Raw genomic sequence first — 72,089 nt, forward strand, 5'->3', positions numbered from 1 at the left:
AGAGAATCTGTCCATTAACTTCAGGCCTGTGTCAGTAACCTAGGAGGGCATCTCCTCCACCCCATCCCAAACCTGTGCCCATGTGATTGCTACAGAGAGAAGATTCACATTGGAGTAATAAAACCTCCTACGAGTTGCTTAGCTGGGTTTAAGATTTTGGGCTCACCCAAATGCAAAACTAATATTAAAACTTAGGAAGACAACTTATAAACTTCAGGTAGATAGTTGCCAAATCCTGGAACTTCATGCAAACCATTCCACTTATGCATGTGGTAAAATCCATGTGGTATCAGCCTTTTAAGTGGTAGTAGGAGTCAGGCTTCACAATACTAGGTGATGGTCCATGGACTGCAACTTCCAGTCCAGCTGATCTGCATTCAATGCAGGACCAGAGGAAGTGTGAGCTTGACAGTCCATGACTCAAAGGGGTCATGCCCAATCAGGGATCACTGAAGCATAGTGGCATTCCAACCATATTCCTTTTCCTTGGCCATTCCTTTGCACCAGCTCTGCATCACTTGGGAATTTGACCTAAGTTGTTAGCTAATGTTTCAGGCCTTTCTGGGTTGTTTCCATTAGGAGGAGAAAGCGATGATAGATATTTCTTTGGTGCAATCCTAATTATCTACAAAGAATATACACAAAGTCCTATTTCCCTAAACACAGTAGAAACAAACAAGACTCAGCTTCTTTGCTCAAGAAATTCAAGTCTGCCTTTTCAGTGAATGCTGTGCCCAAAAGAAACTCGATGTTGGCTTTGTCCCAGGACAACTCTCCCCACTGCTTTTCTGGTTTTCTGCTGGTTTTCTAACTTGGGCATACCTAGACAGACAAAGCAGCAACTAATCAATTCCCCAGCCCATGCACCTGCAATCAGTCCTCAGGGAATCCCTTCACCCACATGGCTTAGCTTCTGCCTGCCATGCTTAGCCTTGTCATGTTGGCCAGTGCCTTGGGCAGTAGTTTATATTGCTTCATATATAGCTACCTAAAGGGGCATTTTAACTGCTTCTTCCATTTTGGTGGACTGAAAAGTCTTAGTACACCCATCATTCATCTTTAACTAGGTCTGTGATTAATGACCATTAACACCTCCCAGTATAACATTCCTATATGGAGTATTCCTCTGGAGACTAGTTAAATCTGATGTATGACCTTTTTGTGCCTCTGTAGCAATGCAGAAGGGGGAAAGCTGGGCGTAGGGTGTGATCCCATCTCTCTCCATTTAGCAATTACTAGCATACAGCATGGGGACACCAATGTCATCTCAAATGCAACAAGCTGATATTTAATTTATTTATTTATATTTAAAATAATGTGTCAATCAGTCCATTTTAACTTTGTTTTCAGATTCCTATGATTTCAGGTATATTTCAGTCCCCAAAAAGCTAATGATTTTCAAAAGTAGAGCCTTTCCTCTTACATGTGGATCAAAGCCTTTTACTGAATATTTTTGAAAGAAGACAGTTACAAAGGTAGGTATTTTAATTGTCCCTCTTATCCTTGCAATAAGCGGCATTTGGCGTGTAATCCTGCAGGAGATGGATTTTGCCCTTTGAGTTGGATCTTGCTGTCTTTGCACATCCAGAAATGTCAGGAGAAATGTTGAGTGTACAAGAAGGGCAGGATCAGGCCTTTCATTTGCAGTCATTTCTTAAAATGATCTGTCATGTTATTGTCGGAATCCTTTTTTCCCCCAACATCGCTGCCCTCTAAGAACGGAGGCTGATATTTCATTCACACACCAAATTATAGTGTAGATGCTGGAACAACCAGACTAAACTGGCGGAGAAAAGGGTATTTTTATTTTCGAACATCCACGTTCTTTTAGGCCCTGATGCTGCCCTCAGATGCGTAGTGAGAGATATTTACATTTGAGTGGAAATCAGCAGGGCTTTGCACAAGCACAAGGATCTGCCATGTGGGTCTAAGATAAAAAATGGAGCCTGGATCTTGACATTGCTGGTTTAAATGAGAGAGGTTATGGGGAGTAGGTAGAGGTGCTTATGCAAATCAGTTGCTGCCTTTTCACCACAATCATGGTGCCGCATCGGATGATTCCACCATCTTCCTTTCCTGTTAAACCAAACTGGGTTAATTTCATAAAATATAAAGTATATTTTTGGGCTTTTCTTTTAATTCTTTATACTCTTACATATCCTTAGCATCTTCATAAGGAAAGCAAAGCTGAACGAATGCATTAAATCAGACGCCGAGACCGAAAGAATCCAACAACACTGAAAAGGCACAGAATAGAATCTGTTATAAATGATTTATTCTTCAGGATCAGGAGGTTAAAAAGGCAAAAAGCTTTATTGTTCACTCTTGCAAGAATGTCAGATCACTGGTCTAAATAAAGAATTTGACAGTAATAAGATTTTAAAAGTGAATATTTTCAGGTAGCAATGTCTGACATAATAAATAGAGGTCATAAAACTTTGATCTAAGTAAGTATATTCAAGGGATGTTAATAACCAGCTGGTCATTCATCTGAACTTTGAAAACATATTTTATAGACCAATTTAATCAACAGCTATTAATTTAAGGTTTTTTTGGTCATCTCAGTAAAACAATCCATTTCTGTCTGAACCTTTTTATTTTCCACCCAACTCTCTGCAATTCTTGCTTAATGAAGGAAGAGGGCATGATTTTACTACAGGCTTTCCCATAGAGATACACCTCATTTTCCTTTGTACCTATTCCAGGGTCAGAGAAATGTATAAATGACTTGTACTTTTGACAAGAAAGAAAATTGCTAAATAAGTATTAAAGAAAGGCACTATCTCTTGAATTACTTGGGATGGAACTTTCAGTACAGTGCAACACATGAAATATAATAGAAAAGCTAAGTTACTCTCCCAACAGAAAATTAAGCATCCTTCCTATTAATGTGTATTGTGTTGGATTTAAATATGTTCCAGTCAGTGAAAAAAAATGGAAGGAATATAAGCCTAGCCATAATATGATTAGCAATTACATAAAAGATGCTTACATTGCTACACAGGACTAGTTTCTATATTTGTAGATTTTAGCCTTCACCAAGAAAAACCTAAATATTACTGTAGGGGACATGTGGTGTAGTGTATTTTAATGCCTTTGCTTCAAATTCTGAGAGGCCTGGGTTCAAATCTCAGTTCAGGCTTCGCTTGTAAATGGGGTTGATTATGCCATTCTTTGTTGTGTATATCAGAAAATTGACAGGATTGGTAGTTCAGCAGAGGTACTGAGGCTGGGAGAGCAAGGATTCCTGAAGGCCAGGATTAAGAGGTGTATATAGAGAAGATTGTCAGACATTTACTCACCTTATGCTTGGTGCAAATCCAATATTTCTGGTCTGTCTGATAAATTAGCTTTTATCCTCTTTTGTATGGAATTATAGTGATGTCTACTGGCCACTGATGATCATCGCAACACTGCCCTGGGATAAACGCCAAAAATACTGTTCCTTTAAATCGTTCTCTAATACAGAGATTACAGAATGAATTCAGTCCATTACTACTTTTTTTCCAGGCATAGATGAAGCTCTTTACACCATAATTACAACCATACGTCTAGAGAGTGCCTGCTCTGTCCTGCAACTCAAGGACAGTTTCACAGCATCTTTCTTTCAGTTTGGGAGCTGGATGAGACTGCTTTCAAAAAGAGTTTACCTCAGCCTCAGGACGCACTGAAGAGCAGTGCACTATGTGCTGCTTTACTTGATTGGCTTCTCACAGAGTTTCCCCAGCCCTCCCCACTATGAATGTTTCATACACTTTTCTTTTCCTTTCATCTTGCTACTGTAACAAATACCTCATGCAGAACCAACAAGCACCACTCACCTTGGAGACAAATCTTTTAAGATGTCCGTAACTGGAAAATCCTCCAAGACTTAGGTCCATGTTCTTATCCCAGTTAAATCCAGTCACTCCACTCCAATGGAGTGACTCTGGATTTACACCATAGAAAAAGATTAGAATCAGATGCTCAACCTTTGATATTCAGCGCATTTTATGATCAATTGGAAGACCTGGTTACATAGAGGAATTTACTATAGTGTTTCCCTAGTACCAATATGACAGAAGCAGGTAGGGTGTAGTGTTATGCAGACAGTGTTCTAATTAAAATGTTCCTCGCTGGCTTGTACAGAAAGTTAAGAGGAAGAGAGAGGCAAAAATACCAATTTCTGTTTGAAAAATGTTCAAAGCCAAACATTTTTACAAAAGCTCATGAAACTCTTTTGAAAGTACAAGCTAATTAGTCATTAAACCAGTAGTTTGTTTATTTTCCTTGCGAGAGAAGGGGGGAGGGGAATGCGTGGGGGGGATATGTAGGAGTTCAGAATGCATTCATATTGTTCTCTGTGCAGCAGGGAACAGAAAATAAAGAAGCAATTAGAAGGTCAGAACTAATAATAATACTCCAGTAGCCTACAGAAGCTCTAAGGCAGATGCTTGTTCTCATGTTATTTTTACCACACACCCTCATTAAAGCTGTGTGACACCACCAATTCTCATTTCTCTATTATTTGCATGCAAAACTGACATATTCAGTGATTAAGATACATTACATCTTCACTAATTTGGTCCAAAGCAAATTGTCACTATTTCCTCCAGCAAGCATAGCTTCTCTTGCTGAAATTATTGAGCAAAGACTGTAACTTTTCATGCATTCAGTCCATACAGTGTTTTGCATTCTTTCATTTTCACCATATAATCAGCTATTCATAGAAAATGACAGCTTTCTGCTAGGGAAGTCCAGTTCCTTTTCGGGTGTGGGGAAGGTAGGGAGAGAAGAGTGGGACTGACAGGAACCAAACAAGTGTTTTGTTTTCCTTGCCGCTGAAAAAAATGTGATAGTGGTTTTGCCAAGTGCATTGGAGGATGATTTTTTTTTCACAGAGTTCATCATCAGAAGTTATAGGCTGCATGCCAGGAACCTCTTGGTGAAATTCTATGGCCTGTGTTATGTAGGAGGTTGTTATGTTATACAAACATAGACGTTAGATACAAACATAAAATTCTCTTGCTAGAAAGTTTCAACCTAACACTATTTCATTTCTTAAAATACAGACCCCTAACACACATGAACCAAAAACACACAAAGAGAGAAAGCAGGCTGCTCTCTGAGACTGAGAGGCACAATTCACACCCACCCCTCTGTAAACTAGCTATTTGAAGACTGACTCAGACAACATGCTTTCCTACAGGGCCCCTTAGACTGCAAGCAGGACCAGAAAAACATTTACAACTTAAAGTGATAGTAATTTTAACGCAGTTTTTCATACATCACAGCTCAGATAAGATTACGATGATGGTCCGTTCTGGGCTTCGAACCTGTTAATTGAGGTATTGAAAATTCTTGTGAGCAAGGAGGAAAAATGGTTAATGGATAGAAATATAACTACTCCTAAGTTTGTAATATGTCTTACATCTAGATGTGATTACTAGTGTCTTTGTTCCTGTGTTTGATACAAGAATGTTGCATCCGATGAAGTGAGCTGTAGCTCACGAAAGCTTATGCTCAAATAAATTGGTTAGTCTCTAAGGTGCCACAAGTCCTCCTTTTCTTTTTAAGAATGAAGCAGAGGGACAAAGGATGCTCTAAGTCGCGTTTGGATTTCCCATACTCTTGGAGCAGCTGTAGCAAGCTCAGAACACCCACTTAACTCAGGCTTCCCAGGGCTCCCTAGCCATGTCCCTCCTCTCTCCTGGTCCTTGGCACAACGTCTGCTCTGGCAGGGACCGTAATGAGGTGCCAGCATGGAGCTTTTCCAGCAGCTCTAAACTGCTATTGAGCCTGATTACACCAGTGATATTCTTCGAGGGCCATTTTTTCCTGGTTTAATGCCCCCAGAGCTGCTGTCAGGGCATCATAAAGCAGCCTTAGTTACACGAACGAATCCAGCCCATAACTTCAAAATGCTTGTGCAAAGAACAATACCGCATTTGAATAGCATAGACTCTGGGGACACTTCGATTTGAATTTGAACTTTATGGGTTGCGCCCTTCATTACAAACAGCTAAGCTGACCTGTCTATGGAAGGAAGCAAGTGAAATTCCTAAATCAATGCCTTGGATCAATACTCAAAGCATCAGCTCATTTGTAATAAATAATGCTGCTTTCCAAGAACTGAAGTGGATGCTCAGTGACAGAAAGATTTGGCAGCAGTAGCACCTGCCTCTGCCTCTCATTCATTGTCATATGTAGCCACTTGGTCCCATAGTTCTGCCTTCCCTTAACCACCTTCAGTTTTCTTGTTTGCTGTGTGTGTGACATTTTTCTACTCCGCTTCACACCTGAAATCTGCCAATTACCTGGAAGGTGAATCCATCATTTTAAAGATAATACACATTAGCAGCACTTTGTCTCACTCCTAAAGATAAGGAGAGAACCCTGGTTTCTTAGATTCAACCCAGCTTGCGAATGTTATACTATACATGGCCCTCATCCAAAGCCAATGGAAAGACATCTATTGACCTCACTGGCCTTTGGATTAGATTCTGTAACTATGAAGTGTAGATGCTGTTGAGATTCTGCCATCAGGAGCCTTATTTCTCTCTCAAGAAGCCTTTACATTTGTTTTTCGATTGAAACATCTAGCTAGGCACTGATCTCCTATGCACACTTGAAATGAGAAGATAGAAAAATATTAATGTTTCATTGTCTTCATGTTTGTAAATTAAAGCTTGTAAAGAAATGTGTCTTCATTCTGGTTAAGAGAACTGCTTTTGTTAAATGCATAGCAACAAGCTACAGAAGCAATTATTTACACCAAGTACAAAAACTCCCCCCTCCACCCCTGTGCTTCATGTATTCAAAGTTACATTTGTACTAGGTTTTTGTTTTCACAGATGGCTAAAATAATAATGCTGTCTCAGGCTTAAAAATCTACACAAACTTTGGCACTCCCTGACAACAAAATTAGATTTAAAAAACCACAAAAACCTCAGTAAAATTTTAAAGCCTTCTAAACAGCATTGTAATATTTTTAACCAGTTTTAAACTGTCATTATCTGCAGTGCGATTGAATGTAATCCTGTCATTGCAACAAAGTATTGAATAAAAAGCCTGTATGGGAACCACCGCTTGCCAAATAACAATTGAAAATCAAAAGCGGGCTTTTAATCCTTTTATGAAAGGTATAGGGTTATAATTTGATTCCAGGGATGGTTGTGAGTGTTTTGCGCAGAGAAAAGTTTCATGTTATTGTTTTGAAAGAGGCAGAAGTTGAACAGTTGTAACTCAAATATACAGTCCAGGAGAGCTGAGATGAAATTCTCAATTTTTGTCCCTTGCATTTTCCATGATGAAAATATAGCGGATTGGGGAGTTTTGCCTTGTTTTTGAAATTTAGGGAAATAGCATCCAGTGTTTGCTTACAGCAACGTTTTTATTGGGACATATAGGAAGAGAAATCTTGGCTCATGAGTGGCAGAAAATAATCACAGCAGGTTTTTGCTGTTTCCCTTTTCAGAGGCATACTGTGGTTAGGAACAGTGTTGCTCCTTCAGATTATGTATGAAATGACAGCACCATGATCAGACCTAATTAGAACCCATTCATTTTCCGTTATTCATCTGCTCTTTAAAATATCCATTTGAAAAAGTTCCATTTCTAGATATTTCTGGAGAAGATATTCAGACTGTATGTAACGATACATATATTGATTTCCTGATTTGGTGGACATAGAGTGGTACTGCCCGCATCCATAGTAAATACTGAACTCAGAGCAACAAATCTTTGCTACAACAGAGGTGTGTCTACTTACCAGTCCATAGTATAATGTTTCACGGGCCTTGTGTAATAATTGAATGATTTGCACTATATCACATGCTTAAACAAATTATTTTCCAATCAAACTGTAGCCCCACAAAGGTATACATTTTATGTTATTTAAGAACCATTTTGAGAATCTAGGAAAAGAGTATACATAGCCCCTGCACAGGTACACAGAGGAGAAGAAGGCATATGTACCTGAGTTCCCATCAGGGACTTGTCTCAAAGGCAATTCTTGGGTGTAAGGAGCACAAGGTGAGAGGAACGGGTGTGGGCAGAGAGTGTGTGGGCAAACTGGGGAGATGGTTGGGAACAGATGGAAGTCAATGCACTTAGTTTCTGACTAGGGACTTCCAACCTTGTGGAATCCTTGTGCTATGGATAAATGTAATATATGCTAGGGATGAGCCCAAAATATGTATTTCATTGCCCAGGTCTCCCAAAGTAAACTTGTAGTGAATTAATTAGTCTGGTAGATCAGGAACTGACGTGGGAGTCATGAGGCTTGGGGTTTATTCCTGCCTCTGCCACTGACCTGCTGTTTGTTATTGGGCAATTTGTTTTGTCAATCTGTGACTCAGTTTCCCCAGCTGTAAAAAGGAGTTAATGTTAAATCTGTGGATGCCAAGATGAGATCTAAGGGCCAAGTAGTGGTAATATTAATGTAAATCACCGTTCAACCTTTGAAACAAAACAGTGTTCAGTGCACTCCAACATTTGTAAATCTGATCCTACTATCTAACATAACCTCTTTATAAGTGCTGTAGCTATCATCTTTTAGCACAAGAATGGCTGGCTTGATTAGAAACAATTGCTCACCTCTACTGCAGCTCTGCCCAGAGTGAATAAAGGATACTTTTCACCAGCTTCCACCACATTGTTTTCATATCAATCAGACTCTATATAAAACAGCATGTGTCCGTTCATTAAGAGAAGAAAAAGTTGATTGGTACAGAAAATGAGTGCAGAGTGATTTAATTGTAGTCCTTTGGCACATCTGTGCTAGGTATATTAGGCATTTGGATATCTACCCCAACAGCAACAATGGGAGTTGTATTGGAGTAATATGATCCTTACAGTCATACTTACAAAAAAGGCTTTTTATCTTTGTGATCAAATAATCCAGGTAATTTGACAGCATCAATTAGTCTCACTTTTAACCCATACTAAAAGCTTTTTAAAAAAGCATATGTCACTTAAACAATAAATGTTGAAGGATGTGCTTTTAGTGATTGTTTGGGATTCTAAGATTATTATTTAAACAAGCCTATTCTGAACCACTCTCTGGTTATCTATGATCCTCTGCTAGAAGCTATTTTATTCTTCATGCACTGTATCTTATAGGCATAAGAAGTTTACAAAACCTGCATTTTTTTTTCTTTACCAGAAAGAAATGTATTCTTCTTCCAGCCAGTCGCAAATTTTTCTTGAATGAAATTATTGGCATGGAGTCATTGTTTTACCATTAAGTTCTGTCACATAAAACCCACTTTGGACTTTCCTAACTGGGTTTTTCAAAATGCCCTTAATTTTTCAGTCTCCTGGAGAATTGTGAGAAGATAGATATAGGAAAGAGAACAATTTTCTGAAAGGATTAGTTGTGGAGCGTAGTTACTTGAAGGATTATAGGTAGTAGTCAGCGTTACCTGCAAAGAGCCAAAAGAAAGGCAAATTAGACTCTTTTCCTGTAAGTATGATTCATAATCTTAGTAGAAGCATTTTAAGGATTTAGAACTGAGGGACTATTTGTCACCCTGTGAACATCTGCAGCAACTGCGATCAGTGGGTTTGGAACTACTGATAGTCCCCAGGAGTGCTCTGGAAAGGAAAAAGGGGAGTAGCTTTCTTTGTCAAGAGCCTGCCACACCAGAATACACTTCCCTTTAGCCTTCATCAGAGAGTGTCTCTGGCATCCTTCAGCTCACGACTCCCAGCTAGTGTTGTTTATTGCTGGACTGCTTCTATATTGCTCATTGGGTTTGTTTGTTTCTCCTGCTACTCTTGGATTTATTGAGACAAGTTCAGTGTCGCCAGCTCCTGTGATTTTATTGCAAGTCTCCCAATATTTGTTATTTTTCTTAAAGCCCAGCTCCTGCAGCTAATTATGAGAGGAATGGCTCAAATTTTCCTATTAAAAATAGCTCTCATCGGTGCAAAGAAAAGCTGAACCCAAGTGCACCCTGAAGTGTCAAAAGCCAGAAGGCACATGAAAAGAATCCCAAATTTACTTTTTTATCTCAGTGTTTAAACCTATGTCATGATTTTTGACCTGATTCATGATTTTTGAATGCTTGGCATTGGCAATGCTGCAGGTTATGTTAACTGTGATTAAACAGGTGGGCAGACGGTGCCTAGCCCCTGGCACAAAGAGATGAAGGCGGGCAAAAACTATCATCCCTACCCAGCCACAATGACCAGGAACAACCTCAGTCCTTGAGTGCAGGGTCTGCTCCCACCAGGCAATCGTGTGGGCCTAATCCACCCTGACAGACACAAGCAAGAAGCCCCATCCTTTTCACACCAACCTTGGGAACAGCTGGACACGCAGCAGGAAGCAGGCTGCACCTCCCTCTGTGAGCAGGAAGTTTAGGAAGAATGCCTGAGAAGGCTTGGAGTAACAGGACTAAAAAGGGCAGGGGTATTGGAGTGATCCCTCCTAGAGCTGCCCCAGAGGTCATTGCAGCTGTGGCCCACACCCAGCATAGTCTGTTGTGTCTGGACGTGGGTGTTCAGACACTTTTATTCAGGAGCCAGCAAGCTTTCAAGCACACGACCCTACAAATTAAAAATGCATCATTTCTATGGGAGCGTGACTAAGATTTTTTGAAATATTTCCATTTGAAATGTGTTCCCCAGTAAAAATATCCTTGCAGAGGTGAAAATTCTCTTCAGATAATCTGCTAATTAATTTCACAGTCTATAGCCTACTTTTAAATTTCTAATTGTAACTATTACTTCTCATTCATGTACATGTGCTGGATCTTTGCAACGCAATAATGCATTTTATGCTCAACAGCATGCTGGTTCTCTACCCATTTGTCAAAAGGATAGGTATACAGTGGGTTCTGAATCTGAGGAATAGATTGCATTAGCTCAGTTATGAAAAAGAATGCCCATACAAAGGTATAACAAATGTCAAAGGTACAACCAATCTAATGACTGGAAGAGGAATAGAGACAAATTCAGACTATAAATAAGGTGCAAACTATTCACACAGTGGGTAATTAACCCTTGGAACCTACACTCCGTCACTGACAATTTTAAAATCAAGATTGGATTTTTGTTTCTAAATATATATATCTAGTGCAAACAGGAATTAATTCAGGAACTTTCTATATCCTGGTCCTTTCGGTCTTTATAAGCTATGAATCTACAGATAATGAAAGTTGTAATGTATGTATGTGAAAACAAAATCTAGTACTTAAGTAATTTTGCTGAAATTTCATTTTCAGGTTGGTTTGAATGAACAGGATTTCAAAATTGAATCAGGCCAAGATTTTCAAAAATGGGATCCAAAGTTAGACTTCTCATCCTTATTTATGCTCCTAAATATATGGACAGATTTTCGGAAGTGCTGAGGAGCTAGCATCATCCATTGATTTCAAAATCAGGCAATTTATTTAGGTGCCTAGAAAGTAACCACCTTACTGATGTCACCATTTCCCTTTCTCTCCTTTTCCTCTCCACTCACATATTTGTTATTATTTCTGACCCTCACTTGTTGTCAGATTTAGACTGTACCCTCTTCAGGGCAGACACAATGAGAAGAATAGGTGGATAAGACAGTATATTTTATTGGCCCAACTTCTGTTGGTGAGAGAGAGAAAAGCCTTTGAGCTACACAGAGCTCTTCTACAGGTCTGGGACAGGTTCTCGGAGTATCTCAACTGTGACAGACCTGAAGAAGAGCTCTGTATAGCTCAAAAGCTTGTCTCTCTCACCAACAGAAGTTGGGCCAATAAAAGATATTTCTTCACCCACCTTGTTTCTCTAATATTCTGGTACCGATACTGCATACAACGAGAATAATTCATCCTTCGGCTGCTGCTGAGCCTTGTGCAACTGTGTGTGATGTGGTGAGGCACAGCATCTTCCTGATCACCGGCGCTGCTGGGGACTGGTTCAGCCTTCTGCTTAAACTCGATCAGCCTCAGGGACTGCCCAGACTTGCACCCCTGCTCCAAAGGCCCTTATGGACTGTTCCAGTAGTGGGGGATAGCAAAGGTGGCATAGGAACACCCCAGCTAGGGAGGCTTCTGCAGGGGTAGGGGTTAGCAGAACCAGCCATGCCTGCTCTACACCCAATACTGGGGTAATTTCCTCGTGCTTTGTGGTCACTTTGTGCCAGTTCTATTGGCACACACTGGACACAGCACAGGGCAAATAACTCACCAGGACTTAATTTGTGTTTGTGAGTTGCTTTCAACAATTTATGGTGCTTGAAGAGTACTAAATAATAACATCACCATATCATACAGCTTCTTGGGTGCATGCTATGCCCTCAGAGTGCAATTCAGAAATGAGCTGCCCTGGCAACAAGTAAAGAATATGTCTACTTGGGTTGGAAAGGTAGAGAGCAAAAGCCCAGCTTTTTCTCCAGCTGTTGCACTAGTTGGAATAGAGCTCACTACATGCATGAAGTCATTGTATTGCAAAGTCTCTTTTTCTTATGCTGCTAAAATACTGGTTCAAATGAAGATGTGTTAGATATAACAGAAACTTAGTACATGGCTAACTTGAATTATATCTTTTCATGTAAACGGTTTAATTAAAAAGAGCCCTCTTGCTTAACAGATCAGAAAACTAAAACACCGTTTGAAGTGAGTCAGATCTCGCAGTAGGTTTGTTTTCTGTTACACACATTGGTACCTCAATAGAGGTTGAGCCTCTATTCGCCCCACTGATGAAGATGACTTGGCTATAATCTTCTTTGCAGACTTATTGCACAAAACTGTGTTTCCTTGGCTGGGATCTGCTTCTCCACCCCACACAGCCTATTTAGCCACTTGCATTTATTCTAATTCTTTGTTCACTTTCACCCCATTAAACTTCCGTTTTCAATCATCAGCCACTGAAGCACTTCACTGCACTGCTAAGCAAGCCCCTGTGTGTGCCGCATTCTGGAATAGCGCTGCTTTCCTTTATCAATTTTCTGATCCTGGTCTGATAAAACAAATCTGCTCTAGGGACTGATGTTGGGAAAAGGCATATTTTTTACAAAGAAACCTTCACAGTATAAAAAAAGCTCCATTTTTAGACATCAGCAGTAGTATTCCTCTAATATGGCGCAGCATATGGCCCCAGTGTGGTGGCTGTACTCTAGGGCTTTGGGACTAACTGCTGAAAAGAGAAGGAAACATTGTTTCACTGCATATCATATTAATTTATTTTTCATTTAAGAGTGTCTGTGTGTGTGCCAAGAAAACTGGAACAGAAGGGAACTTCTCTGTGTTTGAAACAGAAAATGTGCTTCTAACGCAAGTAGGACGAAAAGATTCTCTCTCCAGGGAAATGCTAACAAGATGTGTTTTTTTAAAGGATGGGGAAAAGTCAAGCAAAAATTAGACATTGCATCATAGATAAAATAAAATAAAATAAAATCTGGATATCTGCCTAAAGCCCATGAGTTACATATACATGTAGGTTAATCCTTAGGTCTCACTAAATTGTGCTGGAGTTCAGGGAGGAACAAAAATGGCTGTACACTCACTTTCTTTGTGCTCCAACATTCCCAGCACTCCCCAGGGCTGTTTTATCCCCCAGAATAATTTAGAGCAGCCTCAGGCTGCTGTAATTTATAGCATTAGAAAGGATATTAACTCATTAGGTTATCCAGGGACTGGTAATGTACCTGCACTCCAAATATATCCCTTACACTAAGCCTATGCCAGAAGCTCCAGGCAACAGAGACATACACCAGCTTTACGCCACTTTGGGATTCACCCAACAATGGATGAATTTTTAGCTGCCCAATTAGAGCAAATATATAGGCCCTTTTGCACCACCAGAAGTGCTCAAAGGGGATATTTTGTATCTGAGACTCTAATACAGAGTGGACACTTTTCTGCTCTGCTTAGCAAAAATTAGAGGGTCAGAGCCTTAGCTAGTTTACATCATCATAGTTCAAGTGAAGTCTATCTCAGCTCTCAGTGAGTGGGATTAACCAGTGGTTGCCTTTCCTCTATACATCCCAGGCATATGAATTGAACTTAGATCACAACAGAAATCAGTGTGCAGGTCTAGTTTTGGTCCCTATTGGCCATTTATATGACTGGAAAACTACCACACAATACAGCAATATTGGGATCCACGTCTCAAGAGTTTCACAGGGTTGAAACATCAAGGATGGATTGAGGGTCATGCACTAGTAGAGATGTGTTTTGAAAATGTCCAAGACACCTGCCAACACAGTGCCTGGTTTTATCAATTCTCTGCTTTCATGATGAACTAATGAACTCAAACTGCTTTTCAAACTATAAGAAAACCCAGTCATTTCAAAATGGAAGTTTTGTGAATATATTTTAAAATCAAATTAAAGGAATTATGGTTTCTATTTTTATGAGTTTTTATTTCTACATCCTTCCTGGGTATCTCTCTATTGTACTTCAAAGGCATCTTTCAGTATAGAATCATTATCTCAAGGATGGATAGATAGTGTGGCAGGGTAGTTTGGCTCTTTAAGATTTTGTTTGGGATTTCTGTTGGTTTGTTTTCCCCTTAAGGGTCCAGGTCTCTCTACTGTTCTGGGGTTTCCTGTTTTGTGTGTGTGAATGGGGTATGATTGAAGTGTGAAAGGCTGGACTTTTTTTTGGTCTCTCTCCTTTTTTATTAACCACCACTGCATTCTCTAGCTCTCTTCAGTTTCCTTAGAAAATAAGCAAAGCACAAAGAGGCAACTAGTTGCATCTGACTTGCATCTGTGAACAAGCTACTGTTGATGGATACTAACTGACTCAAGTGCAACAGGTTAACATTTGGAAGGCTGAGGCACAGGAAACTATAAACAACAGGTCAAACTCTGATAGGAAGGAGATTAGTTTGGGAGTATTGGCTAATGAAGTAAAGACTTTATACGGATATCAGTGATAAACTGGGTTGGGGGGGTCATCTTCTGGGGTTCCCTTTTCCAAGATGGAGAGAAAAAAAGCACGTGCAATGTATTTCCCCCTTTCTGACCAGAGCTCATTTTCCCCTCAATGTTTCCTGTTTCAGTTCAGATAGGTTACCAAGTTACCTGGGCCAGAGCTTGCAATGTCTGTTTACAGGATAACAATGAACCAAACTCTGCAGCTTTACTTGGAATTTTAAATTCTACAAAGCCCAAGCATTCCCCTGCCCATTTCCTCCTTCAAGTCACAAGATATCATCCGGTCTCCCTGATCCTCCTTCCAGGTAGCCCCATCTCTAGGATGTTTAGGTGGGGCTTTTCCTACCTGTATAGCTTCCGGGTTCTGCTGGTCCCTAACTCCACAGAGGATCTGCAGGGATCAGAGACAATTGTATAGGCATTGATCTCAAAGGCCCAAAGAGTTAAAGGGGTTTATTAATTTTCTCACTGCCCAATATAAAACAGTGATAGATAGATTCAGAGTTATTTTGAAACAGAGCCCTTGGTTTTACACAAGGTGGAGGAGAGACAGGATAGAAAAGCTGGGTTGAAATATGGCTTTCATTGATGTCTTGGAGCACTGGCCCACTGGTTAATTATGAGTGGATACTTCATGCAAATCAACCACACCACCTGTTGCTTGGATCCTGTTTAGTTACAATCTGGTCAGGGCCATCACCTGGTTCGAGCCTTTCTCCTTAGACAAGTCAGGTGTGAATGGTTGCAGTATACTTGATTTCAGGATTCAATGAAAAGACAAGAGTCTGAGAAAGGATAGAAGGAAAGAAACAGAGGGGCAGAAAATAACATGAGGGAAGGGAATACAATACAGGATCCTATGTGCTTTTGCAGTGCTGCTAATTAGATATCCCAGTGATGGGCTGAGGACTGGATGTCATGATAATGTGATGACTTTCAGCACTCACAGGTGCAAATGAGGTTCCTTATACAAGAGCAAGGTCAGCTGGCCTTCCTTTCAAGAAGAAAGTCCTTTAGATAAGTTGAGATGAGTTGCAGTTCTGGCAGTTGAAGGGATGAGCTGGGGGAAGATGAGTTGAGTTGAGATGAGGCAAGGTAGTATGTAAGGTGGGCCAGGAGATGAGAGGGAATGCTGAACAGATATAGTGTTTTCAAAGTCTTTTTTTGATAAACCCCAAAAGGGGGAAAATGGGCAGCATAGTTCATCCCTCTCATTATTTTGTCTGCCAATTAGACCTAATATCCATCACATTCATTTTGGTCTGTTAACTTCTGGTTCCACAGCTTCTGTTTTTACCTAGCATAATTTCAGCAGTCCTTGGATTATATCAAGATGGACTCCTTGGTTTAACTAATCGAGCTTCTCAGTCTTTTCTCTTACATTTGTTACAACATTCACCATTGTAAACAACTTGACCTATTTTTCATGTTTATTGTAACATCTTATGAACTTTTCACATACTTTTGAGTTTTCAGAAGGGCTACATTTTGTAGACCCAATAGACCTCAGATTTCTACTGAATTCTTCACACTCTTTGCAGTCATATGAGATTTTAGCTGTAGGGGGACCTAGAGAAACTTTACACAGAACAATAGAGAAAGAAGCCAAATCCATCATCAGAACACTCAAAAGCCTGAACAGACCAGCACAAAACTGCAATAAAGGGAAGAAACTGGTGGACCCCTATGCACCTGAGGGTGCTGGAGGATAAAGAAAAATGAAAGAATGATGTAGGTCAAACTGGTTATGCACCTAGCTTCATTGTGCAATATTCCTAGGTTCAAAGTTAACCTAAATGTCTTTTTCTTTTTCTTTTTTTCAAATGCATTTTTTTCTCATGTCTTTTATTCCCTTCAACAGATGTTTGATAAGTTTCTTTCATATACCTAAATTGTGAAGTCCTTACTCAAGCAAAACTTTCCTAGAAGTCAATTGGAGTTTTGCCTGAGCTAGGACTTGTCATTCCTAAGTCTTAGACAATGTTAATGCGGTGAAATTTAAAAGTTGAAGCAAACACACACAATTTTCAGGACATAAAGAACTGAGAATGAAACATCTCAGTACTGGTTAGACAAGGCTGCCATTATTTAATGTACAGAAGCATGTGTTATTAGAAGTGGAAACATATGGAACCATAATTTAAAAACTCTTCCTTTTTCACAGTGACAAGATTAAAGACTCGGACTCTTATCCCTGATGTTTAATATGTAATAGCTCAAATGATGTATGTGTTCATAATAGTAATAATAATAATAATTTAATAATATATCTTGAAAATGCACACAGGTAATGCACACATTGATTTTGATAGATGTCTCATTTAAATCAAAAATACAAAAAAGAAGCAGCATTGTAGCATATTTTTACGGAGTAAGGTATCAATAGGAAGCCAGGTGGGATACAAAGACTAAAGATCAAGCTGCAGAGATATTACATTTTTAAAGGCCATTTAAGAGGGCAGATTTTATCTTATCTAGGAAGAATTAATGTTCTGACTTCACAAGTGATTGAACTGGTCATATGAAATAGTAAGCATGAGTAACCTGAGTGTTCAAATCCTTCAGAGCTGGTTACTGGTCACCTCACACTCTTCCCTGGAGAAAAATGAGTTTAGATCAATATGAAGCAAAAAAAGAAATTGATCAGGGCTTAAAACGAAAGGTCTGAGTTTCAGAGGTGCTGCTGGGTGCCCACTGAAATCAATGCAGACCGAGCATCACTGAAAATCAGATCACTGCTTGGCTTCCTATCTCCCACTTACTACTTATTGGGTAAATCAGACTATCTGGTAATCTCAAAAGTAGAAGCTGGGCATTTATAATGAGAACTTAATAAAATTTCCAATTTTAAAATGTGTGGTAGAAAATTGTGTGTTTTGAAAGGGAAGGAAAAAGAGAAGACTCACTAACGTTTTCCAAAAAGAAAAGGTGTACTTGTGGCACCTTATGAGTATCCAGTTTTGAGAGCTCATTCTTAATCTTTCCCTGTTTGTTGTAGAGGATGTTGATCAGGTGGTTCCGCAGTTTCTTTGAGAGCGTGTGGCACAAGCTGTCAGCATAGTCTGTGTGGTATGTAGATTGTAATGGATTTTTTACCTTCAGTCCTTTTGGTACGATGTCCATCTGTTTGCATTTGGAAAGGAAGATGATGTCTGTCTGTATCTGTAGGAGTTTTTTCATGAAGTTGATAGATTTCCACTCCATAAGGCTAAATTCAGTGCCTTGCATAATGACAGGTTTCAGAGTAGCAGCCGTGTTAGCGAGTACTCCTTTTCTTTTTGTGAATACAGACTAACACGGCTGCTGCTCTGAAACCTGTCATAATGTTTTCCAGTTACCTTAATCAATGTCCATTCTACCTGCAGAACAATGCCACCAGGATGCCCATTCGTAACCATTCATATTTTTTTTCCTCATAGCCTTCCAACCCTTTGTCTTAATCCCCTGATAATTGTCTAAGGAAGAGAAGAATGCCCACTTTTTAAATATCTCTATCAATTAATCAAGTCCCCATAGACTTTGAGCTTTATTGCATGACACGTAATAAGAACTTTACACTGCTTTAGTGACATTGATCAGAGGAGATCAGAATGTATTACAACCATTAATTCATTATTGTAATTCATGCATGGAGATGCGTGAAACTTTCAGACCAATGCCTGAAGCCAGGAGAAACCTGGAACTTAAGTTTTCAGTTGTCATTGAAAGTTCAAAATTTGGAAAAAATGTTACCAGCTCTGTCTGGAATGCCTGTGAAGATTCTTTCTGTAGATTGCATACAGACATGAAAAACTGGTTGTGTTCTTTTTCCCAAAGACCAAAGATGGGTGAAGAGATTTCCCCACAACAGCATTAGAGGTGCGAGGTGGGATTGAAGTCTATGCCTACTACTTCAGACTGGTCTGTTTGCTGAAAGGGGTTCCATCTTGGCCTCACATAGGGTTAATCTAAAACTTGGCTGTTCCAGCTAAGTTTCGCTTTGACTATTTCATATTCATTGGAACCCAAAACACAAAATAAAATCCACTTATGTCTTTCACTAACTGAAATGGCAAGAGAGAGCCATCATGATTACATTAATTGCCCATGTTTACAAAATGTGTCGGTGACAGAGTCAGCAATACAATCTAGGGATGCTGAATTTTGATCTATCCACCGGATTAGCTTCAACAGTGGGATATGAACAGACCAAAAGAAAAGACTACACATTCTCTTTCATGCTCACTTTCAAGTTTCAGGCAAAATTGGAAGAATTCTATAATTATAAATCGGCAGAAAAAAATAATTAGGAAAAGAAAGTTGTAGGATGTGGCAAAACATTCAGGCTAATTTCTTAAGTCAGCCCAGCTAGTTTCTAGGAAAAACAGTCTAATAAATTATTACCTACAAATATATGACAAGATAAATAGTCAGTAATTAGAAACCATGATGTTTTTCCAAACAGCAAAAGTAATATCTCTTTGGTAGATTATGGGTTCATTTTACAAAGTCAGGTCCTCCATTCATTTGTTGATAAAATATATTCCTTTATATTTTAATGTTGCTTTCATATGGTTTTATTTGTTTGCATTTATTCATTAATATTCTTTTCCTTTTCTTACCTTTCCACTGCTTCTATTGTCATAGGAAAAACAGGAAATAAAGAAAAAAAAAAGCAGAGCTATGTGGCATCATGGTGACAGTATCACAGCACTAAGCTACCTCTCTTAAGATTGGATATATTGGCTCTGGTGAGGATGCTAAAAATGTGAACCATAAGTAATTTATGGTTGCATATTTTTATCTAGTTCTAAGTACAATTTATCTGAGCTGAAAATACAAGGCAGAAATAAAGTTAGAAGCTAAGCTATAGATCCATTGTTAAATACTGTTTACTGAAGGAAATACAGAAACAGGACAGCTTATTAAAGCCTGATTCTGAAAATGCTGAGAGCACTGGTGAGCTCTTATATTGATAAGAATCCCTATTGAAACCAATGGGGAAATTCATCTGAGTAAATGCTTATCATTGCAAATGAGACTTCATCAGTTGAGCTCACATGTAATAATAGAGTTTAAATGAAAAGTCTGCTTATTTATTTGGTGCACTGCTGTTATTCTCTGACTTCCTGTAGTAAAAGTGTATAAGAAACAAATCTACAATTTGCTGTGATTGAAATGGAGTAAACGATTTAACGTAGCTGGAAAAGCATACGTGCTAAATTGTTGGGACTAGATCGCCAAAGTGCTGCCAACCAGTTGCTTGGAGTAATGATACCTTTGTACCTCAAATCAAGATTACAAAGCTACCGGTACACAAACACACACCACATTTTGAAATTGCAAATGGAGATGATACTATGCTAGAGTGCGTGCAGTGTAGCATTACAGGCAATATGGTTGGATCCAGAATACATTTCGGCATTTAAGCAAGCAATTACAATGTTGGGAAATATGTAGTTTAGGCACCCTAACTAGTGACTACTTTGGCATGCGGTATCTTTATATTGGCTAGGAAAGGATCCCCAACCCTAAAGCACTATTTGCTTCTCAGCCTCCATGTATGCAAGTGCTGAAGGGGGAAAAGAGGCTGAAAACACATTGCTGGACACCTCAGGATATTATAATTTTCCCAGAGGGATTTTGAGGCCCTTGAATAGAAATCTTTAGCCAGTTCTTCAAAGGTTAAATGCTGTCATGTGAAAGATGAGAAAATAATACTTAACTATGGTCATGGCCACACTTTTGGCTGTATGCTTCAATTCTGCTATATGTGACCATGAAAATTATACTTGTATAACATCCCAACTCTTCTAATCTGACAAGTTTCCTAAAAACTTCCCTAGAGACAGTTATCCGAGAATGTAAAAGTAACAACATGCTTTAAGGTAATCAACATCCCAAATTGAGTGTTAAGATATCTGAAATCTTCAAACTCACATATTCATAAGGTTAAAAACTCTTCCATTTTCATTTGGGGGCCTCGGTAATGGGAATGTCTCCCTATGTGGTCTCCATGGTGGAGGAGTATCTGCGAGGGATGTTTGTACAGTCTGTAACAATGAAGACCTCATGGAAAGTGAACCATGACATAGAAATCTCTGATCTGTTGTGGGATGTACTCTTTTTTCTGGGAAAATTATAGTGATTAGTACTGAGAAAATCATCAAAAACCAGTGGGAGGCGACAAAGGATAACACCTGTGCTCTCTGATGGGAGAGTAGATGGACATTGTTGCCAAGAACCCAAAAGCTGTTGTTACTAGGCAACGTGTGACTATGTCTCTCCGAGTCCATTTACAATTCCCAGGGAGTTACAGAATAGTTTTTGGTCAAAACAATACCTTTGAAACACTTGTTCCTCTGTGAGGAGGAAATTGATTCTTGGCTTCAACACCTCATGTTCCAGGAATGGTTGTGGGGGCTGATGCCTTTCTCTGCAACCTGTCACTTTAACGACTGATCAGTAAAGTGCTATGTAAGTGCTAATTAATTATTACTTTTTCTTCAGTGGTGTCCTATGGCTCATAAATCAAGGAATGCACCTAGCACAGTTTCAATGGGGGTTTCTACTGAATCTTCACTAGCGTATGAGAATCATAACTCCTCCCTACTAAGTTAATGGTTATGGACTGGAGGAGACATTTTCTTCCTGGAACATATGCTATACTGTCTGTATATTTCCTTTCTGTGAGACAGGCTCTATGCCTACCACGCATAGCTTATATAAGTCTGCCAATATGGGCCTCCATTATGCAATACTGCTGTGCATGTCCCCTTCTGAACCTGTCCCCAGTAGGTAGTGATGAGTAGAGGATCCACAACATTGGCATCCTCCAGGCTTACAGAAGGCTAGCACTGATGAGAATCATTCAGGAATGCCTTGTGAGTATTTTGACTACTACAGGATGTGTCATATGTTGTGTCCAGCAGCTCGTTAGGCTCTGTCTTCACCACAGAGTTATCTACGCTTGAGCTAACTTTTCCTGAGTTAGCCCAGCTCACGTAATCTTTCGGTGGAGTAGAGTGCAGCATTTGACATTTATTCAAGGAGCTCTCTCTGCCTTCCAGTGGGGTTGAGCCTGCTGTCTCTGCAGAACTCCCAGTTCTTGCTGGTTTAAGCTGTGCCGATTCAACTCGGAGCCCTAGCTGACAGCGCATTGCACCATCACCAGGCTATGGGGCCAGGCCAGCACTCAGATATAACACAGCACAATAACTATCAACTCCTAGATAGGTTCTGTTGGTAATTTTTTTGAATTTAATTTACAGTATCTGAAAAATATTCCAATAATTATATTTCAGTCTCCCCTTCAAAAATATTGAAATGTTTGCTGATTTATCGTGATAGGCAGGGAAATCTGTGCTTTAATATAAGAAATAAATAATTATTTCTGATGCCAAGGAACAACTTTGAAGGACCCAGACAACCCAGAAAGCCACATAATTTGGGATTTCAAAGTGCATTGTGGGAAAATTAAGAGCTGTTTGTTTTAATTTAAGTGACAGTTCCTTATTTTTCAGCTGAATATAAAGAGTCAAGAGTGAATCTAACAATACAAAAATATATTTTTATCTCTTTCAAGTCTGTTGTCATGTATGATGTTTCATACTGTGAAATGTGGCAAAGTGCATCACCACTAGTTGTGATTTTTAGAGTGAAAACCAAAGAATGATGGAATTTGCGTGGGGAGTGTTGACTTTCTGAATCAACAAATCAGGACCAGGTCAAAGTTTAGCTGAAGCAGCCTCAAAAAAGTTATTATTTTCTTAGTGCTAGATTAACAACATAAGAATGCCCATACTGGGTCAGACCAAAGGTCCATCCAACCCAGTATCCTGTCTACTGACAGTGGACAATGCCAGGTGCCCCAGAGGGAGTGAACCTAACAGGTAAAGACCAAGTGATCTCTCTCCTGCCATCCATCTCCACCCTCTGACAAGCAGAGGCTAGGGACACCAATCCTTACCCATCCTGGCTAATAGCCATTAATGGACTTAACCTCCATGAATTTATCTAGTTCTCTTTTAAACCCTGTTATAGTCCTAGCCTTCACAACCTCCTCAGGCAAGGAGTTCCACAGGTTGACTGTGCACTGAGTGAAGAACTTCCTTTTCTTTGTTTTAAACCTGCTACCCATTAATTTCATTTGGTGGCCCCTCGTTCTTATATTATGGGAACAAGTAAATGACTTTTCCTTATTCACTTTCTCCACACCACTCATGATTTTATATATCTCGATCATATCCCCCCTTAGTCTCCTCTTTTCCAAGCTGAAAAGTCCGAGCCTCTTTAATCTCTCCTCATATGGGACTCGTTCCAAACCCCTAATCATTTTAGTTGACGTTTTCTGAACCTTTTCTAATGCCAGTATATCTTTTGAGATGAGGGTACCACATCTGTATGCAGTATTCAAGATGTGGGCGTACCATGGATTTATGTAAGGGCAATAAGATATTCTCTTATCCCTTTTTTAATGATTCCTAACATCCCATTTGCTTTTTTGGCTGCTGCTGCTCACTGCATGGACGTCTTCAGAGAAGGACATTATCAAAGGAATGAATTAATCAGCAAACATTTTTACGATTACTGAAAATTTAAAGGAACACAAAAGAAAACTCCCATGTGAGCATCTTTCAGAACAGTTATGTTTTGGTTTCACAAAAAGGAATGATAACTGAGACTTGTTCTCAGCAAGGTTCATCAGCAGAAAGATTTTAAGTGACTGAACTGTAAAAATGAAGAACACATACAATTTAAAGATTGATAGATCAACAATCTTACAGTCACATCAAAACACATTTATAGCAGGATGGAATGGGGTCTGAAAGTGAATCATGGCAGCACTGATGTGTCGAAAAAATAGACATAGCGATTGTAGGCTTCTCTTTATTTAAGTAAAGGCTGTTAATAATAGTTTATTCTCTTCTCTGAATGCAGTTTAGTCTCTTAGGGACTTCCCCCCATAGAGAAATTAAATGATAGTTTTATGAAAGAGACTTCAAATTCTGCCTTCTATCAGTAGATATATATTTGTTATATTTTGCCAACTGTTTTATTATGTGCTTATACAAGTCACATTTTAATTTGCAAACTTCCTTTATCTACCATTGCATTGGGGATTTTAGCTGGAGCTGGGAATAAACAGAGAGATGTTCCTTCATGCTGAAGAAAAATGTGTGTAATTACATTAAAAGAAAATAAAAGATACTGGGAGGTAGTTTTCTAAGGGAATTTAGTGATAGAATATGAAGCTTTTTACCTTCAAGGTCTCGGTCCTGCAAACAACAAACTTAAATGTGCACAGTGACGAGCCCATTGATTAGAAAGCTCAAAGTTAAGTATGTGTGTAAATGTTTGCGAGGCTGGGGTCCAAGTCACTGGGTTTAATTAAGCCCAGCTTGGTAGTGACCAAAAATAGTTATCATCTGAAAGCTCTTCAGGTGCTTGTGTCAAATGAGTTTCCATGATCACCTCCATTCAGCTTCTAGTGAATGGTGTCAGAACCGCGGACGCGACTGGCACAAACTGGCACCACAGCTGACTATCTCACTCAAGAGACGCAAACATTGTGACTGTATACAGAGCCCAAACTGACTCCTTACCCCTGGAGTGCATGTCCCTGAAAAGCATTGAGTGATATAGGTGGTGGGGCCATGAGCAGTTAAGGGGAACGCTTGCAATGTCCTTACTAATTCTGGGCCAGTCTATTTGGTGTGGCCATCTCAGTCCTTTGCATAAGCCCCAAAGGATGAAAAAGACTCTTTGGTTCTTTTTTTGTTTAAAAAAAAAAAATCTTTCTTGACACCTCTCTCATTCTTCGTACTATTCTTGTTCAATTGAAAATTTTAGGACAATGGCCCATATCACGATGTTTCCTCCCCATAATATCAAACAGTTACTTTTCTTGTTGTCATTTGTTTGTTGTAAAGCAGCACTACCTTTAAGTTTTACAAAAGCCGTTTTCTGTTCAGGGGCTTCTCTAATAGTTTTAGAAAAGCATTATCAATATCATCAAACATGCTTAGCCTACAGAGCACCATTGCACAGCCGATGGTGTTGCACCAGGGACCTTGTAATGAAATTCCCAGACCTAGTTCAGTCCTCCAAGTCCACAAATCTCTGGGGTAGCCCGCAGAGGTAGACCCAGGTAGGGTCAGGATGTACACCGCTTCACAAGTCGATGAGAGTTATACAGCACAGTCTGCTGGGGTGTTTTCATCCATCTGGGCTACATGGTCAAAGAGCATGCAATGCTGCTTTTTTACGTCATGAACGACTGAAGATAAGCCAGATCTCTGAGAGAATATGACATTTTGCACAAAGTCAAATCAGGATCTATGCTCAGGATTTGGCACTGATAAAGCATATAGAATGCTTCCAGCTGCTTAAAGTCTGCCTGTAAGAGGGTCCAGGTTTCTGACCCATATAGCAATACAGGTAGTACACAGGTTAGATAGATCCTGAATTTTGCCACGTCTGCATCCATAAGCAAGATGTGGACTTCATGCAGAAGGTGGCATGGCTTATTCATCAAAGAATGTCCAGTTAGCTGCAACTATTCAAACTCTGCTTGCAGGTAGATGAATTTTTCAATGCTCTCCACAATACTCAACCTCCCCTCTATCAGAGGTTTTGGAGGCCCAGCTCTGAAGTTTTAGACCTTGTTTTTCTGTCATGAGACATTCAGCCCCATAATGTGGTCAGTGTCTTTGAGACCTCGGATGGCAGCGCTGAAATTCTCTGACTTCTCCACAAGAAAGACAGTGTCATCAGCATAGTCTTGGTCAGTGAACACCTGGTTTTAGAAAAATGGCACAGGAGAATTGAAACTATCACACTCTGAAGATCCTTGTAGATCTTTTGGGGGGATCCATCTTTAGACTTTATTCTTAACTGCTTCCAAAAGCTGCTATATTTATATAGATTCTATATAATGAAAGTCTAATTCTTGTTAGCTAGTGAGCTACAGTTTCGATGTGTTCAGTGCACTGATTCAACAGTTCAAAGTGCAACACAAAGAAAACTATGGCCAGGTCCTGGACTAATGCAGGACTGGCAGTGTGAAATAGCTGTTAAAAGAAAATCCTTGCTGACCCACAGGAATTTGACTAATATGTTGCAACAAATTCTAATGCTGCTACAATGGTTACCATTAAATTGTGATAGCTAGAATTTGCAGCTAAATTTGAATCTCTGGTGGTGTGTGGAGCAATCCCCTGCTGAAAACGTGGAATATCACAGTAATGTATCTGAAATGCTGTAGTGATTTATAATTTGTTAAAGTTATAAATGTAACCGCTGTACAGTTTCCCTGAAAAGGATGGGAACTAACACCCTGGTTGCCTGCGCAGCATGGCACAGATTCTGTGTAGATGCCACATTCAATATACTCTTGACTGCACCTTCTAATGTCAATAATGAGGCACTGGGGCATATGAGTTTCTTTAGGATGACTAAGTGGATGACTTGATTATGTTTATCAAGGACAGTGAGAAATACAATCATCTTTCAATTAATTCTGACAGAGTCCCTGTCCAAAACTCTGTGTTGTTGATTTGTGATCTCTAATTAGATGTATTGTTCTCTGTAACTATATGAAAAGTAATGAAAAATTCATCCTTGATGCCCCTCAAAATGCATGACATTATTTTTATCTACAAATGTTGATTCATACCATGTAGTTGACAAAATGGCTTATAGTGAGACAGATACAGGGCAGCCACATCCCAGGGGGAGCTCCAGGAGGCATTGTACCCCCCAGCTCCCATGCCTGCATGGGGAGTCTGCGCACTTAGAAGATGTGACTTCCACCATTTCCATTGGGAGATTTTTCCACAACCTCCTGTATTGGTTCTCACTGTCAAGAAATGTTTTTAAAATATTCATCCAAAATTTGTCCCTGCTGAACTTCATCCCATTCTCCAAATTATGTTCCATCTCCTAAATAACTCTTGGACTTCTTTGGCACTCTTCAGATATGTATAGACAGTTATCATGACCCCATAACCTTTTAGTCATGTCTTAACCAAGCTATATGGATTTAGCTCTTTTAATTTTTCTGTACAAGTAATTTCCCCCAGCTCCTAGCTCATTTTTGTTGTTCACTCTGAACTTCCTCCCACATGTCACTATATATTTGATAATGAGGTGCTCAGAACTGAACACTGTATTCCAGGTGCAGTCACTCCAGAGAGGAAGAAATTATCACATTCTGTGACATTATGATGCCTTCTGACTGTGTATTCATGTTTGATTGCTTCTCAGATTCCAGAGTCACCTTGGTAAACTCTGTTACAAATACCACAGAGCTCATGGACCTAGTGTGTTAGCCAACAATTTAGTTATTGACCACAAGACAGTCATTGAGAAAGCCAGGACATCTTTTAAAAAAAAAGCTCATTTTCAGTTTGTAATCAGCATGGCATTAGATTAGTCATTGCCAAGACTGTTTTATGATGCAAAGACAAGTACCTGTATTCTTCTCTCAGTTTTAGTGGTGTAAAATTGGACTGATGGCATTGGCTTCATAACCTCAATGAATTTGTGCCTGTAAGTCTTCTTGCAGCTATTTATAGGTGTGATTTGGTGTTTGCTACCACAGGTTTCCTAGTTTCTACATTCATCTCATGCTGTAGTTTCTTGATATGCTGTAGCTTTTAAAGAAGTCAGTGCTGCCTAAACATAGTTTAATGTTGCATGCTCTGATTATTTTTAAAGTAATGTTTTCATATGATGGTCAGGGTTGCCCAGGAATCCCAGCAAAACTGCATTCCATTGAGTTTCTGATATTCCTGGGGATCACTTAGCTGGCACTGAGATAGACCCACAGTTGCAGGGGGGTGGCAGCATAGGGGGGAGGTCAGGGAGTTTCCTGCCTCCCTCTCCACTTTTTCCTACAGCTTATGTAAGGGCCAGGCAAAATTGCAGTCCAGATTCCTCCCTTGATTTCCCCAAAGGGCATGGTCTATGGTTAACACTGGTCAATGGAGCAGAACAGGCTCCAGTCCTAGGGGTGCAGCAAATGCAACACTCCACCTAAGGCTCTGAGGTGGCACACAGAGCTGGACAAAAAAAATTTGAACAAATGGTTGAGTTGTTGGGTTTTGTTTTGTTTTTGTTTTTTTTAAAGAAATGGCCTTTTCAGACAACCCAAACTTATGTGCAGATTTCACACATCCTTTCCCAGTGTTTCACAAAACAGCCAGAGGAGGAGCTGGTGCTGCTTCCCAACCCTTTCCTCCTCCCCCATTACCTTTAGCCCTACATGTAGGAAACCCTGGTTCAAATCCTCATTTCAGATTTGGTTTGACCTGTACCAACTATTTTTTCTTTGCAACTGCCACCAAACCAAAAAATTAAATATCCATCCAGCTCTAGTGACATGGCTTCACAGTGCCCCCCAGGCTCTGCCTCCCTTTATTTACCAAGATCTTGTGTTGTCTGCATTGGGTAAGTTTAAATAACTGTATTGAATAGGAACAACAAAGATAGAGGAGAAAGAAAATGATCTGACAAATAAGAAAAACAAGAGAATCTGAACTTGTTTAAAAACAAAACCATCTCTTAGCAACCACCCTGGTTTTTTACCATTTTTCTATGTCATCCAAACTTCCTTTCCCATTATGACAAGTTCAATGACAGCTTCAGAATTTGCCTGATTTGCACGATTTTACTTTCCAGTGCTAATTTGATCATTGCTTTTGTAAGCTACACTTTGTTTGCACTGATAGGTGATTACTAGGTAACAACCAGAAATATAACAGGGCCCTTCCTTACTCTTTCTACTATTTCACTAACTGGTAGTCAAGCATCAGTTGCTGAGAATGCCGTAAGAATCATGCTCAAACTTTAATTTAAGGCATTATTATTAGTTATTTGTAGTAATGTCTATGATGTTAGGTGCATTCAGACAAGCAGAAAAGGTTCAGTCTCGCTCCCAAGGAGCTCATGGCCAGAGGGCAACAAGACAGATATAAATCAGGAAAGGGGAACAATGGAAGGGATGCTTTTATACATATCAACTACATTTTCTATAGGGGGCAGAGGTGAGCTTTTAGGAATGACAGACAAGGTTTCCTGAATATACAACAATAATCATTCAACCCAGGAAAAGGAAGAATAGTTCTTGCAGCAAAGGCACACGCTCGTCATTGTTCCAGGTGATAGACAGGAGAGCTCTAGCCCCTCAACCAGTTTTTAGACCAAATTGTCCATTTGATCTCCCAAGGTCTTCCCAACTGGCTTCGGCTAAACACATCAAACACTCCATCCTCATAAAGAGAGGTCTAGAGTAGTCACAGTCCAATAACTGGCAGTCTCAGAAGGAAAACTGTAACGTGTTAGCTAAACATGTAGTAAGTAATGCAAGAACTTCATAAAACTCACACAACCAACCTGAACAATCCATACCTCGGCTGCAGCGCATGAGGATGTGATAATCCACATTAGGACAGAAAAGGGGAGGCAAAATTCCCCATTTCTCTTAAGAATGGGAGGGTCTGTCCACCACCACCACTTAATCCAGGAATTTCTTATGTCCCAGCGAGGAACCAATTGGATGTCCTGATTGGCTGACAGGAGTATGGATTTCTTGCAGTCCTCCCCAGATAGCCTGGGGCAACAGCACCTTGGCCCCCATCTCACTGACACAGTGAAAGCAGGGTGGATTGGTAGAAATCCTAAGTTCAAAGGAAGGAACATTCTCCAAATATGGAAGTCTTTATAACTGTGTACTTCCCCCAGAAATTAAAACACAGAAGAGGTAGAAAGAAATATGTCCTCAAAACCAAATCTATTGTTTTTATAATGTGGTATATCATACGGAAAACTATAAGGGATCTTCGTACCAGGTTCAAAATTCACAATGCTCATCAGTGTAGGTGATAGTTAGGACCCTTCATTTTCAGTTTTTATTTTATTTAATTTTTCTTGGGAAATTATCAGTGTTTATTACTACAACAAAAACAGATGAAAATTGGTGAAAAAACTTAATTTATCTGGGTAAATATGAAGGTTTATTTTAGTGGACAGAAGGACAGGAGAAAAAAGTATTTAGTAGATTAATGCTTTGATGAATGGAATTCAATGTGGTTTGCTGCAGAACTAAAACAGAACTCAAAACACAATGCCACCTCTGAGTTTAAGAAAATAATATATCTCTAATCCCCAAATAAAGCTTTTCATTCAAATAAACAGTTTACTTGTAGACTTAGAACTATTAACCTATAAATATTTACATTTAATAATTGGGCTACACCATTTGCAGGGCATACACTAAACTTTATCCTTTTCTCCTGTTTTTAGCTTTGTAAACTTTTAAATACTTCTTTGTGTTCTGAAATATATTCTGATACAGATTTTTGTTTTCTTCCGATGTTAGTGTGTCAGATCTTTAAACCACTGTCGCCTAACAGGTTGAAATTTGTGCATGGTGGTCGTGAGATTCATCAGTACGTTCAGATGCACGTGAACTTCAGAGCTTGCATGCATGCCTATTTGTTTATTGTGTGTATCGTCTAGATTAATACGTTGCCTTACTTCAACAGGAGCTTTGCATATACACACAGACTAATGTATTATTGTAATAGATATATCTCATTCGATATATTGTAGTTTCCTAATAAAACTAATTATTTTTTATATATTTTTAATGATACAACAGTAGGGTGGAAATTGGAAAAAATCGAATAATACTTTTTGTAAAACCTGGGATTTTTTTTTGTTAAAAATTGGTTTAAACTGAAACTGAAGGGATTTAGTGATAGTACAGCAGAGAAAATGTGAAACAGGGTGATCGCTTTCTTCCACATAGAACCCAACACCTGCATGTTTTAACTGGAATAAGTGAAAAGGTAACATTATATAAAATGATCTGCATTAGGAAAGTGAATGAGGGAGGCCATATCTCCATGAATCTGAATGAAAAGGGCATGCCTATTTAGCCTGTCTCTGTGACATTGTTAAGTCTTTTTATATTTGTGTGTCTGTGTGAAATCTGCTCTTTTTCAATACCACGACATTTTTCTTCTATTGTGGTGATGACTCAAAGCACTTATGCATTCCATTTATAATGTGAACCACTGCTCTCCCACCATGGAGTTCACATTTAATATTAGATTGCTTTGATTCTCACTACTGCCCTGGTTGAAGGTCATTTCATTTAGAAATGGAGAGGGCAGTTGCCAAAAGGTAATCCCATTTCATTTTCTCAGGCAGTTGGCTGATGAGTTCAAATCATGCCATTAAAAGGCATAGGTACAGTATGGCTCCAATCTAGCAAAAAAAAATAGAAACGGCCAAGGCATTGCAACTAATTCTCAGTAGATTTGAAATAAGGGGGAAATTCAGCTTTTCAGAAGTGTTTGCTTTGCTAATACTATATTTGCAAAGTAGACCTGATTGATTGCAGCTGTCAAACCCAATGCACAATTTATAACTCTCCATTTCATGATAATGTAATTTTTGAAGTTGGGCCACATTATGGCATAGTATGATGACACTAGTAACACAATATACTTTCCCTTCCCCACTCCTAAAAAAATTCTCCACATCAATTGGGAATGTGATTGTTTCCTATAAAGTTTCTGAAGTTTCTAGTAGTGTTGAATTGTGATAAAACCACCCTATCCTTTCTGGCACTGGTCATGTTCACCAGGGAGTCTTTCCTTTATCTAGGAGAAGAAAAACACATTAATAATTTTCCATGATTTCATGGTGTTTTTATATATTAAATTCAAATATGTATATAAATCTGGAAGAATGTTGAGGTCAGACCAGTCAAAGTTCTATAGCTACATTGAATTGTTACTATAGAGTCACAGTAATAGGGTTTAAGACCAGAAGGGATGACTAGATCATTTAGGCTGACCTCCTAAATATCACAGACCCCGAAACACCCTGCCACCCCTATATCTGGCCAAAAACCAGAATTAGACCAAAGTATTCTAGCCCTCCGGAGACTAAATTATTCTATCAAGATTCTCATGATATCTGATTTTTTCTTAAAGGTTCACCACCTGGACCCATACATCTCAGCTTTCAGTAGGTTTTTAGTCCTTGTGGTTACAGAGAAAAGCTGGAAATCATGAACCCGAAAGGCTAAACAACGCCAAAATGACCCAAAATTTAATGTGTTTTTTTTTTTTTAATAAATGTATGAGCTTAAAGCCAATGTCATGACCTTTTGGGACCTGATTCATGATTTTTGAACCCCTGGGGCTAGCAATACTGCATTTCCAAATCTGCTCATGCTATCTTTAGTTCAAAGTATTACAGGGTCCTTCCAAAAAAGCATCCCCAGCCATGTTCTTGATTGCACCAAGCCATTATTTGGTATTCAGATGAATGCTGTCAGTATTGTTTGTTTCCTCTCTACAATCGAGTAAATTCTTCTTTCTTGATATGTTCAAAAATGAAACAGTAAAAGGAATCAATCAAATGATATATGGAAAACTTTCACTCAGTTATCTAGGAATTCCAGAATGAGAGTCGATTCACCTTTGATGGTCCTTGGCTTTGTAGTGATGGTGATGCATTGTATTTGATTGTGTGTTTAACCATAGACAGGGGAGGAAAAGTCTGTACAGCTCCCCATTTCACAACAGATTATCCTGGCCTATTCATTTGACTTGTATTCATAATAATGTTAAAGAAATCCATTCCCCCACCTCACACCAGAAAGCGAAAGGCAAAATGCAAAGCTGGAATTGGTACAAAAGGCACAAACACCAGATTTGCCCTTCTTCCCTGCATTCTGGATGTTCAGTTCAGTATTTAGTCATTCCTGTGGTGGGCAGGAATTGAAAGCCGGCACCTTTTAACCGAAATGACTGAACGTGGCCAAGCTCACACAATGATAACCTGTGTGGCTTTGGCTAAATCCATATCCCTATCTCTAAAGCGTGGCTACCAACTAACAGGGGCATTCTGAGTATTACTTATTGCTAAAGAGCTTTGGAATTATAAAATGATCATTACTGTATATGTCTAGGCAGGTATTTTATACTGTAAATGCCAGCTCTTTACATCCAAAAATCATGTATGCATTACTAGCAACTGTTGGAAACGCTTAAAAAAAAAAAAAAAGCAAACACCAAACAAAATTAGGAAAACCGTACACAATAATACACGAGGGAAATAACAAAATTGTAAAATCATTTGGAATGACAGATTTTGTTGCTACATTTGTTTGCTAAATTAGATTCCTGTTAAGTGCAATTGAAGGAAAAATTATCCTAGTTAGATGGATAAAATACCTTTAAAATGAAATGGGTTTCATGAACTCAGCTTAATTTTTGAGATACCATACCAGAAGGGGGGAAAAAACATATTAAGTGATAATGGCAGTCTGTGTGGTTGACTATAAAGACCCAGTAAACTAGTTCTTCCGCTAAATCTACTGTAAGGCTCATCATGTCATGGTTGAGATGATTATGCAAAATAATATCAAGGGCCCATCTGCAATGAGGCAGCCTATATCTAAATATGGGACTTCATCCTCCAGTTCTCTTTCATTTTTCTCTATTAGGCAGCAAATGTAGTGTTTGTGTAAGTCATGAAGTGTGAATAAGGACATCATATGATTTAATGAGCATGGGAGATTAGTTATGCTACAACTTCAGAAAAAAGATTGGTTCCTTTAGATGTTGTAGCTGAATGTGCATTTTTCTCATTATTATGGAACTTGTACTCCAGGTTCTCACTCCAGGCTGATAGAGATTTTCTGTAAATGAATATAAGACTGAAATCCCTTGCTGGCTTCAGTGGAATCTCCTCATACTTCTGTAAGGCATGCAATAAAATGCAAATGGAAGAATGAAAAGCCCGCAAAATGAAGGCTATGCAACCCTAAACTACCACGTGTTGTATTTAATAACCACTATTATTTTAAACAAGTGGTTTAAGAAATACATGTAAAGATTAATACCTTCTCACAGATACCTTTGGAAAGCAGCATAGAGCTTGTTTCTTAAGCCTAGTCTGCATGGGGAAATTCAGGACAATTAATCCAAATTGACTAAAGGTGTTAATTTGAAGTGGATTTGTTAAACCATGTTAAATTGCTGTGCAGGTGCTTTTCTTCAGAATTGAAATAGCTTTAATTTGGTTTAGTTTAATTCTCTTTGGAGTGAATTAAAACAAAAGCTGAATTAAGGCCACTTTAATTCTGAATGAGGGTGTTTACAAAAGGGTTTAATGTGGTTTAACTCATCAACTTTAAATTCATATCTTTAGTTAATTTGGATTAAATTTCTTGGATGTCCCCATGTAGACAAGCCCTTAGACTAGTTATTCTGATGTGGTCCACAGTGTCTATGCCCTCTATTCTCTCTCTCTCTCTGTGCTCCCCCTCATCCCCAACAACAACAATAAAAATCTAGAGTGAAGCTGCATGCAAAAGCTACATCTTGGTAAAAGAAATGAACCAGCTGCTTTGAGATCTACTGATTAGAAGTGCTCTATAAGAGCTAGGTATTATTATTATTATATTTTATTTATTATTTTTGTGGCAGATCGCTCAGCATCTGGTGCGGACATAGAGATCTTCTAATTTAAGCATCTCTCTACACATCTGTAGAAAACACTTAGGATTATTTCTTCTTTTCACTGTTTATAAAATCAAAGCGAATGCATCTGAGGCTTATAGTGATGCTAGCAAATATTACAAAGACCTTTCATATGCAAAACCTTTTTGTATGATTGAAGGTTTGAAATTAACTAAGCCTATCTTGCATTCAAAAAGCTGCTTTTCAGGATTTCAGTTTTGTTGTGCTGTTCCTCCCCTCCCCCTTTATTTTTAGGAGTTTTTTTCTTTTTGGTTCATTTTTCATGAAGTTAGTATTATTAGCAGTTTGTTAGATTTTCATAGGACTTTTTCCTCTTGATCCCTGAACATGCTGAATGAAAAGAATGATTCGTAAGTGTGAAAACAGCCTTCCTAATATGTCTCCTGGCTCTGGAAATATTCTCAGAATTTTTAAAATTATCTGATGTATTTTCACCAACAACTTAGCTCTGAATTCCATATTACAGCACTAAGCTTTAAAATTCTAAAGCTCTTTTTATGTTGTTATTATGCATCTTAATGGGATATATCTCATTGTGATGGAATTTGGGGTAAGAGGGGAAGAAGGGAAAGCACTTCATAGAAACAGTACCGCAAGAGATTTTAAAAGTTAAATGTTGTACCTTTAATGAAAACCAGTGTCGCCTCTAGTGTCACATTCCGGGGTGCAATCCAGACCAGTGGGGGTGGGGGGGTGTTGGGTCACCACCTGCCCTGCAACCTTGGATGCCTCACAATGCTTTGTTGCTGTAGCTCCCACCCTAAACCGCTCACAAACAGCCGCATACAGGTCACACACCCTTGAGCGCCTGTGTATAGTTGCAGTCCTGGTCCAGAAACTCTGACCAGCAGCACCACTCCAGTCACTCTCTGGCTTCCACCAGCCTTGATTACTACTTGAAGGGTGATCCCCCAACACACTCCCAGTCCAGAATTTCCCCCCAAAACATGTGTTCTGCACTCTCCAGCCCTCTCCTGGGCAGTTCAGATATTAGAGGTCCACTGCCACCGTAAGAGGTTGATATGAAACCGTTAGCTACTTTAACTGGAATTACTTAAACAGTTCAGTTTAAACTCAACACTGGCTTAGTTTGTAGTTAAATAAACTTTTTATTTTTGAATCAAAAGATATAGATTTTAAGTGAGTACAAGTGTAAGGAATTAAAGTCAGAAATGCTTACAAGAGAAATAAAGATAAAATGCTATCTAGTAGCTGAACATAACAAGCTAGATTGGTTCAAGGTAAATTCCTTACCTCAGGTTCCTTTGTTGTCTTACATGAAAGAGAGAGAAAGAAAGGGAACCTGGGGGAATTTTTGCGTCTCACTTTTACAGTCTAGTCACTCTCTGAAATGAATTTTCCTGAGGGTTACTCCTAGATAAATCTCCTTTCTGCTGTGAGGGCGGAGACATGAAGTTTTGTGGTGAAAGAAATTCAGTGTAGTTGCTTGCTAAAATACAGATCAATCTGTTCCTGTTCCTCTTTCCTTACCCAAGAATGACCATTTGACAGGTGATTGCCCACCAACTTTGATGACACCTGGCTAGAGGTTTTAGTTTGTCCTTTGTCTTTGAGGAATTGGTTTACCCTCTCTTTAGGGTGACCAGACAGCAAGTGTGAAAAATTGGGACAGGGGGTGGTAGGTAATAGGCGTCTATATAAGAAAAAGACCCAAAAAACAGGACTGTCCCTATAAAATCGGGACATCTGGTCACCCTACCTCTCTTGCTGTCCCAAGGACCCTTTTTAGTGTCTATATGTGAATTGAGGTAAACACACATTTCTTTGTTTAGGACAGACCTGTTTAACAACTTCTGCCTAGTCAGTGCTACATGGGTTTGATCCTGTACTAACAATATCATACAGGGGGAATTCATAACTTTACATGTAATGTTCCTGCATATATTTCACCATGACAATATTGACCAGTGAGTTTAGTTTTCAAATTGTATCTCACAAATCATATTTTGTACAAAAGACTATTACAATAGTGTTTAGGGTGTGACTACAGGGGTGCTTTGGTCACATCTGCCATGTAATACCCTGGGCTTCCGCCATGCCCGACCTTGAAAGGTGGAGAAATACGCCCCTCTGGATGGCACCTTGAGAGCTAGGGGTTAACAGGTTCAGACACATGCATTGATTGTCGGAGCCCTGGGCTCATGGAACCCCATTAATGAGTGAGTGTTGAGAGAATGCGGAATCAGTCAACGCTATGCTCAGCTGATGCGGCAACTCATGGTGTCAGCCGCCATCAGGTGGTCGAGGGACATCTACACAGAACACATCACCGGACATCGGCAATACCAGGAGGGATGAGCTGGAGTGCCCATGAGAAGCACAGTAAGGAAAGTAACCGAAATACTTCCCTGATAGATTGTATTTTCTGAATGGACCACCTAGCCTAATTCTCAATTACTGAGAGACAGTCTCCACTAATTGATATATTTTGCTTTCCACAACCAGCTCTCTGTACAACTCTTCATGAGTGATGTACCCAAGTATTCAGATTCTAATATTTAAACTCTATTGTTAAATTTATTCACCTAAATTTAGGTTATTGCTGATTCTGTACTCTATGTATCATATGACTTTTAAAAACAAACTCTGTATTTCTGGATAATCTAAGCACCATACCCATATGTACAGACACACTTTTCTCAACCTATGTATTACATTATTTTTTTAACATTAGCTTTAAAAGCATTTTTAAATTTATTGTTTTGCAGTTTCTGACTTGTATTTTGGGGACAGAGGGAGATTTTTTTGGTGAAATTGGCAGGGAGCGATTGTCTATTTGTAAAGCAATAGGAAGTTATCATTTTGTAGCCAAAATATTTTTTGCATGTGTTTTATTGCTTTTGTATCCTATTATCATCCTGTTAACATCTCAGCCCTGAACCAAGAAAATAAATATTTGTTGTTGACAGTCTGGATCCTACTGACTTTGGGCCAGTTGAATTTGGTAGTTACTCCAGTTTTACCCTTGTGCAACTGAGATCAAAACAGAAAATATTTCCTGTGCGACTTGAGTGTGAGAGATCTGTGGGAAGAGGATTTAGGCATTCTGGATTTTGCCAGTCACATGACTTGGCCACTCTTTCAAAAGATATTGCAAATGTTTAGTGCCAGCAATATCTCTCAGTCTGCAGCCTGTGACCTGGCCCTTTCTGAAGAAGAAGAGTCATTGGAAGTAATTACTTTGCGGACACAAGCTGAGATGTAAGTGCCAGAGTAAATCCCACTGCCCATGGCCCTCAAGTCCCATCCCTACTAAATCTGGATTAGATAAGTAACATTGCTGTCACTTCCCTTTGTAAAAAGAAAAGGAGTACTTGTGGCGCTCACTTCACGAAAGCTTATGCTCAAATAAATGCGTTAGTCTCTAAGATGCTACAAATACTCCTTTTCTTTTTGCGGATACAGACTAACACGGCTGCTACTCTGTTCCCTTTGTAACTGACTCATCTGCTCTTCAAGGTGTTAGAAGAAGCAACTGCTGATGGTTTCTTCATTTCCTGATCTTCTGGCCAACAACAGGGATTGACTCCAACACATTAGCATATTTTAGCACCATTTATAGTAACTAATATGCAAGGTAATATCACAAAATAAAGTCCTCCCGGCATAACTTTTGCTGGCGTGTCTCCCCTGACTGACTGACAATCCAGTTATATCAGTTGTACTTCGAGCAATTGCTAGTCTCACTCCAGAAATGAAATCTTGACCCCATTGACTTCAGTATTGTCGGGATTTCACTGCAGTGCTCTCCTCAGCATGATGTGGCTTGACAGCACCCTTCATCTCAGGTATAGTTTGGTCCCTTTACATTTCCCTCAGAACCACAGGTGTGAATTAGTCACCTATTTTGCAAACTATCGCAATGATCAGTTTCCCAGTTATGGAGAGAAATGACATGGAGAATTACAATTCTTAAGGGATGTATGATTAATTTACTGGTAAAAATGCACAGCCAGGCAGGAGTTAAAAACACTAAACATGCTAAAATCACCTAGAAACACACATAATATTTTCTTATGGGCATTCCTTTGTGGACTAGATTGGCACCACTTAGGATCTCTGCTCTCTGTTCTCACAACTTTCTTCTGAGAATATACATTGAGTGTGATGGTTTGGGAGACATGTCTACATACAATTTATGAATTCTACTGGGCATTAAGAACTTGTATATAACTCCATCCATCAATGTGTAGTAATGTCCATGGGCTGAAAAAGACCCTGTTATGTATCTCACACAGCGTAGCTAGAAGAACCTACAGGACAAACAAAAGAAGTCACTAACACTTAATGACTGCTTTGGCAAGGTAGTAGGTATGCTCAGGAGAATTCCTGAGCTGGAAGAATCAAGTTATTCCTGGTGATATGCAAGGAGGGAAGTTAGAATAGCCGAAAAACAAAGAAACCAGAGGTTAAAAGTGACATTTAAAAATTGAAAATCTGAGAGGTAACTGACCAAAGGGTCCTGATTCTGAGCTAGGGAGAACCTTTTGACTGCTGGACCAGCCGAAGCTGAAGGAAATTGACTGTGGGGGTCAAAGAGGAGACTCTGTAATCTGGAGAAGCCTGAACTAGAGGAATGAGATGCAGGAAAGGGGGCCTAAAACCTTGAAGGGATACTGACCCAGATCCCAAAGAATGCTCAAGAATGGTGAGGAAACTGAGGCTGGGAAGAGAGTGCATGTGTTTTATTGTTTTGCCTAGATCTGTCTCTCTCGTGCTCTGTATGAATAGAGTGAGGTTAGTTTTAGAAATCCCAATGCAGAGTCTCTGTCTATTTGCTTCATCTATCCCCTGTCCCAAAATGGATAAACTATAAATGAGAATGCCATAAGGGTGAATGTCATGGGCCTTTGTAAGTTGGACAGTGGGGTCCCAGGAGAGGTACTAGACAAAGATTTAATGTCTAAGGAGTGAACCTAGTAGCCAAAGAAAGAGACAGTTCCTGAAGCATACTCAGAACAGGCCTGTTATTAATTTAGATGGAATGAAAGGGCTCCAAAATCAAAGATGTTACCATGACCCTGTTAACTTTTCAACATTAAATTGTTTTACATAAGGTTCGGGGTTTGGTACAGAGAGACCTCAGCCTGCTTAGTTCCATGGCTAACACATCATTAAAAGTTCTTTAAATTAAAGATACATAAAAGAAAGAAAAAGCAGTTAAAGCCTTTGAAATGTAAAGTATTAAGTATGGTTTTCTTTTTAACATCATCCCTTGTTCCTTTTCTCTATAGCTGGAGAGAGTCTCTAGAATGGGGGGAAAAAACCCTTATGTGACTGTCTCGTACACAGTATCAAATATGGTAATTGTTCTTTCTGGGAGGAGGGAGAAGAAATTGGTTGAGATGGGCTGGAGATGTTTTTATGGCTGTTGTTGTTAAAGTTCAGTTCTATTTCCTAGAAGACATAGCAAGACTAAAGCATGCAAAATGGGAAAGAAAAGAACAGGAAAGATAGAAATTGCAGCTGATTTTGACTCTCACCACACATGGTCTTATCAGCCACTCCAAGTCCTGGCAAACTTGTATCAATATTGGGCTATATAGGAGGGCATTACATTTAGCTGCCTCTTACTGGTACCAGGCTTACAGCAATGTTGCAAAATATGCAGTCTTAGCCAGCTAAACCAGACTCTTATTAGACAGAAGGAAATAGGAGAGGAATAGGAACAATAAGAAATAGGTGGGTGAAGAAAAAGGACACATGGAGAGAAGGAAAGACAAAGTTTCACATCCCAGGGGATGTTCAGGATTTATCTGGAGCTGGTGTAGGTGGCGGTGTTATCTGCGTCCCTCTCTTTGGCCCTGTCTGGTCAGGACATCTCTCAGAATTAGGATGAAGAAAGACTGGGGTACCGGGAGATTGTGGGGGTGGCGATCATAATGGTGAAGCTCGGTCCAGCAGCCAATTTGTCTCCTAAAGTCTGTCTCTTTAAGGACCCCAAAATGGTGTGATGAGTGAAATTGCCCATCCCCTTATTATTTTGGGCCTAATATCCTACATACCAATTTTGGTTAATTAATTTCCAGCTCCATAGTTTTCTTGTTGATTAGGCATGATTGTAACACAGTCCTTGAATTCTATCAGTAAGCCATTTTGTTTGGACTAATTCAGTCTGTCTGTCTTGCTTTTTCCATCGTTGCTTTTTCCATCAGCATTTGTTTATATAGGTTATTGTGACATTTTATGAACTTTCAATCACTTTTTAGCTCACAACAGGCCAACACAGGAGCCTGATGAATGTCCACCAAAGGGGAGCTCGACCAGGTCTGTGACATTGGATATACCCGTATCAGACTTCCACCCTCAAATGCTCTCTATTTAAAACCTCACCTTTTACTGGGATAGACCCTAACTCAGGTGCACCTCTCACTTTTTTCATCAAAGGAGGCAGCATCCCTCCTGTTAGGGAAATCATAACTATAGCTATGGAGGAAATATCCTATAAGCTAGGGGGCTCGGTTAGTTAGAAACAACAGAGGAGGAGAAAGGCCCAGGTGTATTAGTCAATTGCACAGTGACTCTGAACCACCAATGTGATGCAGCCATGAAATAGGCAAATGTGATGCTAGGATGTATCAGGCAAGGTATTTCAAGTAGACACAGGGAAGTACTGATGCCATTGTACAAGGTAAGACCCCATCTGGAATGCCATGTATAATTCTGGTCACACATGTTCAAAAGAGATTAATTCAAACTGGATTAGGTACAGAGACAGGCTGCTAGGATGATCAGAGGATTGGAAGGCCTCGTGTGGGTTGTTTAGCCTAGCAAAATAAAGGGGAACTGAGAGGGGATCTGATTGGGGATCTATAAATACATAAGTGGGTTGGGGGGTAAACACCAGGGAGAGCAAGAGCTAATTAAGATAAAGGACAATGTCAGCACAAGAACAAATGGGTGTAAACTGGTCATAAATAAATTTATGCTGGAAATTAGCAAGTTTCTAACCATCTGAGGGGTAAGATTCTGGAAAAGCCTTCCAATAGGAACAGTGGATGCAAACAACCTAATTAGTTTTAAGATGGAGCTTGAAAAATTTAGGAATGGGGTTGTATGCCAGGATTGCCTGCTATAGCAGGGGACTGGCCTCGATGACCCAGGAGGTCCCTCCTACTCTTATGACCTACACTCCAATGATTAGCCTGGAACTTGGGTTCAACTCCCTGCTCTGCCACAAACGTCCTTTGTGACCTGGGGCAAGTGTCTGGATTAGGCCTCAGTTCTCCATCACTAAAATAGGGATAATAGCAGAGGGGTGTTGTGAGGAGAAACATGAAAAAATAAGAAATATTAGCATGTGAACTGCTCAGATACTATGGTAATAGAGGCTATATTGGTACCTTAGACTGATAGCTGTACTGCTACAAGCACAGGACCTTCACTGAAATACTCAGGGCCTCAGAAGGAATCTAGCGGCAGGTAACAGAGAATCTGCCAAAAATATTCTGGCTTGTTTAGAAATAAATTCTGTTGCTCACTTCTAAGCAAGATGAACACCTTGAATGAAGCTACCAACTCATTTCACATGCCAGTAAACAGCCAGCACATTAACATCTTTCAGTCACTGTCAGCTTGGACTGAATCAATAGTTTAAAAACCTAGCATCCCGTTATCAGTCCCATAAGGCAGGGTTGCCAAAAGTGCAGCCAAGAGCCCTATATGGCCTGTGAAATCCTAATATACACAAAGCTGGTCAACTGCACATTGGACTGCAGCTGGTGACTTCCAGCAACGAATGATTCTCTTTCTCTAACAGGGAAGATACAATGATGAGAACTTGATGCACCTTAATTTTTTATGATATATGTTGCTATATGCAAATGAGATCTGGCCTCTGGTGCTACAGGGTGCTAAAAGGCCTTCCATAAACCACCTCAGAACTGTCCTGAGACAGCAGCATTGTCTGTCTACCTTAGAAAGAGAGTCAGAACAAATTGTTTAAAAATAAATGAATTTAAAAAATGAAAATTGAACCGTATGCAGCACAGACTAAAACATGTGCCCAGCTGCGCAGCTTCTTCAGCCATTTAGGTTACTCTCAAGTACACTGAAGAAGCTCTGAGATCATTTCAAGTTTATAGTGTGTCACTTCAGTTGGCATGACTCTTTCTATTACCCAACTCTGAGGGAAAATGCATTCCCTGGAGCGTACTGGGGCTGCTGCTCATATTAAAAATAATACTTAGCACTTCAATTGCATTTCATATCTTCAAAGAGCTGTACAAAAGTTAATTAATAAGACTATGAGGCTGAATGCCAAATAGAAAAAAGCCTATTTGTAGAAAAAGTTACCTAGATTGACCTTTCTGGAAAAGCATTAGCAGTCCCAAGGAATCTCTCTCTTACTGTTTTTTGTTTTGGGGGTTTTTTTTTGCACAGACCCTAGCACAATAGGGTCCTAATCTCAGTTGGGGTCACTAGGCACTAGCACCCAGAGAGTGCTAATGTGACTTAGGTTCCTGACGCTGTGCTGAGCTCTGTACAGGTGGACTCCTGCAGTGAGGGTGAAGGTGTCTGCCCTCACAAAGTTCATTACAGGAGCAGGGCTTTAGTAGACAACCAAGAGTTTGGTGAACAAACACTGTGAAGTTTGTAAAGTTAGCTCCCAGGGAAAGGAGGTGAGGATGTGACCCACTATGGCTAGCTAAAGGACGGGCTCCAAAGGGAGCTGTGTCTAGCAATCCTCTTCTTAGGGTAGGTCATTATGAATAAAGATTAGAAAAAACGACTGTTTCTGTCTGTGAATAATTTGTCAACCCAAAGCAGATCTAACTGACTCTCTACTTTCGACCTGTGGGTCCTGTAAAGTACTCCAGCCATTCCCCCATGCCACAGATTGGGACCAGGTCTGGAAAGAATCCTTATGTCATCCCTATGGGCTGAGGAAGGGCCCTACACAGGGGGTTTGCGAAATGAGCCATTTCTCCCACCTTTATGCTCCTCTTTCACTGCCAGAAAAGCATAAAAGGGGCCTTATTGTAACTGAGAATCAGGCCGTTTCACTGTAACTGCACACACTGTACCTGTCTAGAGCAGATTTTCCTGAGTTGAAGACTAGATGTGTTGTGCGTAGTTGTTGTTATTTAATATCTCTATTACAGTAATGCCACAGGAGGGGGCAGAGGGCTTGCATAAACAATACCCGCATTTCATTCCTCCTTTCTCCCCATTTTTTTCCTGGTTGCAGGAGGCTCCTGGCTGCTCTCTTTCACCCACCGATAGGAAGAGACAGCACCTGGCAAGGTCCCTGGGGACACGGAATGGGGACCATATATCCAATCCCTGCCCTCCCCAAGTCATGAGAAGTGCCAACAGCCCCTACCTTCTCTTATCCCTCCCTCCCCCAAGGATCAGAACTAAATTTAAGGAGCATAAGGTGAAAGATACAGAATTTCAGGATTTTTCACCTCTAGGTCTGCTCTGGGGATAGGACATTGCTGCCCTCTAAAGGTTGTTTGGTGGCCCATGTGCAATAAGTTTCCTAGTCTCAGCCCAGTCCCCAATGGATAAGAGTATTTTCTCTCTTGTGAAGTTTTTTCCCATTTATTATTATTAACACCGCCATACTTTTAAGAAAACCAATTATAATTACATGATGAACCTCCCACAGGGGAGGGATAGCTCAGCAGCGGGGAGGGATAGCTCAGTGTTTTGAGCATTGGCCTGCTAAACCTAGGGTTGTGAATTCAATCCTTGAGGGGACCATTTAGGGATCTGGGGCAAAAAAAAAAATGGGGATTGGTCCTACTTTGAGCAGGGGTTGGACTAGATGACCTCCTGAGGTCCTTTCCAATCCTGATGTTCTATGATTCTATGAATTTTGACATTCTTTCCTTTGGAACCACTTTGCTGAGAATCTAAACAACCAGTTGAAAGTGTTTCAGAGTAGCAGCCATGTTAGTCTGTATTCGCAAAAACAAAAGGAGTACTAGTGGCACCTTAGAGGCTAACCAATTTATTTGAAAGCTTATGCTCAAATAAATTGGTTAGTCTCTAAGGTGCCACTAATACTCCTTTTCAGTTGAAAGTGTGTTGTTCTTGCTGAGAGCAAATCATTAGCAAAGTCTTAGGAAAAGCCTAGTGAGAATAACTGTTCTAATGTGACACTTGCTGTTTGCTTATGTCATTAATTTTGTATCGAGTGGCATACAGACATGAGTCATCTGCAGGCTGACCAATATACTGTTTCTGGTCAGGATCCTTTGATGATTAGTGATCCCTCATTCCACAGTTCACCTATCACTTCTTTGGCATTGCTAAGAGAAAGTCAAGATTTTTTTATGGCCAAAATACAACCACCCCAACAGTCAATACCCTACACAACCTTTTTAAGAGCTAAATTGTGACTTTGTCATAAGCCCTATATGCGGAATAACAAGGTGGTATGCTTCCTCAGGAACAGCCTGGAAAGCAGATTGTGACTCAGAACCAGCCTCCTGGTCTCCACCCTTCTCTAGGGACATGTCTTCTGGGCCAGCTTTATACCTAGTGCAGCGTACATCCTTGGTGGTCTACCACAGATGAGCTGTCCAGCACATTGTGGGGCATGGAGCTAAGTCTCTGACCATTTCTCTCCCCCACCTGCCCACTCTCTTTCCACCTGTATTAGAGAAGGACTAGTGGCTCTGAAGAGACTTTATCTCCTCCATGTGCTTCCTACAATGTGGGCAGCTAGCACATTGTGAGTAAGGGGACATCTTACACCCCTGAACTCCTGTACACATGCACACATGGCAGACAACAATTTGGCCCTAAATCTGACAGTATTAATATTTTGACATCACATCCTGCTTTTAATTGGTAAACTATGTCCAAATTTTCATGGTAGGACTTGAACTCGTTCCTTGGGAGGCTGCTGTTTGTAACTCCAGTGATGGCATGCTACTTACTGCATCCAAATAGAGAGGACAAGCACCAACTGATATGGTTTGGGTCTGTCACTTGTTACTGCATCATCAAACAATATTTTATTTGGCTTTCTGATTTGTGTATGTTTTCAAGCAAACTAAAAGTAACAGTTCACTTGATTGGTTTGCAGTGGGGATGTGGGGAGAAAGAGCATAGATTATTTTAAATATTGTGGAGACCCTTTTCTGGTCATTTTGATCTGTTGAGTTTTTAAATTACCGTTCTACACTTACTTCACTAATATTTTTCACAAATAATGTTTCTCTTCAGAACACAGAGAAAATTTTGTACAACTCCGTTATGAGCTGACAGAGGAAATTGGCCCAGCATGCATGGGAGAGGGATATACATAAGCAGAATCAAAGTAAAGGCTGTTGAAAGCTGAGGCTTTCTTTGGAAGCTAAACTACAATTCAACATGTTTTAATGATCGTAGCAGACATCCTCTACTGTTTCCCAAAGCAAATATATATCTAATTCATCAATTAAATGATATAAGAGAAATTCACAGTTTACTTAAAGGTAACAAAGAAAATGGCTTCCATAGATGCCTGATTGATACAGTTTTTATAAATAAGAACCCAAGGATGGTTTCATTTGAGATATTTTCCTCCTCAGACTAGCCTTATTAACTATCCACATGCAATCCTACATGTTTATCAATGTGCATTGTCTTATTCTGTAAGTGGATTCTAAGTGCAGTATTTTATTTGCTCCCAAAGGGGATTTTACATTGAGGGAGAATCACTTATAAGCTCTCTTGCTTGTATCCAATAGGTGAGAGGAACAACAATAGCGAAATTCTGGCCGAATTGAAGTCAAGGGGAGTTTTGATTGATATGGGTTTAACAAATTACATTGAACGTATCTTTTTCCGTGGATTTGTATTAGTAAGTCAAGTATGGTGCCAACGTGAATAGTGATTGCAAGATTTAGTCTTCTGTAATATTAGAGAAATTGATATAAAGAGATTATCTATGTTATTATTGTTATCTTTAGGTATACATTACAGAACTGAAATTCGCCTGTGTGCGTGTATGTATATCCTGTACTGTACATATATATAAAATGTTGTTGTTGTTTCTGGGTAATCACTAATGAGGCACTCATTTGTGCTGTAGCTATAAGTACCTCTCTGCTCTTCCCTACCACATCGTGACACCAAATATACAGACACACACACATGCATCACTGTAGTTCAGCAAAGCTTTCCCAAGAAGCCTGTAACTTTTTCGAAATATGTTTTGATACTACAGTCAAGAGGAATGCAGCTAAGTGTGGTCTCCTCTGGCTTCAGTATACAGAAGGGGTCTAGTTACAAATAGCCACTTCCCCACTGATATCACAAAATAAAATTCTGTTCAAAATACCACCATTTCACTTGTCCTGGCTTCTGTAAATGGCAAAAGACTTAATACGATGAGCAGCCACCCACCACTGTGAGTGAGAATTAATTGAGGCCTAAATAAAGGGTTAGTATTTCAGTCAATTCTTATTTTATCTGAATTGGTTCTATCCACCAGCATTCCAGAGTCTAAGCTGCCTTAAGATATTTGCAAACTGTTTATGTAATGAGCTGCATCTAAAAATCTAGCTGTGAAGTCAAATTTTGCTCTCGGTTGTATACCAGAATAAATCCAAGGTAACTCCACTGAAGACACACTGTGGTATAAGCAAAAGCAGGATCTCACCCATATAATAGAAATTACCATCTCATGTCTTAAGAAGTAATTATCTAGTGTCATGAGCAAAGCAATAATGATTATTTTCTAATGTTTCCAAAGTAACATGGGAAGCATCAGGCAAGCTGAATCCATTCCAAAAAGCACAAAATTGCTAATTAAGATGGAGGCTGAGTTAGTGGATATAGCAACGTAATCCCTCTGAACAAAGCAGCAGATATGCCAGCTTATAATTGCTAAGTGTACTTTGTGGTGGACTTTTCCCTCATATAAGGGCAAAAGTACCGATTTTCTCCAATCCCTTTTCAATCATTTTTTTTATGAATGTTACGTTTTGTTCTTTTTTTCTTCACATGCCAGGTGTTCCTTTTTGCTGCAAAACAATACATTAGTTCATTTTTTGAAGCTCAGTGAGTTGAGGCTTTCTACATTTCCCTGCTCTCATCCAATCAGCAAGCAGGAGCATTGGCATGTGTCATAAATTTTACTGAGAATGTGGAGCAGCTGAAAAGTGTACCAATCCAGAGATCATATCTTCTCAGAATCCCAGTGGGCAGAACGGGAAATGAAATATGTGTTATGTTCTTATGAAGCAATAGGCTGGAGCATGAACAGAGATATTTTTAAGTCATTAGCAGAACTTCTCTTAAAACAATTTTTTTAAAAAAATTAACTCCTTGACTGTTATGTAAAGTTTACTTTCAGGGACCAATTTCTTGAGAAAGAGAGATCTAATCACCAACACTCCCACCTGCTTTCGGAGAGCCATTTAAGGCTCTTTGCTTCCATTTCCCCAGGTATAAAATGGACTTGCTATCTATTTCACAGGGGTGTTGTGAGTATATGTTATAATTAGTGTTTGGAAAGCTCACTGGAAATGAAAACTATTATCACTGAGAACTATTATTTTTGGCGAGGATTCTCACGCTGTCTGGAGTGGCTCACACCCATGAGTGCCAACTTCAGGGCAGGCTGTCAAAAAGCAGGGCAGAGACCCCGAACTGGCTGTATGTTCTACAGTTAGATTTCACCAACCCAGTAACAAGAGTGAACTCCTAAAGCACTTACCATGAAGTCACAAACAGTCCTCTTGGGCATTCCAGTCTGTCTTACCACCTAGACAAGCTGGACCTAGTGATAGTTGGTTGCTATACACCAAAGATAACAAAAGATTCCGGTTGCTTCCAGTCCCCAGGGACCGTCACTTACCCCACGTCAATGTATACCTTAGATCTTGCCCCAAAGACAATGCTTTCCACCAATCCTGTGGCAAAGTATCTAAGGATTTATTGCCTAAAAAAAAGAAATTAGAGCGTTATTGCAAGGTTAAGGCTGGCAAACACATACATTTTGTACAGTTACAAAGCAAAAGCTTAAATATTACCTTGTAGCATATGATAAAGAAATTGTAAGTGAGATTTATGTATGCAGAAACTTCTAAGCATTTCATAAAATCTAAACACTAAATAAATTATCAATCCAATACCCCTCTTAACCACACTAACACAGCAATGAATTTGTCAGTGCTCAGTTGAGGCCTAAAGCACTTGGCCAGATTACTAGGATGCTCATTGTTTGTCCACAAAAGTACACAGGAGCTGCTTTCCTAGTCATTCATTATGCCCCCAATTCTCCACTATCTCCCAAACAATGCTCATATGTATTGGAGAGGGATAGCCACAGAGATCCAGTTGCCACCCTCTGATCTCCTGCCACCCAGCCTCAGCCCCTACAAGTGCAGAGAACCTCCTCCAATTTCTGCCATTGGCATAAGCTCCACAACATATGTAGTAAGGAATGGAAGCCAAGGCACTCAAACAATCTTAACTCCAACCTGCAGTGACACCAGAAAGCAGGGGGAGGGGAGAGGAGCGAGGAAATGGAAGAGAGAGAAAATCTACTGTGGCTTTAAAAATCCGTTTAATATAATTTGGGACCACAAACAATAAAATGTCTTAAACTTATGGTTATTGGATGTTATCCCTGCAGGAGAGAGTTAAGTTTGTTTGTGTGCCCTAACTGTATATTTCCACATCTAAATGTGTTTGGCTTTCTTTTGAGTTTAACTTTAACTCTTGAGTTTGTAATGCTTAGTTTGGGGATTTACAATATCTCTGTAACGCATTTTACCCAGTTTACGAATTTGTACTTCCAGTCTTAACTTCATTTTACCACAATTTTTTGTCTGGGAATATTTTATGTATATGTATATAAATGTGCATATATAAACATATAAGTTTGTGCTTTTATTAACCTGCATAAGACGTTTGTGTTTTATTCAGACTGGCCTGTATATTAATTTTAAACAAGGATGAGATACCTGGAAAATTCCAGTGTTTACTGCTAAACCCTTTTAGAGTTATGTATGCTTTAAAGAAAGTCTTACACTTTTTTGTGCTGTAAAAAAGATTTTATTTTTTCACACTTGCCCCACTGAAAAAGGAGCTAAAGGAATTGTTCCAAATTCCACGGGGGCGGGGGGAGATACAAACATTCAATTTTAGGTTGAAACAAGTAGGAAATTTTTTCATTTAAAAGAAGAATTTTCAAGAAAATTACATGAAAACACAGGAGGTTATAAGTATCTCTCAACAAAATCTTAACTGTAGCTTCCATAAGGGAGGCTGAATCTTGTTGCCTTTAAAGTTAACATCGACACTAGTGTTGCCAACTCTCACAAGTTCATTGTGAGTCTCGTGATATTTGGTGTTGGTGTCTTGTGAGTACAAGAGAATCTCAGCTTTTACTTTTTTTAAAAAAGCAAGTATCTAGCACTCATTGCACAAAACAGTTTGAAAATGTGAACCAAGTGCACCCTACATGCTCAGAAACCAGAACGCAAATAACAAGGGTGCAAATGTATTATTTCAAAGTCTCGTGATTTTTAAAGCAATCTCATGATTTTTGGGGAGCTCATCATTGGTTATGCTGCAACATTCCCACTGAGTTAAGTGGGAATCGGATTGATCCCTGAGTGAAAGCTGTTATAATTAGAGGTGTGTGAGAACATGCACAACAGAATTTAAAACACTTGAGATTTGCCTAATTTTGGTTTCATGGAGCTTCCATCAATGTGGTAAATTCTGTACAAAAAAGTATATCATCAAAAATATTGTCAGATGAAATTTCTAGTGAAAAGAAAAAAAAATCACTCTTCATTGTGCCTGGACCCAAAGCACAGATTTAAAAAGAAATACCGACTGTTGTCTGTTTGTTTCAGTTTATTTCTTCTTAACTTTGCATCAAGGGTATGTATTGACTTTGTTGAATTACAGAGGGTAGTTGCAAATGATGCATGAAATGAAAAATCCTTCTCCGCCTATTACACAGAGAAGCTACAGACAATGCTTAGCAGTCACGGCTCTGCTGCTCTGGTTTCTGTGATATTAAGCATAGCTAGATACAGCCAAAAAACGTGAGGTTTAAGGGAGTGCTTGGGTTGCTATTTTGGGCATTTCTTTAATTCATTTAATCCTCCCTTTCAGGAAAACTATCCAATTAAGGAGCAAATTCCATCCTGAAGACAATGAACTCACTCCAGGTGTAACTTGGTGTAGAATTTGGCCCTAAGCCAAAGAAAACAGAGCACCTACAAATGTGCTTGCAGAAATCAGGTTTTTTTCAGCTTCATTCAGATTTATGACCCTGAGTGGGCCTTTTAATATTTATTAAGGTCAAACTTGGGATAGAATACATAAGAATTACCCATTAGCCACAACAAAGTAACGTGTACCTATATGCAACAAGTAAAGCAGTAATAAAACACAATAAAAAAAAATCCCCACTAAAGAATAAAACACAATTTTTTTTTTAAAAGAGAGAGTTAATAAATTATATGTGGAAGAGAGAAACATTCTTCAGAATGTATTATGCAAAGGTACAAAGCCTTTGCCATTATACAAATAACAAAGAATGGAGCCGGGGGAGGAAGAATGAAATAGACAAAATATATTGGGCTACATTGTGCCTTTAGAAACAAGACCTGAATAAGACATGATGTGTAGCTGCAGCATTTAGGAGGTGTCCCAAGAGGCAGGACGACTCAGAAGTGTGTTTCTGAGGCACAATGATTCTCTTACTTTGTCTTTGCTCCTGGGTTATAGTCAGTGATGAGCTGCCAAAACCTGAAGAACCGGTTCCTTCACTCGCTCCGGGTCTTCGGCGATACTGAAGTACCTGCCGCTGAACTGCCGCCGAAGACCCGGAGTGCCGCCGCATGAGTGAAAATTCAAAAGGGATTCTCAGCCAGAGGAGCATCCCCAGCCGGGAGCTCAGGCAGGCTGGACATGACAGTCCTGTGGGTCGGATGTGGCCCGCAAGCCAGAGTTTGCCCACCCCTTGAACAACCGGTTCTAAACTGGCTTCAAAATTTAACAACCGGTTCGCGCGAACCGGCTCCAGCTCACCACTGGTTATAGTCTTTATTGCTGGTCCATGCCAGCTGTAAATTACCCTCCATCCCCACGTGTTGGCTAACTTACTTGCAACTGGCAGGGGATTGGTGAGGCTAAGATTCCACCTATTACCTATGTCTACCTCCTCCAGGGATGGAGTAACAGGGCAAGTAGACCAGCTTATTTCTGCTTGTCCAAACCCAGGACCAGGTAGCCCACATAAGGGCATTACGTGTTTACTCCCACTTATTTGCATGTGTGGGCCTGTAGTGCGAGTCATAATCTAGCCCACAATAAGCAAAATATCATTTTCTTTGGGCCCAAGGGAAATTATTTGGTTGGTAGCACTGGTAGCCAGGTGTGAACAAACACACAAAAACCATTCTGGTAAAGGTAGGTCCATGTCTCCCATCCAGTTATCCTCATCTACTGTCTCAATTTCATCCTGCTGAAACAAAGTCTGAAAGATGCCTGTGTCTATAACTGCTCTCGTCACCTCAATTTCTGGTCATTTAAATCCTTCCCTTAAATCCCACAGGTGCCACAAGGTCCACACACACAAAACTAGCCCCATAGCTTTTCTATGAAAATTGGTCCATTTTTTAGTTCATAATAAAATGTAAATAAACCCTAGCCCCTTGAATTCCAGGTATTCCTGAATATTTTGTACACCTCTGTTTTGAATAGGTTTAATGTATTATAGCAAAGCATCCCCCATCAGAAACCCCTCACCTAAACTTTGATGTAATTTGAAAATCTTCTGAAAAGATGTTTTCAGAGAGTAAGTGTTAATATCAGGGTTTGGAGTTTAATTGTGACTATGCTACACAGCTGCACTAACAGATTAGTGCTAACACCAGTCTGTTCAGAATTTATACCCTCATCTAGGTTTTCAGGAAAATTAAATTTGAGGAAGTTGTGTTTATCAGCTTCCTGGCTTACTGTCAATAGACAACGCTGCTTTCTTTTTCAACTGTGGGGTGCTAATTATGGTTTTTTCAGACTTCAATATAAATGAAAATTATTTGGCAGGTGCCAACAGCTTTGCAAAGTTTGATAATGCCTTTATGAAGCTTTGAAAGTCTGAGCATAAGTTTATGATTTTAGCACTTCTGACTATATTTTATATAATTCTAGTGTGCATGGGAAGATATGACCTTCAGAGGTCACTACGAAAGAAACCTGTTTCATAGGTGAGTATTTTGTTTTGGAGACAGGAGAAGAAACAGTGTCTGAAATTGCAACAGCAATGAACATCAGGAATACCAATCTTGTGTGAAAATATGAGCTTGAAGAAAGTTCACCCTTAATTGATTATCTGACTGTTAACAAAGAACATGATGAATATTAAGCAGAGGTGCACTTGAGAACTTCTTGTTCTGTAATCTTGGGAGACTTTAGTGTTGAGTAAATTAGATAAATGGCATGGCTTTGTCTTTGCATATTGACAATAAAAAACAATTTGTGGGTCCTCCTACAAAGAAAATTAACACTCAGTTTTCAACAGAGGAAACTGTAACAATTATCCTCTATGATAGAATTAAGGGAGCATTGTCTAATGGCTGAAAAAAAAATATTGTTTAATTATACAGATAATAAACTAATGAAATATGAAAATAGACAGGTATATAGCTAAAAAAGTCAGCACTTTGGCTCCATTTCTGGTTCCACAGGCCATGTAGGAGGTAGGTGCAAAAGCCTTTAAATTTCATAAAGAGGCTTGTGAAATCACCAGCGATGAAATGGAAATCCCAGAGAGAGATCCATGGAGAAGTGCCCCGTCAACGATGGGAGGAGCCTACAGGTGTTATTTCAGAAAGGACCAAGTCAGCTTTAGCATTTTTAGGTTGGGCTATGAGTCAGTTTTGTGCTGCCCTCACCTCAGTCTATCCAATTCCTGTCCACCATGATCTCACCATGATTGACAGGGTTGGCCTAAGGATTTGGGAGAAAGTTAGCAAGATGATTCTTTGTGATACATCCCAATTTTAACTGACTCATTTTGTTGAGGGGATCTTTGGGCACTCCCAGCCTGCTGCTCCAGAAGCCAAATTCAGCTGCTAATTCCTTTCCACAACAGTGACAGGTTTCTATCACCTTACACGGGAAAAGTTATCTACATAAGGAAAAGTACAAGAAATGTACTTTACTTTTCTAGAGTGAAAGCTGAGATGGCCAAATCAGAGCAGCCCAAAAACCAGCTCAGCATAGGGACGGGCAAAATGTATGGCTGGCCATATACTAGAGGAAGAGGATCTTCTCTTCTGCACTCCTTCTCTTCTTCCCAGAGATTATGTCTGGGATCTTGGACATCCAAGTGGCTGGAGCAGTTCCATCAAGGGGGAGCAGGCTCCAAAATTCTTCTGACCTCTACCCCCATTCTTGAGGTGACTCTATAGATGCAGGTGTTATACCAATAAAATAAAAACCAGCAGGATCTTATTAAAGGGGAAAAGGCAAAATGCCACATTTATTGTGAATACAGAAAGAATCACAGTAAGCAGTTAGTTATAGCTATAACATTCCATTCAATTTCATATTTATTCACACATTCATTCATACACACATACACACAGGTTCTGCAAGGTTGTTATCATAGTTACCAGCCTTAGAGTTGCTCATGCCACGCCACTGGCCAGGTGGCCTGGACATGAGGAGGGAGCAGGGCCTTGTCAGATGCTCATCTGATGCTCCTGGAAGTTCGTTTGCAGAATCAGACCCCAAAGTTCTCACTTTCTAGAGTCCATTTTTATAGGAATTTCTTCCTATGGCAGTCTATGGGAATTGCTTCATCAGGCTGTTGCTGAATCAATCAGCAGATGGCACATTCCTGACGGCTGTGTGCTGCCAGATGTTATCTTGTTCTTTGGTTCTCCCATTCTTGAGGCTGTTGGGTGGATTCCAGTCTGCCCTCCGGGGGTCCTCTGGTTATTTCCACTTGACGCCTCCTTCAGCCGATGGACACTGGATTCCTAGGCTGGCACCTCCCTGATCATTCAGTTATTATCCACACCAAGCATCCATCCACATACATCCTCTATCTCTATTTTAATCACAATTATTAACAAAGCGAGATGAATACAACAAAAGGGCGGGGAGTCTCTGGGTGCTGTTTCTGTTGTTACAGAGTATTGCTTTGAGTCTCTCTCAGTGTGAGTAGTTGTTGTTACAAAGAATTGCTTTGAGAACAGACTCTGTCTTAGAATGTACTAACACAATTAGCAGCTTGCAAGTTTCACACAGAGAGGGAGAGAAACAAGTACCAAAAACCAAAAGACCTCTTAATTAGTAATACCCTGGAATTTAAACTATGAGGTCTCAAACTCATTTGTGATTTTAATACAGAACTTCTTTAATATGCTCCAACACAGGTGGTGAGGTAGCTAGGGTAGCATTAGCAGCCTACTTTACTTTCAACCGCAAGGGTTTATCTAAGCAGGTCTTGGAGATTTTGAACCAGGACTCCTTAAATTAATATTGAGCTGCTTCCATTTTTCAGAATCCCCATAACAAAATAATACAATTTCAACACAGAAGAGAGCCGTCATATCAAATCTGTTCAGGCTTCCGTTCTCATAGGAAAGGGTTAAACGGTGCCCCGTTGTGCAGGACAATCATATTAGCATTCAAATGTACCTTTTGTCTGTCAACAGGCTGACTGGTAATGTGTTTGATGCTCGACAATCTGAATGCTGTCCTTCAGAAGAAAGGGAGATTAGAGCAACTGACCTGTTTGACTCTGGTTAGAGAGAAAGAGAGAGTGAAGATGCACAACCCGCTATAATTGTGCAATTGCTACCCTTGATTTTATAATATTTATCCCTACACCATATCTTTTTATACCATTTCTTTGTTTAGGTAGGCCAAGCTGGTAGGTCGTGGGAGGGGCAGGAAAGCAGTCTCTAACCCTGAACCTGTAGCAACAGGATACTGCCACTAAAAATAAATTATTTTGTCAAGTCATCTAAGCCATTCTTCTTTGTCTCTTCATTGTTTTATGATTTTCATATCAACAACAACTTCCCCTTGACAGCGCTGCGGGCAGAGGAGCCTTAGCAAGAGCATTGTGACATCAGAAGTAACTCAGCCACTCATCACTCTCTCCCTCAAGTAACCCTAACCTTACGCCCCGTGGCCTGCACTGTCTAGATGAACTCAGCCAGGCAGAATGGGGAGGGAGCCACAGTGCAAATATCCAGCCTGACTCCTACTCAGACAGTATAGCTCCTGATCTGAAGCAGTTAGACCTGGTGGTCAGAACTGTAGTGGTCAGGCCTAGTGGTCAGAGCAGGAGTCAGGAACTGGAGATCAATGACAGAGACAGTGCTGGAGTCAGTAGCCGGGGTGGGGTATAGAAGCAGGGTTCTAGAACAAAGCAGGAAGGCAGGAATTGGGAACAAGGCAGGGCTCAGGAGTCAAGCAAGAAGGTTGAGTCCAATGTAGCAGTAGCCAGAGATACACCCCATTGGTCAGACAACTTCCTGTGCTTCCCTCTGGCTTAAGTAGGGAGCTGGGCCAATTGGGTAGGCTGGACTACTCCTTCAATTGGGAGCTTCATGGGTGGTGCCTATGGTGAGCTAGGCCCACCTGTCCACACTCCCCTCAGCACCAGAGAGCTGATGGGTGATGACTGTGGTCCAAGGATTACCTGGGTAGCTGTGGACTCCAGTTTGAGCCCCACAATCCCTCACAGTTACAGACAAACAGAAAGACCATCAAGCTGTGTGTTAGGCCTGCTTTGCTTGGCCAATTAAAAGAAACTTTCTTGGCAATTGTCTTATTGGTTTTTAAAAGGACACTGTACCTTGTAAGTTTTCCTCTCATTCCGCTGTGCCATTATCTTCCATTTTAGAATTATTGTCATATTTGCAATCACAGTCTCCATTTCTTTGCTAGTGTCTCCCAAAGATATCATAATACTCACAACTCCCCTGCACACAAACGTCTGGGTCCACTGTGTAATGATAACAGCATCAATTTACAATGTTCACACTTTCTGAACAAGCTCTTGATTGATGTGTCAGTGCCCCCACTCTGGCTACCCTTCTGAGAGTACACAAAGGAAGGTAGCCTCCAGGGAATCCTAAAACAAAACAAGACAACAAATAAAACACTAGTTTTTCCCTCAGGAGCTATTAACCATGCACAGGAATCAGGCGATGAACACATCTCTCTCAAAAATGAGAGGAAAGAGCATTTATTTGGATTCCCAAATTATGTTACGTGAAACACGCTTATGTCCTGTTTCCCCACTCAGGCTACAGCACACATTCAGTCTACTTCAATGAGATTATATTGGCATTCATTGTTAAACCATTTAAAAGAGACAGACCCCTCAGGTATCAATCAGCTGTAAGGAAGATCCACCCAAAAAAGGGCTACACATTTTTTGGCGGAGTTTGATCCCATGTCCATTTATTTTTATTGTCCATTCCTGGTCTGCTGGCAGGTTGCTACATAAAGTGATGCCATTTCAGCCACATCTCTCCTTCCTACCAGGCACATGCAAAATTTTTCCTCATTGCTTGTTAATCTTTTATGATTCCTGATAGTTTGAAGAAATGTCTCCCTTGAACTTCTTTGCATTTGTGACATTGGTGTAGGAAGCATCTCTCTGTTGCATTCTCTCCTCTGTTACATTCCTCTCAGGTTAAACTGTGCTTTGTGCCTTCCAGCTTCCACCTCTTGTTTCTGGTCACTGATTCTGTACTTGGTGAAAGTCTATTTTAGTTGTAGACATTTCACGGAGGTGAAGTAGTATGACAGTTCTGTAGCAATCTAGCTTACCGCTGGCTTTGATTTGTCCTTCCAGTGACTCATGTATCGGTGTTTCAAGTTCTGATCTAGCATTTTTCATTTTTGAGCAGGGCTGTTTGCCCCACTGGAAGGAGGTTGGAGTTGCTGAGCCCAAACAGTGATGATATATAAAAGTGGATCAGATTAGTGAGTCAGATTAGTGCCTCAGATATGAAGGAGAGGATGAATTTGTGGCTCAAGAACAGGTCAGGAACTGAGGTGATCTGGATGACCTTGGGCAAGTCACTTTTTGCCTCAGTTCCCCAGATGTAAAATTAGGATAAAGCCTCCTAGGGGCATTATTTAAATTCATGAATGTTTATAAAGCACTTTGAGATCCTTGGGTGAAAGAGATTATATAAGTGCAATAATAAGGATTATTAATAAAAATATACCTCTTCAGATGTCCTGGTTTTGGAGATTTGGATGGAGAGTTCTTTAATAGACCAGTAGTTAGTTAAGGGTTAAAAGGTGGATTCAGTCAGCATTAATTTATCCACTGCTAGCTGAAAACGAATCATGTACTCCCCATAAAAAATGGAGTTAATGTCTTGAACTATGTCTGACAGCACGCCAAGATCTATGTATTTAACGAGTCAAAATATGGGGTGATCTCCTAAAGAGATGCTAATAACAGAAAAGGGTTTGGGTAGGTACTTTGACCCCAATTTAACAAAGTACATCAATCCATTCTTAACTGAAAAACATAAATAGCCCCAGGTAACATGCTCAAGAGCTTTGCTGAATAGGGATCTCTCCTAGAATAAGGAGTTGTAGTGCAAAGAGTACAAAAAAACAGGTAGCCATTTTCCTTCCAAGTCCAAAGAAACTTATCAGAAGGAAAAAGAACAGCAAACTTACAGCACAGATGTCTATTTTCACAATGTTGTAGAGTATCTCTCAGTAGGATTCCTTCCTTCTTTTGCCAGGATTCCTCTATTGTGAGACTGAATGTCTACCTGGGTAGTAGGACTCAGTCCGTGTAAACGTGTCTCCTCAAGATTCACGTTTACCTTTTAACTTTCAGCTCTTCACCCTCTGCTGTGAAAAAGAAACAAGTTGTGGTTTTGATGAGGCAGCAAGCAGTCCCACTGAAGGGATCTGATTTCCTCTGGTGAGTTAAACAACTATAACTACATGAAAAATAAGTAGGAATGGGAATGCAGTTTCAGTGGAGACTGGTGACATCTCCAAAAAAGTAGGTAAAAGTGTGCTCTGAGGCATTTACAGAAGTAGGTAAAGATCATACCATATTTGATTCAAAACAGGGTAGGCAATGTTTACTCTGCACAGCTCAGGAAGCCTGAACTGACATACTTTGTAAATGCCAAAGTGCAAAATTTGCTGATTTATCTTATGTGCAAACTTTTGCACAGCTGTGTTCATCCCCTGCCAAAAATGTATTCCTTATTCTTTTCAGTCTAAAATGTGATCATCAACATAATAATTTATTTTGCATATTAAAAATGGAAATTTCAGAGCCTGAAATACACTGTTTTCTGTTGGTAGCTGGAAATGAATTTTGAACAGTAATCTCATGCTTAATAAGTCATTTAGCAGAATAAAGTAGCTTTAGTTAATATGGTGCAAAAGTTAATATGCACTCTTCAAAGATATAAATCCCCATATACACCTACATGTGAGAATGTATATGGTACACTTGATTCTCCCATTTGAATGAATAACAGACACTGTAAATTTAAATGTGCCCTTTCCATCTTGTATTTGAAACCATTTTTAGTTCTTTATGTGAAGATACAAATTTGATCTCATCTCATGAGAAGCAGGTATTTCTTTTTGGCTAATGGTTCCTTTTTGAGTCACTTTTACACAAGTGTAATTTTCTTTATGCACAATGACTTACACTTGTGTCATGCAACCACTTCATCCAAATCATAACATGCACATTATTTGTTATACCATAAAGATAGAATGGAGGGGAATCAATAAGATTCAGTCATTTTAGTGTGCCTTGTACTTTTGCAATTAAATTCTTAAAATCAGTAGTGCCACACACACTTTTTCATTGTTATCCATGACAAGAGAAATATTAATAAACCAAATAAATAGCCCAGATTGTAAAATGTGTATGAAAAAATCATCAAAATGTAATGGCTGAACTTCAGATAGTGAAAATAAAAGGGAAAGGATACTGAATTTTTAATCATTATCATGTTTGGTCTATATTTTGGAATGTGTTTATTGTGCCTTTTATACACAAAGAGCAATCATATTTCAGTCAGATGACTTTTAGTTCAGATTAAGTCAAACAACAAGAGCACATAAAGAGCTCAATTCTCTATTTATACCTTTGTAACTGTGCTAACTTTGATGGTGTGACTTCAAAGACTTCAGATTTCCAGCAGTGAAAGTGAAAGCAGAATCAGTCCCAAAGTCTTCCTGTGAGAGAAAGTAACTTATTCACACTAACATTCTTTATCCTGAACTAAATTACTCTCCAAAGGGAATTGCATCTCATGCCAATTTTAATATAGGCATAGATCATATATTATAATATTTTTATTTAGATATTGTTAAATCTTAGAGATAAAATAATCCAAACACAGAACATCTACAGCTAAATGGAGTCTCCAGAAGACAATTAAACATTGTAGTTCCATAAAGAATGGGAAACAGGTCAAATAATGATAGTGAACCCACTGAGGATAATTTGAGACTGTCATAAAATTAAGGTAAACTTGTCATAGAGTCAGAGTTTAAGCCCAGAAGAGACCATCAGATCATCTAGTCTGAGTACCTGTATATCACAGGTGACCAACATCACCCTGCACCTGCACACTGAACATAACGACCAAAATTAGACACAAATATTACAGCCCACATAAGACTAGACTCTTACGTGTCATAGGCAGAGAATAGGAAGGGACCAAGGTGTACCAGTGGCCTAAGCCCCTGCAATGTCAGGGAAATAATTGTCAGATATTTGACAAGTGACCCACACCCACATGCTGTAAAGTAAAAAACAAAACAAAACAAAAAACAAGGTCATTACCAATCTGACCTTTCATTCCATTTCTATAACTCCAGTCTTCAAGGTCATCCAGATCTGTTTGAATAATACTCCAATCCCCTGTATTGACAATGCCTCCCAATTCTGAATCATCAGCAAATTTCATAAGCACATTCCTAATTTTTGTGCCAAAATCATTAGTAAAAATATTGAATAAGCTTGATCCCAAGACTGTTCCTTGAAGAATTGCACTATTAATATCTCGTTTTATAGTTCACCTTGCAACACAACCCTTGCCTTCTCTTCTTTAGCTGGTTCCTTATCAACCTTACAGTGTTTGTACTGATCCCCATCTTTTCTAATTTTACTAATAATTTCCCATATGGTACTATGTCAAATGCTTTACTGAAGTCCAAGTATATTAGTTTCACTGCATTTTCCATATCTAAAAATATCAGTTATTTTCTCAAAGAAATAAATCAAGTTAATGTAGTAAACCCTTATTGCAGTAAGTCCACTTTACCATTTACCTCAATAAATTTAATTATTCTTTCCTTCACAGTTTGTTCTAGCACCTTGTCTGATCCAATTTTTAAGAACCCATAAGTCTATATACCATAAAACAGAAAACGTACCAGAACTCCCTCCTAGTTTGGATCTGGATTCAAATCTGGATCAACATTTCCTCAGAGTTCATTTGGATTTTGGTTTGGGTCCATACGTAGATAATCATTTAATTTGGAATTTCTTAATTTAATGACAGGTTTCAGAGTAATATTTACTGAGATGTTCATGCTTGAATGAGCCAATTTAATTATTGTGTAAGACTATTATTAAACGGGACATTTTTCTTTTTATTTGAGATTATTAAAATGTTTCTTTAAAAAAATAGAACATTTGATCTTTGCAGTCTGCTTGATTCATAGAATATTTGAGTTTTTCTGAATTAAAGAGAAGTGATGTCATTTTGGATTCCAATTCAATCTGTATGTCTGCTTCAGATAGCCTAGCATATAAATCGCAATTGCTCTTAATGGTTTCAGAAAAAATCTAAAGACAATAGTTTGATCAGAGTTTCGGTCAACTAATAGGTTTTAAGTTCTGCAAATGTCTTTAAATACAATTGCTTGCTTTTCAAGGAATAAAATTATACAAAATGCTCTTTAGTCAACCAACAAGGGTGACGCAAACAAATACATGTGTGAGAGAGTAGTTAGGTAAGTAAAATACCTATCTAATTATGTGGCTTCAGAAGACTAGCATGAAAAATACATAAATCATGGCACCGTGGTGTATATGCACTACAAAGGAAAGTAAGAAATTTTAAGTCACAGCTAAATGTATTAGAACAGAATCTCTGGAGCAAAATGTTGCTTGAACTGAATTAACTATGTGAAGGGCAAACTACCTTAGCACATAGAAACATATGAGGTTCTTCAAGGTCAATAAAGGTCACTAATAAAAAGTGCATGATGGCTTAGAACTGTGACTGCATTCTCTAACAAAGCAAAAAAGGGGAGGCGCAAACCTGTCAAGCCTCTGAGAAGCTTCTGGCAGTTGTGCAAAGAACTAAATAAGAGGCAGGCTCATTTGCTAGAGGGCAGAGCAGAGGCTGATTACAGCACTCTGAGTTCTGTGAATAAGAGAGAGAAGAGATTCTTTGCTGTACAAATGGTCATCATTTCTGTTTGTTACTAAAGCAGGAAGCACTGTTATTCTGGATGCCATACAGGTGGTGTCAAGTGGGAGATGCATGAAGGATAGCTACTTAATTTGATTCCCAAAGCTAACTGACCAGAATAATATATAACTCTAGATGCCCCAAGCTTACTGCAATGATCAAAGGTGAGACACAGCCATATGGACTGAGATTTACCTATACACTGTGGAAGCCAATGGAGGGCAGGAGGAGCAGTTAAATGAGATGTTAGGTCCTAGAGTCATGATCCATAGTGGCTGCGGTGTCCTCCAGGATAATCCAGAGTCTTTTTGCAACAGTGAAGACTTCCCAAAGCCAGGTAGTAGATTTTTGGTAGGCCTAAAAAAGTTGAGCCCTGAGACAGAAAGCACTGAGCAAACAGAAGTAGATGAAAAGACTTCAGGAAGTAAAAAGCTTTTCAGAGTGTGTAAAGTGAAACACATCTGAGCTAGTCATTAAATCAGGACAAATGGAATGCAGGAGCAAGAAGAACTGGCAAGCTATTCACAAAGCAGGATGTTATGGGAAGCTGAGAAAATGCCAAAGCAGTAGGTGGCAGAAGGAAGCAGAAAACTGCCTTAACCCTGAGGACATTGGCTAATCCCCAGTCAGTTATTATTTAGGGCCATCTGGCTACTTGGACAGAGCAGATCCCAGCCCTAGTACTGCCAAGAAATATCCCTCCTCTAGACTCTTGCATAGCAACTGGTTCAGAGATAGGGCTGGCAAGAGAGGTGAGGTCAGTGGGCAGCATAAGGCAGCTGGCTTTACGGATTGCAGGGCTGGATTATAAGGCATAGACACAACAGGTATGAGCTTAGAGTTTCAGTCACATGATTACAGCAGACTATAAGATGTCTAGCCCTCATGGTTGCTAAGAAAACCTTGAAGAATGTGACCTGAGCATAACTGATGCAGTGATGCCTGTCTGAGTCTGCAAACAGCCTTAGAAGTGGCAGCCACTACAGTCAGGCAGGAAGCATCCTGATCCCACATCCAACACCAGACAACAGACCCTTCTTCTCTAGGGACAGCCCTGCAACTGTTCAGTGGGGAGGGGCACCCTGCTTTACACTACCCTATCTTGGAGCAAGGGCTCCTGCCTAGGTGGAACACCCATGTCAGGATGTACTTAGTTTCACTGCATTTCCCATATGCCTCCTCAAATCAGTCCCTTCTGAGGGTAACAGTCTGCAGAGATGAGTGAGGCTGAAGTAAAGGCAGAGGAAAGGAAGAGGAATTTGAAAAGAAGGAACTGTGATGCTCTGATGCACGGTTCTTGGCCATGTTAAGTACAGCCAAAAAAATGAGAGAGAAAAGAAATGCCAATTTATAGAAAATAAAATGATCAGGTAAATGGACCTTGGCGATGGACTCAGTTCAGTCCTGAGATAAGAATTAACCTGCCTTTAATTCTCTCCTCCCTAACCTGAACAGCTCCTTAGTTTGTCAGGAAGCTTGTCTCTCTCCAAAAGTCTTTCCTCAACTGTACTTATTGTGCTAACAGGTACTTTCTAGCCTCTGAATTGATTACTGTACTTGTGGCACCTTCTGGACTATGAAAGATGCATCTGCTTCCCAGTGCTCTTTATATGTTTAAGTAACTCTGCCTCCCTTTTTCACTTCAATCCATTTTCCAGGTATTAGTTCCACTGAAACCTGAACACTGGTCTTTTCTGAAAGCTTGATATACTTTGGAGAACACCATAGGAAATGACCTCCACCCTCTTTTAAAGGGGCATTCGTTCAGTCCTGTTGTATGTAACCAAAATACAAGTGAAATTAGAGGGTGGTATCATCTTATTTCCTCCTGGATTCCCCAGAGTTTCTGGGCTTTTACAGCTCTACAGAGTAGTCCCAGCAGCACTTGCAGCTCTCCCACCTTCTAGTTCTGGGAAGTGTTCTGTAATTTGTCCCAGGCTGCTACATTCAGTGTAGATCAGACCCACCTTTAAAAAGCTATTCCAACATTGCCACTATGTCACTCTCCCTTCCTCTCTCCCACCACACTGACTAGCAACTTCTGCTCTGGAACTTGATTTCTTGTGGTTTTAGATCTTTTCAGCTGTATTTCTTTCCACCTCCTCTGGGATTTGGCGCCTGATCCAAAGCCCACTGAATTTAGTGGAATGAAGCCCATTGACTCTAGTAGGCTTTGGATCAAGCCCTTGCGGAGGAAAGATTTCCCAAAAGGATCTGACAGCTTTTGAGTAGTAGCCAGCCAAACAGAGATGCGTATGTATTCATACATAGGTGTATGTGTATTTGCCTCAACAATTCTAGTGTGCTTCTCTTTTCTCATCCCACTGTCTCTATAGATTTTCTAACCGGAGATAATTCTGAGCTTCATTTGACAGGCTCATAATGGAAATCTTCGTTTGCTTAACTATAGCCAATCAGAAAAGGATTTGATCCACGGCAACTTATCATCAGTGCTTCTCTCTTCCCCATTTGGCTGGCAAGATATGTAATCTGTTACGATAACTTTTTTAATTATTCACATCAGAAATATAGTAACACACACTGAGGATTTAGAAAGGTTTATGATGAGGAAAAATAAATCTTTTGCGATGCTAAGATTCCTGCACTAAAATATTTTATTGCTTATTTTGGAACACTCACCAGCATAAAATTCACTGTAAAACACCAAGAAAAGGAAACTTCTAATTAAAATTAATATTTTAACTTTTATATGATTTCCCTAATCTTATTAGCATCCATTCATTTAATACATTTAATGGTTGTGACTCATAAGCCTAAAAGCTTAATTTTGTTAGATAAATACACCAAAACCTAACATAAAATAGCCTATTATGTGTGAGAGGATTTTCTTCTGTTAATTGAAAACAAACTGGAACAAAGCTAAATTACATGAATATTTAATCTTTCTTTGCTGCACAAAGGTTGTTAGGGGATGCAAGTGCATGCACATTTCTAAACAGAAACAACAAGCTATTGACTGTCGCAGCTTTGGTAAATTCTAAGCAGCTCAGTGACCTGTAATACCAATAGGAATAAGAACATTTCGAATTTCCTCGCATATTTTCAGTAGTAACAGGCAGTATCCCTTAAAACTTGGGTTTGTCTTGCTGGGGGAGCTTGAAAAAACCTACTTGCAAATAAGCTCTTTTCAAAAGTGTTGCCTCCATATTTAGTGTAGAGGGAATTATAGCCTTAGAAAATGATGCAGATGGACAAGCAGAGGAGCTATTCTAAGAATCAAGCAGCTAGGAAGCAGAACAGACTGGAACTCATGCCTTCAGGGAAATTCCAGCCAGATATGCCTCCCTATGGCCAGAAACCCTCACTAATCCCATATTGTCTTCCTCCTTTTGAATATGCCCTGCTTATAGAGGTGGGAGTCTAGAAGATTGCACCGGCCCTGCCTACAAGCTACCACTAGGCAAACTAGGCAGTCGCCTAGGACGCCAAGTGGTTGGGGGCGGCCAAAAGCACGCTCCGGGGAGGCGGTGGAGCGGAGGTGAGCTGGTGCAGAGGGGTGCAGGGAAGGCCGCCTGCAGCAAGTAACGGGGGAGTGGGGGTGGCGCACAGGGGAACCGCTCCCCACTCCAGCTCACCTCTGCTCCACCTCCTCCTCTGAGTGCGCCGCCCCGCTCTGCTTCTCTCCCCTCCCAGGCTTGCGTGCCAAACAGCTGATTGGCACCGCAAGCCTGGGAGGTGAAGAAGCGGCGGCGGCATGCTCGGGGAGGAGGCGGAGCAGAGGTGAGCTGGGGAGGGGAGTTGCTGCAGGGCTCCCTGGGCCAAGGGGAGGGGGGGAATTGCCACACGGCTCCCCAAGGGGAGAGGGAGTGGCGGGGAGCCTCAGGGCAGGGAGCTGCCGCAGGGGGGGAAGCTTCAGGGCGGAGGTGGTGGCAGGGAGCTGCCACGGGGGGGCACTTCAGGGCGGAGGGGGGGTGGCGGGGAGCTGCCGCAGGGGGGGTGTCTTAGGGCGGAGGGGAGGTGCAAGGTGGAAGTTTCGCCTAGGGCACAAAACATCCTTGCACCGGCCCTGCTTGTAGGGTGGCTTAAGTGGCACTGGGGAAGTGAATACGAGACAGTCCATAGCCAGAGAAGAAGGAACCCACAACAACACAGGGGAGGTCAAGTGGGAGTGCTTTCAGAGGAGGTGGGATGAAACTGGCAAGTGGAAGGTGGTTAAATCTCCTTATGATTGGAGGCAGAAATGGGGAGCTGAAGCTGCTTATACTCTTCGATGTCTTGATTTGATTTACTGACAAATATACACCTCCCAGGTGTGCTAAGTGTTAAATGTTAATCCTGCAATTAAATGGAGAAGCAACTGAGACTAAATCATTACAGATTTTTTTTTAAATCATTTGTAACACTCCTACAATCCTCACTACTTTAATTGGAAAAAAGTTCAGCTTGTCTCATGACACCTCACAGACTTTTAACTTTTCTCGTTAACTTTTCTTCTGTTTCATTCTTTAGGTACTGATGCTGTTTAGTGCCACTGCTACAACTAAAAAGTACCTAGATGTGTGCAATACAAATGTCCTTTTTCCCAAGATTGCCAGAGCCTGAGACAAATCCCACTGACATCAATGAGAGTTTTTCCACTGAGCTCAGTGAGCCCCATTTCAGACCCTAACTCAGGAATTGGCAACCTTTGGCACGCGGCCCACCAGGGTAAGCCCCCTAGCAGACCAGGCCAGTTTGTTTACCTGCCGTGTCTTCAGGTTCGGCCAATCACAGCTCCCAGTGGCCGCTGTTTGCCACTCCAGGACAATGGGGGCTGCGGGAAGCGGCGGCCAGCACATCCCTCGGCCCGCGCTGCTTCCTGCAACCCCCATTGGCCTGGAGCGGCGAACCGCAACCAGTGGGAGCGGCAATTGGTCGAACCTGAGGACACGGCAGGTAAACAAACCGGCCCAGCCCACCATGGGGCTTACCCTGGCAGGCCACATGCCAAAGATTTCCAATCCCCCCTGCCCGAACTGATCAGGAGTCCAAATGAGAGAAAACAGTTTGGGCAGGGATCACAAAATTGAGGGAAAACAGCATATTATCCTTTCTTCATTTACTTTAGAGAGTCAAACCCCTTTTAATATGACTCGTACTTCCACGTTTGCAAGTTAGACTGTGAGAACTTAATTTTCTTTAAAAATTTTGTAAAATAGCATAGATTCAGAGGAGGGTCTGGGAAGAAGCACAGCTAAGAACTTTCCTGTCTTATCATATGAAGTAGCACTGGGTGTTGGCAGGGTTCCTAATAACTAGGGTTCTCGATTAATCGCAGCGAACTCAAGTGATTAACTCAAAAAAATTAACTGTGATTAAAAAAATTAATTGTGATTAATCTCACTGTTAAAAATAGAATACCAATTGAAATTTATTAAATAGTTTTGATGTTTTTCTACATTTTCAAATATAATGATTTCCATTACAAAACAGAATACGAAGTGTACAGTACTCACTTTATATTATTATTTTGTTACAAATATTTGTAAAAATGATAAAAGAAATAGTATTTTTCAATTCACCTCATACAAGTACTGTAGTGCAATCTCTTTATTGTGAAAGTGTAACTTACAAATGTAGATTTTTTTTTGTTACATAACTGCACTCAATGTAAAACTTTAGAGCCTACAAGTCTACTCAATCTTACTTCTTGTTCAGCCAATTGCTAAGACAAACAAGTCTGTTTACATTTACAGGAGATACTGCTGCCTGCTTCTTATTTACAATGTCACCTGAAAGTGAGAATAGCCATATGCATGGCACTTTTGTAGCTGGCACTGCAAGGTATTTACATGCCAGATATGCTAAACATTCATATGCCCCTTCATACTTCGGCCACCATTCCAGAGGACATGCTTCCATGTTGATGATGCTCTTTAAAAAAATAATGCGTTAATTAAATTTGTGACTGAACTCTTTGGGAGAGAATTGTATGTCTCCTGTTCTGTTTTACCCACATTCTGCCATATATTTCACGTTATAGCAGTCTCAGATGATGACCTCACACATGTTCATTTTAAGAACACTTTCACAGCAGATTTGATAAAACACAAAGAAGATACCAAAGTCAGATTTCTAAGGATAGATACAGCACTCGACCTAAGGTTTAAGAATCTGAAGTGCCTTCCAAAATCTGACAGGGGCGAGGTGTGGAGCATGCTTTCGGATGTCTTAAAAGAGCAACACCTTGATGCAGAAACTACAGAACCTGAACGACCAAAAAAGAAAATCAACCTTCTTCTGGTGTCATCTGACTGAGATGTTGAAAAACGAACATGCATTGGTCCGCTCTGCTTTAGATCATTATCAAGCAGTACCTGTCATCAGCATGGACACATTTGGAAAAAAAGGAGTACTAGTGGCACCTTAGAGACTAACCAATTTATTTGAGCATAAGCTTTCGTGAGCTACAGCTCACTTCATCGGATGCATGTAGCTCACGAAAGCTTATGCTCAAATCAATTGGTTAGTCTCTAAGGTGCCACTGGTACTCCTTTTCTTTTTGCGAATACAGACTAGCACGGCTGCTACTCTGGAACCATGTATTTTGGAATGGTTGCTGAAGCATGAAAGGACATATGAATCTTTGGCGCATCTGGCAAGTAAATACATTGCGATGCCGTCTACAACAGTGCCATGCGAATGCCTGTTCTCACTTTCAGGTGACATTGTAAACAAGAAGCAGGCAGCATTATCTCCTGCAAATTGTAACCAAACTTGTTTGTCTGAGCGATTGGCTGAAGTAGGACTGAGTGGACTTGTAGATTCTAAAGTTTTACATTGTTTTATTTTTGAATGCAGTTATTTTTTCTACATAATTCTACATTTGTAAGTTCAACTTTCATTATAAAGAGATTTCACTACAGTACTTGTATTAGGTGAATTGAAATATACAATTTCTTTTTTTTACAGTGAAAATATTTGTAATAAAAAATAAATATAAAGTTAGCACCATACACTCTGTTGTAATTGAAATCAATATATTTGCAAACATAGAAAACATCCAAAAATATTTAAATAAATGATATTCTATTATCATTTAACAGTGTGATTAATCACGATTAATTTTTCAATCATGCGATTAATGGCAATTAATTTTTTTAATTGCTTGACAGCCCTACTAATAACTGATTCACCAATCTCCATGCAGACTGCTTGCTAGCAAAGGCAAGCAAGTTATTTGCTTAGCTAGCAGTGATGGTTTAGCTAGCAGGGAGGCAGAAGCTAGCAGGCTCATTTATTTAGTCAGTGTGCCCATGTCCCTTGGCCTACAGGAACAGAGGCTTGTGTGCACCTGCAGCTGCAGAGAACTGGGGGGAGGGAAACAGCTGGAGTCACTGCTGAATGCAGCTCCCTTTACCCCTGCTTCTTGTGTTACTATGGAGACCAAGCAGCACTAGAGGAAAATGAGCTCTTCAGTGGCCAGGAAGGCAGAAAGAGCTGGTGGCAGCAGTTATTGCTGGGAATCACTGTAAACCAAGGCTGGTGAATACCCTGGCCATGCTCCACAACTCATCTTACCCTAGAGTTGTGAAAGGAACAGTGAGGGAGAGTCGGGGACTTTCATGTGGACTGCAGTCACTGACTGGAGGTGCCCATGTTTCCAGTACCAATGAACAGGTGGAAAGGACTTTCAGAAGGTGGCTGGCTGGCTGAGTGGTGAAATGACGACATTCATGTTAGTTATTTGTGTTATTAATGAAGCTAGAGCACCTGGGGCCTAGACAGACATCTGTTTTTATATTTTTAAAATCTAAATAAATAGGTTTTCCCTGGAGCAGGAGGTCTCCACACAGGAACCAGGTCTAGAAGAGGCTTCCCTTTTCCCTGGATTCTCCAGGAGCTAGCAGTAGCCCAGAATGCAGGCTTCAGGTGCTACCACTCCTGCAATGGGGCTGGTCAGACTAAGATAGGGCTGCGGATTCCCTGGTTTCTAAACCCCGTGTGGTGGAATCTGGGTGCACCCCTGCAGGCTATGGGTGGGTGCAGGATTGGGATAATAGCAGTAGCTAACTGGACATCACTCATTACAACTGGCAGAAAGTTGCAGTTCAAGCACTTTTGAATCCTGATCACACAGAAATGTGGGGGCAGGGGCCAAGGAAGTTGAGATGGGCCCACCTCAGTGGGTGGAGTGTGGGACAGACTGTGGTGAGTACTCCTGTAGCTAACAGACCCACTCTTGTAGTGAGCCAGGCTTATCCAGGAATGTCTGTTCCAATCAGGGTGCACCTTCTCAAGGTCAATAGGGATAATATTTTGAGGACAATACAGAGAAATATTCTCAATATTACACAGGCAAGGTGGGGCAAAGAGCAACAGGAAGGGCATGGAGCATTACAGAAACCCTACAGTAACTCAGATGTGGGAAAGCTGGCATGCTTCCCACCTGCTTTTGTGCAGAGGCATGCTGTTCAGAGGATGTCTCAGCCTGGCTAAAATAAAGCAACATCTTCTATTGTGTAACCAGCTTTGCCCGTTACTTTGGGGTATGCTCATTTATTAGGGTTACTCTTCGGACGGGGGGGAGGTATTCTGTATTTCTGTTAATGTACTGCTTGTGTCACTTGTGTTCTCATACGGAGCTCTACTTCTCCCTGCTGCAAGTTTCCTCCCAGTGGAGCTCTCCTGCAGGACCTAGGTTCCCCAGGGCTGGGTTCTTCCAGCCCCAGAATCAGATGAACACACACATGCACAGACACACTTTAACAGAGCTCATCAGAGAGGACCGGGTTAATCAGGTCCAAGCTGTCACCCTCATAGGCCCTTGGATTCAGCAGGCTGGGTCGAACAGCACCTCCAATCTGCCCCCCTCCCCCCCATATATCCCAGGTTCAGCACATTTTTATCCCCACTTTCACGTGACAGCTGTTCTGGTGTTGTTGATGAGCAACCCCCCACAGGATTTTTGGGTGCTGCAGGGATCTTTTAGCTTAGGTACGAGGAGCGTTGCTGCAGAGCGAGTGAGGAAACCAAAAAAAACACTCACGGGGGGGGGAGAGAGAAGCAACCAGCTGAATCGTGAAAGTTATTTATTGCCAGGTAATAACCATAGGGGAGCCAAACAAACAAAACAGTTATAGTATTAAATCTAAATATTAAGCTTGATTATAAAAGTCAAGTTTAAAAAACTATAACTGATCACACAAGTCAGGGTCAGAAGGCTATACTTAAAGAGAGAGAGAGAGAGAGAGCTGGGTTCTCACCACTCTATGAAGCTTGAATCAATCGGGGGTCCCGAGTAGTGGGGTAGCTGAGGGTCCAGAGTGCTGGGGACAGGCAGACCCCCAGCATGATCAGTCTGGAGAAGAAGAAGTCCCAGTGGATCCAGGCATCAAAACACTTACTTGATCATGGATAGGGGGTTTTGTAGAGAAACAACAATGGTTCAAGGGAGAACACTAGATTTGTTTATGTGTAAACAAGGGAGAATACCAAAGTTGTTTTGTTCAGGCTAGACATGGGAGCTGATCATTCCTGGCTTTGGGCAGTGTTCCTTGGAGGGAGCTCACAATGCAGTTAGGGAGCGTCACTATTTTAGATACCGATAAAGGATTTATTAGCAGTGCTTCTCTGCTTTTCTGTCCCAGAGTTCCGTGCAGTTCTTGCCTTGGGATCTCTGTTCTCCATTCTGTATGCTAATGGAGATGCCTCCTTGTCCCATCCTCGATGCAAATGAGGTGAAGGGAGTTTCCTTAATCCTGTCATCCTTATCCCAGGGGTTTAGGTGGGTCTCCCACTGCCCTTTCATTGCTTTTTGGAAGTCTTTCTTCTGACGCAGATTTGGTTCAAGCAGAAGCTGTGGTGGGGAGGATCTTTCGTGAGTCAGACAGGCTGGGTACTGCGCCCTGGTTCCCCAAGAATGCAGAGCTGCTAGGTAACAAGTGGGTCCACAATACATTTAGGACCCATGAGGAAGAATTTAGCTGGATGGCTGCAGTGTGCATTGGAATGAAGTGGGACCAGTGATAGTGATATGGTGTTAGAATGGTTGACTTTTGTTCATCCGGTACCATCACTGGTTTATTAATTCCACAGCAAGCAGGCCTCCCACCTGATCTTAACAAACAAGTCTGTTGGGACTTTAGTGAGTTCAAATGTTGTTGGAACGTACACAAATATGAAGGTGAAGGTAAGAAATGTGTGGGCATACAAGGAGCACACATTTGCTGCTGCTCCCAGGAAGGGGGCGAGAGTCAGTCAAATACTCCCCATCTATGCACAGGGCCAAAGAGTATGGTA

This window comes from Chelonia mydas, chromosome 11, assembly GCF_015237465.2.
Source record: "Chelonia mydas isolate rCheMyd1 chromosome 11, rCheMyd1.pri.v2, whole genome shotgun sequence".
Taxonomy (NCBI): Eukaryota; Metazoa; Chordata; order Testudines; family Cheloniidae; genus Chelonia; species Chelonia mydas.